Source organism: Chionomys nivalis, chromosome 1, assembly GCF_950005125.1.
Source record: "Chionomys nivalis chromosome 1, mChiNiv1.1, whole genome shotgun sequence".
Lineage (NCBI taxonomy): Eukaryota > Metazoa > Chordata > Mammalia > Rodentia > Cricetidae > Chionomys > Chionomys nivalis.
The window spans coordinates 163,760,324-163,832,412 of record NC_080086.1 but is presented as its reverse complement, the minus strand read 5'-3'; the positions used below and the strand labels follow the sequence as shown (position 1 = coordinate 163,832,412).

General features: G+C 47.4%; 1 pseudogene; it reads left to right on the top strand.

Moving 5' to 3' along the window:
* Window positions 1-23,966: 23,966 nt before the first annotated feature.
* LOC130890112 (rRNA N6-adenosine-methyltransferase METTL5-like) lies at window positions 23,967-45,414 on the top strand (annotated as a pseudogene).
* Window positions 45,415-72,089: the final 26,675 nt, after the last annotated feature.

The window sequence follows — 72,089 nt, the reverse complement described above, 5'->3', positions numbered from 1 at the left end:
CACACCAAACCTGGGCATCCTGAGTACCGTGCTATACATACAACACCTAAAATCTGTCTCCAGAGAAACTCCAATCCCTACCACATTCTTAACGCCTGCTTCTCACGACCAAGCAGTCAGAAAAAAGTACCTAGAATGGAACAGGCTGTGGTGGGTCAGGCCTATTGTCCCAGCACTTGGAAGAGACAGGAGGATTACCATGAGTTTGAGACCATCCTGGGCTCCACAGCAAGTGCCAAGCGAGCCAGTGGGGTATATAGCAAGACCCTGTCTAAAAAAACAAACATCTAGCATTGAGCAGGTGGTATCGGCCTGCAAACACACTTCATGGGCAGCCCTCTTCTTCCTGGGCGTCAAGCCTTCAGTCTGTTTGAAAACCACAAACAGAAATAAACATTTCTTCATATTTTGGCTGGAGTTGGGATGGTCGAGACCGCCTAGAGGTCTAGAAGGGAGGTCTGCTTTCTTCTGAGCAGGTGCTCTGGACCCAGCCTTTGAATTAGTCACTCTGTGCCCTTGGCGTTGTCGGTGGTGGACCTACAAATCAACAACAGACTGTCTCCACTTATTTAAGGCCCAGTGTTTAATGAGAGGGGTGCAAACAGACTGGGGTTGGGAGTGTTCCTGGGGCTCCTCTAATAGCCCAGGAAGCAGCAGCAGAGCGGACAGATCCTACTGTGGGTATCGGTTCCGGGAGGAATTCCTCCAGCCAGCGAATCCTTCTCCCAGATCCTTGCGCATCTCGCCCCCCATCTCACTCCTGCGCGTTCACACCTCTGGGCGCACCCCCACCCCGCGCGCGTTCACACTCCAGGCCTCCTAGCAGCCCAGCCATCGGCCGCTGTTCCCCCCCACACACACACAATCAACCGCGCGCGCGTGCCCCGCACCCCCACTGGGACCAGGGAAACGTGCGGCACGTGCGCTGCGCGGTGATTGGCAGCTGCGGACCTGAGGCTCCGCGCCTCCACCCCGCTTCGAGTCCTGCTGGGGAAGGGGCGTCCGGAGCTGCGGCTGGTCCACCCAGCCAGCTTTCCTCTGTTCTGGACCTAGGAACAATGACATCTTGATGGGACTAAGGGAGGCGGGAACTGGGCCAGTGCTCCTGAGTCCCGGAACCGCCTGAGCTTGCTTTAATGGGGCGTGGATACTGTTTTTGAGGGGGTGGAAATACTTTCTATAAGTGCTGAGAATGTATTTTCCACAGTTTTGCCTGGAGCCCAGGGTAATTTAACCCCAGTATCTTGAGAGACCGAGCCAAGAATACCCTCCCAACCCTGGACCCTTCAATAGGCTTAAAGGAGTTAGGAAAGAGCCTGAGAAAATGACAAAGGCGCAGCTCCTGTGCGTAGCTAGGGAGAGATGCTCCGCCTCATACAGGACCAGAAAGATGTCCATGAAAGGATCGCGTTCACTGCACAGGGAAAGCGTCCCAGAGGAGGCGACTTGACAGAGGTGGTAGGGACAGAGCCTCAAGACTTGGCAGAAGCATAGCTGCCACCGTCAAGGAGTCCCTGAGAAGGAACAGCCTCCCGTGGGCTGCCCCAGAGTATGAGGGCACTGTGATCCTCGGACAAGCAGTAGCTCCTGGAACCCAGCGGCACCAAGACAGGCGCAGTAGAAACCTGCCTTCTGTAAGGGACTGACAGAAACCTGGAGACCGACTAAGAGCCTTCCCTTGGAGACTCCTTGCAAAAGCCGGGGATAGGTGTGTGTGACGTCCCAGCATGTTCCTGGAGTCTGTGATTTGGATCAGAGCGCGGGTCTCTGACCTCTGCCACACAGTGGCTAGTGGAGGAAAAGGAAGGAGGCCAGGTTGTGGTATGTCCTGTGTCCCTTTTTCCTGCCGCACGTTTAGTGCTGTATTGTTTCCAGTTGCTATCCATTGAATTATTTCACTCAGCTGTGTCACTATAACCCACGGAGCAGGTATGAGTAGGCACACGGGAGCTGTGGTAAGTCGATCCACACCCAGTTAGCGCTAGTTTGGGGCTGGAGTGCAGGTGTCCTGACTGGAAATGCAGAGCGATTTGCATCAAGAGACCACGCCTAGTTAGGAGCCTCACAAGTGCAATGAAGGAATGGGTTCGTCGCTCCCTCAGTCTTGCCCCTTCGAATTGTCTCCAAGGAACAGGAGCTAGCTCTGCTGCTCACCAATGTGGGAAGAGGATCCCATGACCCACTGCCAGGAGAGTCAGTAACTGAAGACTGGAGAGCATGAGGGTGGGCTTCCTCTGAGCTCCTCCCCTAACAGGCGCTTCAGGCTAGTCTGGGACCTGGGGTCCCCTCTGGCTTCTCTCATATTGGTCCTTTGTACATCTCCCCCTTAGCTACCGCGATTCCTGCTCTGAAAAAACAAAATCCTCCAACCCTGATTGTTCATAGGGCTGTCTGTTGTGTGATGTTTTCGCTCTTACTCTTTTGGCTTTTTGAGGCGCCTGCCACCCAGCTCCCAAGTAAATCACACACGGAGGCTTATTCTTTCTTATAATTACCTGGCCTTTGCTTGGCTTGTTTCTTGCCAGCTTTTCTTGACTTAATTAACCCGTCTACCTTTTTGCTCTGGGCTTTTATCTTTTTTACTTCTGTATATCTTGCTTTCCTTCTTAGTCCGTGACTGGGTGACTGACTGGGTGGCTGGCCTCTGATGTCCTCCTCCCCTTGTTCTTCTATCTTCCTCCTCCTCTTTCTCATTTCTCCTCTATTTATTCTCTCTGCCAGCCCTGCCTATCCTTGCTCCTGTCTTGTTATTGGATGTTCAGCTCCTTATTAAACCATCGGGTGTTTTAGACAGGCAAAGGATCACAGCTTCACAGAGTAAAACAAATGCAGCATAAACCAAAGTCACACACCTTAAAATAACTGTTACAACAGCTGTTACATCGGAGATTTGTCAGTCAGGGACACTGAGTGTCTCTACCACAGTATCAGAAATCTCTAAGCTTTCATAAAGACTTTGACAAAGAGGTGATGCTTAATAATTCTCAAGACAGGGCTAGGAAGATAGCTCAGTGGTTAAGAGCACTGGCAGCTCTTCCAGAGGACCCAGGTTCAATACCCAGCACCCACAGGGCAGCTCACAACAGTCTGTAACTCTAATTCCAGGGGATCCAACACCCTCATACAGACATACATGCAGGCAAAACACCATTGCACATGAAATAAAAATAAATTTAGAAATTAAAAATAATAATTCTCAAGACTATATGTTCTGCACAGTCCCCCATTGGGCAATGCACATATCAGCCTATGTATCTGAGATTCCAGAAGTCTTGCTATTATTTCTCTAATGAAGAATCTAAAAGATGATTCTGTCATGCAGGCATCACAGAGTGTAACACATAAACTGAAAGAGCTACAAACTTCCAAAGGCAGTGTAATTGTTTTCCTCTTTTGAGACGTATATCACTACGCCCCTCCCACCTCGGCCTCTCTAGCAGGTATGGGGCTACGCCACAGGTGTGTGCCACAGATGCTGGCTTAGGCAACATAATCTTTCTTTGTTTGAGACAGGGTTCCTCTGTGTAGCCCTGGCTGTCCAGGAACTTGATCTGTAGACCAGGCTGGCCTTGAATGCAGAGATTCTCTTGCGTCTGCCTCAAAAGTGCCAAGATTAAAGGCGAGTGCACCACGACCACCTGGCAACATCATTATGAATCTCTGGTAGTGTCATGTCCCACGTTGGGCGGCATCTGCCATAGTCACACATTAGGGTAGTATCTGTCGGGGTCCAGCCTCTTTTGCATCTGTCTGCTCTACCTAACACTTCTAATCCACATGCTCCTATCCTGGAATGTATGAGCCCATCCAGGCTGGACTCCAACAGATGTTGCTTGGCTATAACACTGTAGCCCATGGCAGCCTGGAACTTATGACCTAGTCAAGAATGGTCTCAAACTCCTGACCCCCATGCCCCGTCTGTGATAAAATACCATGACCAAGGCAACTTAAGGAAGGGTGTCCTCTGGCCTATGGTTTCAGGAAGATAGAATACAGAATGATGGTGGAGCCATAGCAAATAGCTAACTGGAATTGGGGCAAGGCTATATACTCTCGAAGTCCTCCCCAGTGACATACTTCCTCCAGCATAGCCACACCTGCTAAAGGTTCCATGACCAAATAGCACCCCCAGCTGAGGACCAAATGTCCAAATATCTGAACCTATGGGGCATTGCTCAGCTGAATCACTACATGCCCCACCTCCCAAGTGCTGGTATGTGCGACAGGTGTGTGTCCCCACGACCTGGTCAGCATTATATATTTGACCTGTCACTGCCCAAATCATCAATAAGTGTTACATGGCTGAGCCCCTGAGGTGACTTACAGGAGCAGCCAGGTTTGGAACCCACCGACACAGTATACCTTTGTTTGTTTTTTTTTGGTTTTGTTTTGTTTTTAGAGATGCTCTTTTTCTGTGTTCCTCTGGCTGTTCTGCAACTCACTTTGTAGTCCAGGCTGACTTCGAACTCAAAGAGATCTGACTGCCTCTGCCTCCTGAGTGCTGGGATTAAAGGTGTGGGCCATCATGTGCTGCATGATTTCTATCTTAAAAAGCTGATATAACGTAAGGTTAAAGATGGAAGAAGCCTCCCGGGCAGCTGAAGAACCTGTTATTCAGATGTTCCCTGTGCTTAAGAATATACAAAAAATGTTCCATTCCTAGGAGAGCCCAAAAGAGAACTAAAGACAGCCACAGGAACTTCCTGTGCTGTGTGATCTAAGTGCTAACGAACTGAGACTGGGTGTGGGCTTAAATCCATTTTCATGAAAATAAATCTAATTATGGGTGGTGATTAAATATATAAATTAACTCATTTCTATTAAACTATGTATTACCACGTGACTCCTGGCTTTACCTGTCCTCTAGCATGTCTAGTTATCTGGGCAGCTGGTTGGCATCTCCCATGACTCTCTTTGCATCTGGCTGGTGACCCTCTGACTCCACCCTTGTCCTTCCTGTCATCCTTGGTTTGATCACTCTGCCTATACTTCCTGACTGGCTACTGGCTGATCAGCACTTTATTAAACCAATTCAAGTGATAAATCTTTACAGAGTACAAGAGGATTATTCCACAGCAATTAACCTCAACTGTTGCTTTGCTTGTTTTAATATTGCCAGCAGAGCATCTTAACTTCCTCACAGGGTTTCTGGGTACTTCAAGGTCTTGATGAAGGAGGTATGTGTATCTGGGGGACAGGGTTGAAGTTCATCCATCTGTGTCCTTGAGGTTTGTGCACTTCATGGCTGTCTATAAATAAAAAACAAAGATAAAAACCAAAGCAGGCTGGAGATGGTTCTGTGGTTAAGAGTATTTGCTGCTCTTGCAGAATTCAAGTCCCAAAATCCACAACAAGCAGTTCACAACCACCCGTGACTCCAGCTCCAGGAGATCTGATACCCTCTTCTGGCCTCTGCAGGTATCCACATACACATGTGCAAACATACCTACTTAGATATACAATCATATACATAAACAAAACTAAACATTTTGATAAGTAAATAAAGGGCATCTTCATACATTGAAAGAAAAGGTTAAGAAAAGAAAAAGGAAATGAAAAATAGCACTGTGATGGTCACAGTGGCAATCCCACCATTCTGGAAGCTGAGGCAGGGAGATTGCTATGAGTTCCAAACTAATCTCTCAACTACACCCTGATAACTTGTCTCAAACAAAAAAACAAAATGAAACCGAGGGCTGGAGGGATGGCTTAGTGAGCACTGACTGCTCTTCTAGAGGATCTGAGTTTGATTCCCAGCACCCACTTGGTGGCTTACAATTGCCTATAATTCCAGTTCCAGGGGATTTTAGGCCTCTGGCCTCACACATCCTTGAGCACTGTACTCACAAACACATACCCCCACATACCCCCCCCACACACACACTTGAAAATAATAAAAGTAAACAAAAAAATTTAAGCTGAAAAGGGGTCAGCAACACTGTCAAGATGACCCAGCATGTAAAAATGTCATCAAACTTGACAGCCTTAGTTTGGTCCCCAGGACCTGCATAACAGGAGAGAAACAACTCTTTCAATGACATTCACACAGATGCCATGGATCCAAGCACCCCCCCCCCACACAAAATAATATATAAACATAATTTATTTCACATATACACAAATCCAGGTTCCATGGTAGTGTATGCCTGTAGGGTAGCTGAAGCTAGGCGTGGGCCAGCTGGAAGTCAAAGGGGTGATACCAAGGCCCTGTAAACAGGGTTGTGGGGGACTTACTGCTCCCTACCTGTGGGAGACTTACTGCTCCCTACCTGTGGGAGACTTACTGCTCCCTGGGTCAGTTTCACCCACCCTGTTGCACTTGGCTTCTCCTGCTGTTCTGATCTGTCAAATACTAACTCTGAAGGAGTTATTGCTCCATTGTTTCTGTGTTCTAAACATTCTAACTTTTCTGCATGTTGCAGTTAGGGACTTTCCTCCTGACCAGTTAGTTACCCATATACACAAGGAGCATTTCCTCCTTACCCTTACCCTATATTTACATGAATTATTCCCTTGAATAAATGAGACTTGATCAGAATCCCGTCTTGCCTCCATCTCTTGTGTCTCTTGTCCCATGATCACTGTTTTACTTACCGAGGTTCAGAAGACACAGCAGGCTCCTGTGTTTCTATTCCTCTTAACTGTACTTCACTTTATGTGTGCCTCTCTAAACAGCGTTCTTTACTGAATCCCCCATGCTTGAGTCCCACATTGGGCGCCACTTTGCCCCGGCACGCAGGTAAGTCAACGGAGACCCTAGAGGGGGAGGGAGAATGGGATGGGACATCCAGGTTTTATTATTAAGACCAATTAGAACCCATGCTACAGTATGAGGGAGGCGCCATTACAATGAACAAATACATGATGGAGAGACGGAAGAGAGAGGAAGAACTGGAGACATGATGGGGATGCCAGGTGAGAGAGAAGGCTGAGGCTGACATGCTGTCATTGCCCAGCAGGGATGGTGACACATATGTCAGTCTGGAGCTTGTGCAGATGCTGCCTGACTGCGACACCCCTGACTCTGGGCAACGATGTAGGCCTAAGCTAAGGAAAGTTTTCCTTTCTAGATTGGATCCTCAAAAGACCACCATTGTCTGTGATGCCACCAGTGGCCTTATTTATGTCTGTGGTCCATGCTGCTGCCCCAATGCTGGTGGCCATAGTAGAGGAGCAGCAGGGAGCAACTGAAGTTTGAGGTGTCAGCCCACCAGGAGGTGGATCCCTGATGGGTGAATCTCAAATAGGCAAGGCTCCGAGACCACAGACCCCGGAAGACCTTTTGCTTCTGCCGGGCCTTCACGTGTGTACTGCTCCTGTCTTTCTCTGGTATCTGGTATGGTGTGAATGGGCTTGGAGAGATCCCTACTACCTGTAATGCAGCATGTTTATCTCATGGAAACATCTCGTTCTACCAGGCATTTTTACCCGTGGACTATTATGGAGATGATTTCTTCCTAAGTTGTATTGTCTAGTTGATAATAATAATGTTAGTTTAAATAGAGCTTTGATGATAAAATAAAACAAGAAGTTTCACACAGCTTGAACACATAAGTTTCTATTGGGGAGCCTGGGTATGAATTTACATGGGTTCTTGGGATAATTTGTTCTTCGCCTGTAATACATAAAATGTGGAATCTTGTTAAGGGATATGGAAAACATGCTGTTTTTTTTTTACTAGTATTCATTGTAATCATTTGCTTGAAAAATGAAATGTAACCGCATTGTAATTTTTATATTGCCTGAAAGATTTTGCTGGGGTATAAGGGGGAAAAAAGAGAAGGAAGGAGAAGGAAAACATGAAGAATGAGAAAATTAGAAGGAAATCATTAAGAGAGTTAGAAGGAAAATATCAAAAAAGACAGAAGGGAGATTTCTGGACAGAGATAAGAATAGAAAATGGGCCAGGAAATGGTGGTACATGCTTTTAATCCCAGCACTCTGGAGGCAGAAGCAGGTGGATCTCTGTGAGTTTGAGGCCAGCCTTGTCTACAAGAGCTAGTTCCAGGACAGGCTCCAAAGCTACAGAGAAACCTTGTCTCAAAAAAATAAAAATAAAAGAATGGAAATACAAAAGAAGAATACAGAAAAGGTCTGAAGGAAACCATCAAGAGAGTATGTGAGTGTCTTTTCCCTTAACCCCTCCCCTCAGATGAAAAAGTCATATACATAACTCTGTGGATTCCCTTTGAGCTCTGTGCTGCTGGAGGCTGCCCCCACCCCAGGCAGCAAAACCCCAGGCCACAGTGAAGCCTGAACGGACGCTGCCTAATGATGCTTTAGTGATGTCTTCCGGGTTTGCTACTTTGTGGGGCCATACTGATGTGAATAGCATGTGTAGCCACCTGAGGCCATGTTGAGGCCCATGGCCATGCAGCCAATGAGGGCCATGAGTGGGTCAGGGGTCCTGATATGGTCAAAGTCATGTTGATGTCTGCAGCCTGTGCTACCAGCAAAGCACATGAGAACGCCCGTAGTCCTGGGCTGCTGCCTGAAGTCGTGTTAATGCCTTAGGGCTCGGGAGAGCTGCCCTGCCTCTCATCAGCATTGGCAGTGGCATGCACATGGGAGAGCTGGTCCTGTCCCTTTCTGGCAGCTACAGGGTGGCCCTGCCGGTGACATGAGTGCAGGAGAGCCATCCCCAGTCCAATGCATGGGGAGGATGCCATAGGCAAGGGAGAGCCGGCCCCAAGAGTGGGTGCCGGAGAGCTGGTCCCTCCCCTCACTAGCCCACAGCACATGGAGGCAGGAGATAGCACAGTCATGCCAGAGCTCACCTGGACCCTCTCAGACTCTCCCCACTTGATGGTTTCTGGCATGGATATAGGCAGAGAAAGACTCATCCTTCCTTGGAGTGGGGGACCTGCTGGCCACTCGAAATTTGACCATAAGTAAGTATTTTTTTTTCTTTCTTTTCATTTTTCTTTTTCTCTTGAGTGAGAAGGTCACAGGGGAGGGGTGGCAGACATGAGAAAACTAGGAGGTAAGCACAATGGGGGGAGGGGCTGGGGATGTAGCTTAGTTGGTAGAGTGCTGGTCTAGCATGTACAAAGCCATGGGTTCAGTCCTCAAGTAGGAATGTAACTTGTAACTCCAGCACTCAGGACTCAGGAAGTGGAGTTGGAAGAATCAATACAGTGTCATCCTTGGCTTGTAGTAGTAATAGTTCAAGGCCAGGCTGGGCTCCATAAAACCTAGAGTAGGAGAGGGAGCAATAGGAAGAAGGGGGAAAGAGGGAGAGAGAGAAGGATTGCGAATGCAGGCATGTGTCAAGACTTATTCCATCTGGACAGATACAGGCCGACACAGAGAAACATCTGTTGGTAAGGAGTCAGCATCTCAGTTCAGGCTTCATGAGCTCACTCACCGTCCTGAGCTAGAACCACTTACACACTCTGCTTACAGTTCCAGAGAGTTAGGTCAGGGGAGTAATAATACAGGAATGTGTCTCCGTGGGTGGCCGGCTCATAGACCTCATCACCCTAAACCGAGGTCAGGCTGGCAATACAAAGTCTTGGAGGCTTCGGCTGTCGCCAGAACCCTAATGACTCAGTGAGGGATGAGGGTGCTGGGGCTAGGGGATGCGTTCTTTGAGGCCGCTGACAGGGACAGGGCTTCTGTTCACAGCGCTTTCTGTTGGTCCTCAGGAGAGTTCTGAGCAGGGCAGGACAGCCGACCAGGCTGCCTCTAAGGTCTGGGCAGTCTGGAAGGTTGTCTTAGATCATCCTCATAGTCGAAAGCTGGGCTCTCCGAATGTGGTTCTTCTTAGACCAGCTGCAATGAATTGCTGGAAATTTCAAACACCGGTCTTGTGGAAATCTGACAATGTGGGTTCCCACTGGGACCTCAAAGGTTGCTCCATAATAGCTAGCAGTATTGATTTTGATTATGTATTATGTGTTTATTCATTTCATCCTTAAAACAACCCTGGAAGTTTGACACCATCTGTTTGATAGACGACAAAACCAGGGCACAGAGAATAAGTCTTTTAGGTCCCACAAGGGATCCAAGATTCAAACAAACATCCACTGACTCTAGGACATACTTTGTCACTTCTCCTTTGAACTAGGGTTGAAGTTGCGGCAACACTGCCAGGGAACACTTCACCCCCCCCCCCACGCCACCCTCTGGGCTGTGTATGACTGTGATGGGATGCAGATGTACTGTGGTGATAGACAGTCACTCAGGGAGAGACATGAGGCTGGCCACTGTGTGGGTAGAACAAGTCTGCCCAAACCCAGAGGTCCGACTTCTGACCTCTGCCCTACCCAACACCCAGCGCCATCCTATGGGTAGGCTGCTGTTGCCATCTGTTTCCATGTGCACAGGAGATAAACTGCCAGGCATGGACTCTAGCAAAGAAAAGGAGACTAGCTGGACAGACGTGTGGTTGTGAAGGCTGGGGTGCCTCTGCAACTGGGGGTCTGTCCCCAAAGAAACAGATCTCACTGTCCTGTACCTCAACAATCGGTTTTCTCTCTAGACCTCCGGCTTCTCTAGGATCTTATGAATGCTATCGAGGAAAGCTACGTTTAAGGTTCAAAGGCCAAAGAAAAGAGATGTGGGATTTGGGGACCAGATGAGTTCTAAGTAGACGATGAGCTGGCACACAAACCAGAATCCAAAGAGAACTGAGGACCTGGTGGGTCAAGGAGCATGTTGAACCTGGGGCACCAAGTTTAACCTTCATTTAATATCACTGATGGAGTCTGACAGGCAGGACCCTGAACCTCAAGCTCCCAGGAAGGACTATATGCTTTGCTGGCTTATACAAAGGCACTGTCTGCTAAGTTGCATCTGCTCAGAGAAAGGACCCCAACTCACACAGGGTCCCATGTGCACAGGGGATCCTGAGCAAACTTCTCCATCCCCCATCCTATTTTGATATCTTTTCATCTTTTCCACCGTAAGAGCGCAGATGAGATTTAGGGGACCCAGAAGTGCCTGGATTCAGCTGTGGCTCTTCCACCCCATCCCCACATAGAGGACAAAAGCGAATGGCCAGGCATTTCAGGCTGAATTCTTGTTTCTTTGTTTTTTGAGCCAGGCTTTCTTTGTGCAGTCCTGGCTGTCCCGGAACTCACTCTGTAGATCAGGCTGGCCTCAAACTCAGAGAGATCCCCCTGCCTTGGCCTCACCAGTGCTGGGACTAAATGGGTGCATGACCACCACATCCTGGCTCACGCTGAATTCTATGCTGGACAAACAATCAAGGCTGGGGAATCTAGGAATCAGAGGCTCACCCCCTCACACACACCCACAAGCTGATAGGGCTCCAGCAAGGAAGAGAAGGGAGGTCAAGTAGGCCAGGGCAGGGTTCAACTTCCTGCACCCAGATCTGGAGAATAGCCAGGAGAGCCAAGTACAACCACCCCAAGAGCAGGAAGTGGGAATCAGGCCACATCAGGCCCCCAACCAAACCCTTAACAGCTGTTCCCGGGAGGCAAGCCAAGCCAAGCCAGGTCGGGGTGTGGTGAGCCTCCTGCCCCACCAGGGACAGTTTCATTTAATCCTCCTTCGTGCCTTGTTTACAGAGAAGGAAACGGAACTGTGGAACTGCACGCGCTAAAAAAAATGGCCAGAACCAGGTCAAGGTCACCCAGCTGGTGTAGAGAAATGCTGGCTCAATCTTGGTAGACACTGTGACCTCTGCAGGGGTTCCCTTGGGGACTGATGGCAGGGCACAGCAGCCAGTCCCTCTCCAGGAACTGCCCTGCCTGAACAGAGGTGCCAAGGCAAAGCTGGTCCCCTCTTGGGGCCAAATCCAGATCAGCTGTGTTGCCATGAGAATGAGGCGCAGGATGCAAAAACCCAGCTTCTGCCTCCATGCAGACTTACTCCAGCACTCCTGTGGAACGGAGAATGGCTTTGCTGTTACTGTTGGTTGTGGTTTTTATTTGTGTTTTTTCTTGTTTGTTTGTTTCTTTATATGGTCCCATACTGTAACCAGGCTAGGATCAAATTCACACCAGTCCTCCTGCATCAGCCTCCAGAGAACTAGGATTGAGCTACCACACTGCTAAAGCCAAAACTTTTGTCACAATTGCATTTCGGTTCTTTCTTTCTTTAATGTGAAATATGGGTTGGTAATGAGATAGGTCTTTAATTCCAGCAGAGGCAGATGCGTCTCTGTGAGTTCCAGGCCAGCCAAGACTCCATAGTGAAAGTTGTTATGGTAAAAATAAAACAGCGCCATTCCAGAGTGACTGCAACAGACAGTGGGCCAGGAGGGGCATCGGGTCTCAGGCAGGGATCTGCTTGCCTCAGTGAACAGGGAGGGAATGGGTGGTGCTTGTCTCTTAAAGGGACAGGACAGACCATTACAAAAATAAAATTAATTAATTTTAAAAGTATATGTGTATGTATATATAAAACACGTCAAAAATGTGTGTGTCATCCATGATAATCTTCTATGTATTATTCTGATTTTAGTATATGTGTTGCCAAGTCGAGCATCATTTCATTTCGGCTCCTCCCTCGGCTTCAGCCCATCCTCCCCTTTCTCAGCTTGTGCCAGTCAGTCCATTTCCACAGTCAGCTTTATGCACCCAAATCTCTTCCCTCTGCTTGGCTTTTTGGGCCTCCTTCCTAGAAGTTTCCACGAGCCCCACCTTTACACACTCTTGCCTGTATTTAACTAGGACAGAATAGTCAAGACTCCACAAGGAGTCAAGAAGACCTGTAGGACTGTTATTAACCAGCAGTACTGCCATCCCTAGTGGGTCAGAGCGAGGGAACCTCTGCATCAATTATTATTCAGGGAAGTGGGGCCCAGCCAGCCTGGGAGAGAAAAACAAGGAGGTACAGCAGTCCCTGCTGAAGACACTGTAATGATCTGTCCTGTCCCTTTAAGAGACAACCCACACCCACTCCCTCCCTGTCCACTGAGGCAGGCAGATCTTCCTTCCTCCTTGCAGCCTGAGTCTCTTCCTTTTCTGTCTCCCTCTCAAAGAGACAGCTTCCATCTCTCCCTTCTCTCTCCTCTCTTTCCTCTCTCTCTCTCTCTCTCTCTCTCTCTCTCTCTGTGGTGTGGGATCATGGTCTATATTCTGTTAATTATATTTTAAATAAATGCTGATTGGCCAGTAGCCAAGCAGGAAGTTTAGGCGGGACAACCAGACAGGAAGTAGAGGCGGGTCAATGAGAACAGAATTCTGGGAAGAGGAAAGTCCATTCCTCTGCAATTCTGACCGGATCACAGAAGAAGCAAGATGTGACTGCCCTGCTGAATAAGGTACTGAGCCACATGGCTAACACAGATAAGAATAATGGGCTTAAGCCGGGCAGTGTTGGCGCACGCCTTTAATCCCAGCACTTGGGAGGCAGAGGCAGGTGGATCTCTGTGAGTTCGAGATCAGCCTGGTCTACAAGAACTAGTTCCAGGACAGGCTCCAAAACCACAGAGAAACCCTGTCTCGAAAAACCAAAAAAAAAAAAAAAAAAAAGAATAATGGGCTAAATAAGTTATAAGAGTTAATAAGAAACCTGAGCTAATGTAGACCTCTGTGTGATTTCTTTGGGACTTAACAATTGCAAGAACCAGGCAGCACAAGGACCAGGTGGGGCAGAAACTCAGTCAACATCTCTGCTCTTCTCCCCTTCCCTTCCATAACCCACTAAATAAATATCCAACCTCACTCTGCATGGCGTGCCTATCTGTCTGTCTCTCGCCCACTGTGTGGCTCCCTGCCCAGGACCAGCCGCCTTCGATGATCTGCAGCGTGGTCTCATGGCATGCCCATCCATCTTTCTCTCCTCATGGTCTCATGTGCCGTCCCTGCCTGGGACTGGCTGCTCTGAGACCCACTGTCCTCTGCCTGCCCCCGCTCAGGGATCTGCAGCATGGTCTCATAGCCCACTGCCTGTTGCAGCCACTAGGGATCCACAACATTTTACTTTTACCATTACAGATACCCTGAAGTCAAGGGCAGTGGGACCTGGGCTTCCCACCTCCTGTGTCTTGACTTCTGGTGGCTGGAGATGATTTGCAACACATGGAGTTGATGCCTAGGTTTTGAGACAGGAAAGCCAATGATAATTACTTCCTCATTCTGTAATCTGGCTAAAGCCTCTAATAAATTGAGACTCAAGAAATGGCTCAGAGGTTGGGAGCACTGGCTGTTCTTCCAGAGGTCCTGAGTTCAATTCCCAGCAACCACATGGTGGCTCACAACCATCTGTAATGAGATCTGATGCCCTTTTCTGGTGTGCAGGCATGCATGCAGACAGAACACTTATGCTTAATAAAATTACTATTATGCTTAATAAAATTATCTTTAGAAGAAAAAGAAGGATTCCAGCCCAGGCCTGTGAGTGGGTCCGTGTCTTTAATACCACCACTCCAGAGGCAGAGGCAAGTGGGTCTTGGCCGAGTTTAAGGCCTGCCTGGTCTACAGAGTGAGTTCCAAGACAGGACAGTCAGGGCTACACAGAGAGACCTTGTCTTGAAAAACCGAAACCAAACAAATAACTAAAATCCAGCCCAGGGCAAGAGAAATGGCTAAGTACTGTTTCTGCAAAGAACTCAGATTTGGTTCTCAGCACCTACATGACAGTTAACAACCATCTGTTACTCTGGTTCCAGGAGCTCCAGTGCCCTCTTCTGGCTTCCATGGGTATCGCATGCATATGGCACACACATACTAGCACACATACACACATACATTCATACACATAAGATACAAATAAACAGACCTTTAAAAATAATTCTAGCCCAGGAGAGAGTTTCAGTGGTTAAGAGGCTGTACTGCTCTTGGGTGACCCAGAACTGCCTGTGCTGCTTTGGTCAATGGTTTAGCAGAGTAAAGCCAGGCGAGAAATCCAAACTGAGAGATATAGAGAAAGTAGGCAGAGTCTAGCAGATGCCAGACAGCTAGAGGCCAAGGGAGCCGGACATGTAGAAAATGAGGTAATAGCATAGTCATGTGGTGATACATAGACTAATAGAAATGGGTTAATTTAAAACGTAAGAGCTAGCTGAAAATATGCCTGAGCCATTTGCCAAGCAGTGTTCTAATTAATATAGTTTCTGTGTGATTATTCAAGTCTGGGCAGCTGGGAAGTGAAAGTGATACTACTAATTCTACTAATCAACATCACTTTATCCATAGTCCTGATCTCGGTAGCCTTTTGACTACTCCAATTACAAGCCCCAATTAAATGTTTCCTTTATAAAAGCTGCCATGGTCATGGGGTCTCTTCACAGCGATAGAAACCCTAAGACACTCCTGTTCTTAAATCTGTTTAAACTGTCTTATAAAGAAGCTGCGGAGATGCTTCAGTGGTTAAGAGCACACACCGTTCCTGCAGCAGATCAGAGTTCAATACCCCCACACAGCTCACAACAGCCTGTAACCTCTAAGAGATCTGATGCCTCCGGCTTCTGAGGGCACCTACCTGCACGCATAGGCACCTATCCAGAAACACATAATCAAAGAGGAAATAATTCTTTCTGAAAAGTTGCCTTTTTTATAAACTCTGTAAGGTATAGAGGCACGCATCTTTAGGCCAGACAGGGGTACATTGTGAGACCCTATCTCAAAAAACAAACAAATAAATCAGTGCAAATGGTGAGACTCTAGGTGTGGCTGGGTTGGGGGAGTACGTGCCTAGACTGCACAAAGTCCTGACTTTGATTTCTGTACCCCAGAAATAAACCAACTCCAGCTCTGCTTCATGCTGGCTCTGACGGAAGTTCTGTCCTGCTGCGAAGTCAAGGACTGGGCTTTCCCTGTAGCGGTTCAGATAGCAGCTCTGGCTGCTGCAGCTGGCAGTTGGTGTGAAGCTGTCTGCAATCCCACACCACCACTGCCGTGGGTGGAGTAAAGCCAGTGTGGGGTCTATGATAACTCTTTTTATCATTATTACTAGTGTTGTTATTATTTTGCTTTTTGAGAAAGGGTCTCACTATGCAGCCTTCGGTTGACCTGGAACTCACTTCGTAGACCAGGCTGACCTCCAACTCATAGAGATCAGCCTGTCTCTGCCTCCTGAGTGCTGGGATTAATGGTGCCCGCCACCTCGGCCCGCTTTCTTCTTGTTTGTTTTGAGACACTCTTTTGTATCCCTACACCTACTACATAGCTGAGGATGGCCTTGAACTCCTGATCCTCTTGCTTCCACATCTGAAGATAAAATTTTTAAAAATGGAAGGAAGAATTGTCCCCTTACTGATAAAGACACTTATACACCCTGAAACCTCCTCCTCTTCACAGCTGTGTGAAGATCTCCTTGCTGAGCCTGAAGGCTTCCTGACTTCTCAGGGTAGCTTCCCCTCTGCCCACGCCTTTCTGTCTCCCTCCTCCGGGCCACTGCAGCAATCCCAACCTTGACTGCCCCTGCTGTCTATTTTCCTTGATTCTAATAACTTGTGAGTTCCTTTCTATACCCAGTTTTTTGTTTGTTTGTTTGTTTGTTTGTTCTGTTTTTGTTTTTCGAGACAGGGTTTCTCTGTGGTTTTGGAGCCTGTCCTGGAACTAGCTCTTGTAGACCAGGCTGGTCTCGAACTCACAGAGATCCGCCTGCCTCTGCCTCCCGAGTGCTGGGATTAAAGGCGTGCGTCACCACCGCCCGGCTATACCCAGTTTTTAAATCATTTTATCTATGAAACTACGAGCCAGCTGGGCGGTGGTGGCGCACTCTCTTTTCAAGGAGGCCTGGACCTTGGCCTTCAGCCTATAGGTATGCTCGTCCTAGCATCAGCAAAGGCCTTGGTGTGTCACCTCTCTACCCTGGACATCTTTTTGAGTTGGTAGATACCAGTGTTGTTTCACTGACGGAGATTACCACCATTGGTAACAAAACCGCAGACACCTCAGCAAGAACTCGGGCAGGTCAGCAAGAGTCCACTGGTCCCTGATGCTGTCTGTCACCAACCGTCTGTCTGCTGCCACATCTCTCGGCCCTTCCTGTCCTTGTATTTGCAGCCCGAGTCCCCTCCCATGCCGCTGTGACCCTGTTGCTACATACTTAACAATCTTCCTGTGCAATGGTAAGTTTTTTCCCTAATACTTAGATTTTTTTTAAAATGAATAAAAATTTAAATCAGCCACTATAGTGCACTCCTATAATTTTAACAATTTGGAGGCGGAGGCGAGAAAAGCCCAAGTTTGGTGTCAGCCTGGGTTACAAGAGGTTGTCAAAAGCTAAAGTGGGGGGTGGCTTGTGTGTTTTTAATAGTGGGTTAGTTGGCTGAATATGGAGGTGTACATTAACCCCAGAGGCAGAGGCAGGTGGATCACTGTGAGTTCAAGGCCAGCCTGGTCTACACATTGAGTTCTCGGTCAGTCAAGACTACATAATGGGGCTGGAGAGATGGCTCAGCGGTTAAGAGCATTGCCTGCTCTTCCAAAGGTCCTGAGTTCAATTCCCAGCAACCACATGGTGGCTCACAACCATCTGTAGTGAGGTCTGGTGGCCTCTTCTGGTCTTCAGGCATATATATAGACAGAATATTGTATACATAATAAATAAATAAATATTTTTTTAAAAAAAGACTACATAATGAGAGCCCCTCTCAGAAAAAAAAAAAAAACCTAAAAAAAAAAAGTACTTTAAAATAGTAGGTTAGTTTAAGTAAATGAAATCAGAAAGGCCTTATAGCCAAAGGGCAGGATGAAGAGGTCATCAGATGGGAAATTACTAACAGAAGACATCAAATGAATCAAATACTTTCATGGGGTCTTGAGACAAAAAGGAGGAAAACCAGACCAATGGGATGGCCCGACAAGTGAAGGCACCTCCTCTGTCTGAAGAGGTCAGTCCCCAGGGTCTGCATGGTGGAAGGAAGGAACCAGTTTCCACACTTGCCCCTGACCTCTGCACACATGCCATGACACACAGGCTCCATACCATGAATACACAACAGATAAGTGTAACTATAAAAAGGAAAAAACACCTTTTAAAAGCGTGGTTCCTTTCTGTCTCTTGAGATGGTATCTCGCGTAGCACAACAGGGGCTTCTCAAACTCACTTTGTAGCTGAGGCTAACCCTCCACCCCTACCCCTGCCCCAAGCACTGGGATTATAGCATGTCCATCTTTATTTATTCATTTTTAGTTTTTATATTTATTTATTTTGAGACAGGGTTTCTCTGTGTAACCCTGGTTGTCCTGGAACTCACTTTGTAAACCAGACTGGCCTCAAACTCAACAGAGATCGGCCTGCCTCTGTCTCTTGAGTGCTGGACTAAAACCATGTGCCACCACCACCCAGCTGTTTGTTTGACTATTTTATCTGTTGTTTTCTTGGGAACTAAGGATGAGGTCCTGCGTATCTTCCTCTGCATCTTCTTTATTTGCTTTGGTTGCAATTTGTGGCTGAATCCATCGGCAGCCCTCACACGGTGTCACCGCTTCTGTTGGGCCTGCATTTCCCACCTGACACAAACTTTCTTTTTGTTTTTCCAGGAGACAGATATTGCCCCATCTTCTGTGTGGTTATCAGTGTGTATGTTGCTGATAACCCCATCATATCTAAAACCAGAAGGCCATCTAGACATCTATTTCTTCTCTCTTGATGGTATCCTAGAGACCTCCAGCCTCCCAGTTCATACTCTTTCGTCTTCCTGCTTCCTGCATTTTGATTTATTTACGCCTTCATCCTCAGGAAATATATCAAACAGTAGTCACAAGAAAAAGACTGCTTGTGAGATAAAAGTTACATTTTCTGATAAAAAGTCTTTGTTTACTTTCACGCTTGTATGTGCTTTAGCTGTGTGCCGATCAGACACACATATCACTACACCATGTAAGGACTCTACCCAGTGCAGTGGTGTACACCTGAAACCCCATTTGGGAGGTAGAAACAATAGGTCAGGAACTATCTCCTGCTATCCAGCAGTTTGAGACCAGCCTGGGCTACATAAGATCTCGCCTGGGTTGGAGGAGACTGGAAAGATGGCTCAGCTGTTAAGAATTCTTGTTGTTCTTCAGAAGACTAAAGTTTGGAACCCAACACCCAAATTAGGAGCCTCACAACCACCTGTACTCCAGTTCTAGGGGATCCAAAACCCTCTTCTGGTCTCTGTGGACACCTACATGAACGTGAGGCACATATATACACTCAAGTACACACGCACATACACATAAAATAAAATTAATAAGCTATGTGTAGTAGTACATGATTTTAAAGCCAGCTCTCAGAGGCAAAATCTAGTGATCTCTGAGTTAGAGGCATGACTGACATGCATAACAAATTCCAGGCCAGCTAGGGCGATATAGTGAGAACTTATCTCAATACATACACACACACACACATGTTTAAAAAAAATCTCTCTCCCACAAAGAACTCTGAAGTTATTCATTCAGGGATGGGGTGGGGTATGTATGCATGTGTGCCACGTAGCATGTGTGGAAGTCAGAAGACAACCCATGTGTAGGTCCTAGGGACTGAACTCAGCTTTGGTGGCAAGCACCTTCACCCCTCTGAGCCATCTCACCAGTCCCAAAGCATCGGTCTGGCATTATATTCTAGCTCCCAGGGCTACAGTTAAAATAAAGTCATTCCAGTTCCTGCTCCTCTGTCAGCCCATTACTCATTGTTACACAATTCTGTGCCTTAAGACACTTAAACCCTTTGCTCTAAAAATACATAGCCTTCCTCTAAAAAAACATCTTCTTGAATTATTATTCTCTGCAATATGATTCTCTCTCTCTCTCTCTCTCTCTCTCTCTCTCTCTCTCTCCCTCCCTCCCTCTCTCTCTCCCTCTCTCTCTATCTCTATCTCTGTTTCTATCTCTATCTCCAGGATAGTGTCTCACTTCATTGCCCAGGAAGGCAGCCAATTCATGTGATCTTGATCCTTCAGCCTCCTGGGTGTTGAGATTACAGGTCTGAGTTGCCATACTTGTATTCTATTCTCTTTCAATAGTGTGTGTGTGTGTGTGTGTGTGTGTGTGTGTGTACATGCCCATGGAAGCCAGAATTGTGTATCAGGTTCCCAGGAACCTGGAGCTGAAGTTTTAGGCTGTTATCAGCAGTTCAGTGTGGGACCTGAGAATTGAACTCAGGTCCTCTACAAAGGCAGTATGCACTCTTAAGAGCTGAGAGCTGAGGGTCTCTCCAGCCCCTCCTATTCTCTCTTAATGGAACTCTATTTGCTCAATTGCCGTTTGAAAAACCTCTAAATTTATCATTTTTCTTCATTTTGTGTTTTGTTTGGTTTTTGCTTTTTTCAAAAGATTATACACACACACACACACACACACACACACATATATATATATATATATATATATATATATATATATATATATAGTGTTCTGCTTGCATGTATGCTACATGTATGCCTGTGTGTGTGCCTGCAGGCCAGAAGAGAGCACTAGATCTCATTACAGATGGTTGTGAGCCACTATGTGCTCGCTGGGAATTGAACTCATGACTTTTGAAGAACAATAGCCAGTGCTCTTAACCTCTAAGCCACCTCTCCAGCCTCTGGTGTTTGCTTTTTGAAACAATATCTTACACAGCCCCAGGCTGGCCTGTAACTTCCTAGAGTTGAAGCTGGCTTTGAACTCCTGACCCCACTGCCTCCAGCCCCAGAAAGCTAGAATTACAGGCTTGCTCCACTCCATCCCATTTCCCCTCTGTTCTGATCTCCCCACTGCCCTGTGCTTCTCTCCCCTTTACTCTCCAGTCACTTGCTCAGTTTCTACCGTATCAGCTCAACCTTCCAAGACTTCCTCGACTCCTCACTAAAGAAGCGATAGCCGTGGAGATCCAAGTTCACGTTCAGGGAAGGAGAACATGCTGATTCCACTCTCCCTTCCACACTGCTTATCTCAGTTGAGGGCTGCTGCCTTACTTCAGGACACACCCATCCATGGAGAGCCCAACAACTGCCCAGCCCAGGGATAAATACACGTGGCCACCTGTGATCCACTGGGCTCCGCTTTGGGTCCATGCCTCCTCCAGTACACCCTACGGGGCTGGCCAAAGCCTCCTCAGCCTCCAGCACAGTTTCGCTCCCCTCCATCTGTTCCTGCCTCTTCCCTTGCTATCCAAATTTGGTTTTAGCATCTGCTCTGCTTCTGCCGAGCTCCGCCCGTGACCATCCTACTCTTCGTCTCTGCGGACTCTGCAATCTGCTTTTATCTCTCTGAGCATATTTATACTGGGCTTTGTTTCTTAAGATTTCTGGTGCTCCCTTATTTTTTAAATTAAGACAGGGTCCAATGACTATCCGATTCTCCTACCTCCGCCTCCCGAGTGCCACCATTACCCACTTTAGTCAGTGCTGGGGATGGAACCCGGGACCTTGTTATGCTAGGCAAGCACTCCACCAAGTGAGCAACACCCCAGGCTCCCCCTTTTATCTCCTTTATTCTTTTCCTTTTTGATTATGTGTATGTGGGGGTGTGCATGTAGTGCAGATGCCCACGGAAGCAAGGAGAGAGGGGTCAGAGCCCCTGGAGCTGGGTTACAGGCCGTTTGTGTGGGTCCTGGAAACAGAGCTCAGGTCCTCTGAGAGAGCGGCAAGTTCAGAGGCTAGAGAGATGGCTTGGAGTTTACGGCAGTTCTGCTCCTGCAGAAGAACCAGGTTTGATTACCAGCACTCATTTGGTGGTTTATAACCACCCATAATTCCCGTCTTCGATGTTCTGTTCTGATCTCGGGCACCAGGCACACATGGTTCACATACATATGTGCAAGCAAAATATTCATACACATAAAATAGATAAATTGAAGGGGAAAAAGAGCAATAAATATTCTTAACCACTAAGCCATCTCCTCAGCCCCACAATTCACACAATTTTAAGCCCAATTTCCCAAACTACTTTGGGCCTCTGTGGTTGGTTCTACCTTCTCACTAAAAATAATGTTCTGACCAGAGTATGTGGACTGGGCACACACAGTTCAAACTCAAGCCCCAGCCTTGTTCCCTCTGAGGAAACACCAGTGCCCACACAGGGCACTCCCTCCCAAACCCTCCCCCGTGGAAGAAACAGGAAGGTCCCAGGGGCCTGTGGTCTTGGGGCTGTCATCCACGCCTCTGATTTCTTCAGACCTTTTCTGAGAACCTAGTTATTGCAACACTGTGCCCAGCACAAGAAAGGGCCTTGCTGTGGTGTGAGGTTTGTGGGCTCCAAACTACGTCTAGGTCAGCAAATTCAATTCCACAGCACAGTTCCCAAGTCTAGCTCCTTGCACCTTAAGGGCTTGCTGATTTCACCCTCTAGGCAGGGAATCTTTTGGAAACTTAGAAAACAAGGCCCCTCTGTGGGTGATTAAGGCACCAGACTGTCGGCTAAACCACTGGATGGCACGTGTCTCAGCCTGGCACGTGTCTCAGCCCAGCATACTACATTCCCCACCAGAGCTCAGGGTACGCGAGGACAACGACACTCAAACCTTGAGGCAAGACGTATGTACATATTAGGACAAGGGAAGGTCTGGGTTTGTGACTCAGGTGCACCTACCGCTTGTGTTTCTCTCCCGTTGTACCCTGATGCCAACACGAGCCAAACCCTTCGTTCTTGGCTCTCTTTCACAGATGTTTGTAAGAATGGATAAGTTGTGATCTTCCAGCAGCCTTTGAGAAGGCAGAGCCAGAGAGCCGTGTTCTCATGGGGCTGCCTGCGATAGTGTTTCCCCAGGTTCAGCTATCCAGGCTACTGCTGGCTGCTAAGAGGAGAACACCTGTTCAGAGAATGGACCCTTCTTCCTGTACTAAAAAGATTATGCAGGGAGCAATAAGCAGGATTTTTTTTATGATCATACTCAAATCCATGGATAGAGATGTAGAATAATAGAAGATGGAGAATAGCAATGTAGAAGATGGAGAAGTAATAGTTACCTATGGTCATCTGCATGAGAACCGTCACCACACAGTAGGCAGACATGGGTACACACTCAGTATCGTGGGGGAACTTCAGGAGTATACCATGCTGTGTCCATGTAGCAAAGCCTCATACTATCAGCTTTCTCCCTGATGAGCCCTGACGCATGACTGTTATGCTAAGACCCTTCCCATTCTTTGTAACTGTGTTGGGTTGGTTTAGAAAACAGCAAGCACAATGGTTTGTCTAATTATAAAAGAAAGAAGAAGAGGAGGAGGAGGAAGAAGAGGAGGAGGAGCAGAGAAGAAGAGGAGGGGGAGAAGAAGAAGAAAGAATGAATGGTTACACAACAGATGGATGCTCCATCTGGTCTACCTACCACAACAGAAGAAGGCAATGTCTTCCTGGACAGGGATCACCCCAGTTCAGATGCTGGGTTCCAGAGTGACACTGGCTAAAGCCCCCAGAGACTGAATTATGTTAAAATTCAAAACCAACTTAGCAAACATTTATTTGAGGGTCTGCCGCTTTCCAAGGCTTTGGAATGCAGTTATGACAAAAGGAGTGATTTCCTCCCAAGGACTCACTGATGATAGAGGGAAAACCAGCATTCTAGTGAGTGGTGGGTTTTTGTTTTGTTTTTTTGCTTTTGCATACGAATACCTGTTTACCCTTCTCCTGGTCGGAATATCTGGAGCTCAAATCTCCATTTTGCGCCTTCATTGGAACCAAACATCCTTCCACCTAACACAGTAATACAGAGATGGGCACATGATCTAATCCAAGCCGGGCTATGACTGAGCATTCTGCTGATGGATATAGGAACTGTGGGGCTAGGGAAATGGCTCAGTGGTTAGAACACTTGTTGCTCTTGCAGAGGACCCAGGTTTGTTTCCTGACACTCACATAACCCATCTATAATTCCAGTTTCAGGAGACCCATTGCCCTCTTTTGGCCTCCTTAGGCACCAGACAGGTACACGGTACACAAACAATCTTGCAAACAAAATAATCATACATGTAAAAACAAGTACATCTTAAAATTTTTTTTCACAGATACAGGGATTAGGGGTTTCTCTCAATATGTTGTTTGTTAGTTAGATGGAGTTGCCTACCACTGTGATGAAGGTTCACGGAGTGGGTGGGAAGTATCCACTAAATCTACACTCACCCAGAACTTTAGAATGGGATGGGCTTTGAAAAGAAGATCTTTGCAGCTATGATTAGTCGCTGCTCTTCAGATGAAGTAACCTAGGCTAGAGGCAGGCCCTAAGTCTACATGTCCTTACGAGGAGAGAACACAGACGCAATGATGCAGAGACCACGTGGAGAGATGAGGTTGGCATTATGTTGTCATAGCCGAGAACCCAGGGCCACATAAAACTAAAAAAGACAAGAAAAGGCTCTCATGGGGCCTTCAAGGGCTCTCGAGCCTCCGCTCCCAGCTTCTCATCCTCCCATGCCTCTAATCTCAGTCCTCTGGAGGCAGAAGCAGGCTAATCTATGTGAGTTCACAGAGACCACTGTGGTCTAGCCGTCTACCCAGCAAATTCCAGGTCAGCCATGGCTATTCTGTGAGGTCCTGTTTCTAAATAAATAAAGGATCCTTGCCGGGCGGTGGTGGCGCATGCCTTTAATCCCAGCACTTGGGAGGCAGAGGCAGGTGGATCTCTTTGAGTTCGAGACCAGCCTGGTCTACAAGAGCTAGTTCCAGGACAGGCTCCAAAACCCAGAGAAACCCTGTCTCTAAAAACCAAAAAAATAAAAAATAAAGGATCCTTGAGTGTGACGTTTTAAACCACCCAATTTATGAACCTCTGTCACGGCAGACCAAGGACGGCAAATCACTGAGTTCGACTTTGGTGCCCATATGTGCCTGAGGACGTCCTGGGCTGGGCACGGCAGCACATGTCTGACATGTCAGTACTGAGCAGGGTAAGGCCAGGGGACTGCATGTGTGAGGCCACATGGCAAATTCCAGGTCAGGGAGAGTGACCCAGCCAGATCCTGTCCTCAATAAACAAGCAGATGGCTTTGTTTGAGCTTCAGAGTAAAGGGACAAGGAGAATGTAGAGACCAGTTCAGCGAGGCCAACATTAGCGCCTCATTCAACAGGCTCAGGGTAGAAACCGAGAGCGCTTGTCCAGGATTAGTCTTTAACTTTGTTCATAGCGACCTTCACCCTGCAGAATTTGCATACTTTACACAATCAAATATATCAAGGCTCTCACGGCTTATGGTTTTTACATTCGAAGACATTCTATTTCCTTGTTTTTAGATCGAGTACTCCACATTCTGGAGTGGGGACTCGTCTTTGGTGTCTATCTGCCCTCCTCCTGCTACCTCCGCTCACAGTCAGTGTCCCCTGCCCTTCACAGCACCAGACGTCAGCACGACACCCAGAGCTTTCTGTCCCAAGTCTTCTAAGAACTCTGCTGAGATAGGTAGTATTCTGCCCATTTTTCAGGTGAGGGAAACATGACCCAGAGAAGCTGTGTAAATTATCCTTGTGATGTGTCTCATGGCTCCTAAGTGCAAGAACAAGACGTGTTCGTGCTCCCTCTAGCCAGCTTTACCAGCTCCATCTTAGAAGACTCCATGTCTCTCAGCACTCACCTTGTGGCTAGAATAGTGTAGTCCTTGATTTGGCCTCATAGGATACATCTATTTGTATCTCACAGGGTGAATAACTGCAATAACTTTATTGTTCTGCTTTGTAGTTTCGCTATAAAATATAGCTTGATTAATAGCACGGGGCTGATTCTATTCTGGGATGGGTGTAGCCCAGGGTTCCTGGTCACATCTGTCTCCACATCCCACTCTCTCCAAGGTGTACGGTGTCCTCCTGCGGCCAGTTGGTTTCTTCCTCACCGCAGTAAAACAGAAGAGTTTGAACTCGGCCACCTCTAGACCCTTCTTCCATGGTAGAGCCGAGTCTCGCGTACTCGGTGTGGACGATGGTGAAGTAAGTCTTTTATATGAGAAGCAGCCCAAAGCACGTGGCTTCTGTACCAGAAACATGTCTTCTCACAATGCTGGAGTCTGGAACTCTAAGGTCACAGGTCAAAAGACTGCCTTCTTCCGAAGCCTCCCCTTGCCGTCGTAGGTGGCCATCTTCTTGTGTCTTCTCATGCGTAACCGAACCTAAGGGGTTCAGTTCCTGGTGAGGATCAAGCCAGCACAGGCATGACCAAGAAGAGATGAGACAGGCTTATTACATAAGCTCTTTGCAGGCAGGTACATCTCTGACCATGCTCAATTTTATAATACATTATTGAAGATGCTCAACTTAGGGTTTTAGTTCAAGGAAAAATGAAGGGCACAGCCCTGGGTATGCACAGAATAATGCCATGAAACACATAAGTAAATGGTTTAAATGGTGTGAGCTGGAGAGATGGTTTAGCCATAGCAGCATTCATTGCTCTTCTAGAGGACCTGAGTTTGGTTCCCAGAACCCACATCAGGTGGCTACAATGAAAACATCTGTAACTCCTGCTCCCAGGAATCCAACTCTTCAGGTACCTGCGCTCACACATACAAACCCATAAACACGCAAATATACATAATTAAAAATAATGAAAATAAGCCAGGCATAGTGGTGCACACCTTTCATCCCGGCACTTGGGAAAAAGGCACGTTGATCTCTGTGAGTTCAAGGCCAGCCTGGTCTACATAGTGAATCCCAGGCCAGTGTGTGTATTCCTTGAGCCTCTTTTTTTTTTTTTTTTTTGGTTTTTCGAGACAGGGTTTCTCTGTGATTTTGGAGCCTGTCCTGGAACTTGCTCTTGTAGACCAGGCTGGTCTCGAACTCACAGAGATCCGCCTGCCTCTGCCTCCCACGTGCTGGGATTAAAGGCGTGCGCCACCACCGCCCGGCGTCCTTGAGCCTCTTAAAATAAAAGACGTTTGTTTGTTTGTTGGTTGGTTGGTTGGTTGTTCCCAGACCTGACATTATTCTCCTCCAGGATCTATATCCACTCATGAACTCACTCAGAGTGCCAAAGGTCCACTGAATCTTTCATAACTTCCCAACATTTTTTTTAATATTTATTTATTTATTATGTATACAATATTCTGTCTGTGTGTATGCCTGCAGGCCAGAAGAGGGCACCAGACCCCATTACAGATGGGTGTGAGCCACCATGTGGCTGCTGGGAATTGAACTCAGGACCTTTGGAAGAGTAGTCAATGCTCTTAACCTCTGAGCCATCTCTCCAGCCCCACTTCCCAACATTTGTTGTTATGAAAATGTCCAAATACATTAAAGTGTTGAAGTTAGGTGTGGCTGTACGTGCCTGTAATCCCTGCACGAGGATTAGGGGTCCAAGACTGTCCTCAGCTACTGAGAGAGCTGGAGGTAGGACTTGGGACTCCTCAGCATCTGTAACAGTGTGAGCTGGTTCTATCCAGCCAACTTCTTTGGGGACATACATTTTACTGGTTCTCTTGTCTGCAGAACCCTAACAATACAGAAGCCATGGGGTTTACTTACAGGTCTTGGTTGAGAAATTAAGTCTCAGTCAGATTAAGCTTAACCACTTGAGGCAAAAATGCTTCACACTCAGTGATGTCAAAGAGACAATAATGTCTTGGAGTCCCTTTACAGATGATGCTAAGTTGGTCACCTCATCACAGATATTTATTTTATAAAGTCACTCCCCCCCCCGGATGGAATTTTCCACTCAGGGAAATTTCCGAAATTCAACTTGGATGGAATTTTGGCACCATGTAAATGTCCTTCCTCTCAGCTCCTTTTCCCCCAGCAGCTTTGGTACTCATTAACAATGCTTGCCTGAGTCATCTCTTTCACTGGGTCCCTCCCAGTCATTTAAACTTCTGAAAGTTCACCCCTCCATAAGACGACAGCATAGGGCAGCAAATACATACATCAAGACGAAGCCAGTCCTCATCCTCAGAAGACTTCCTGTGTCCTACAGAATCTTCTCATTTAATGCTCCATCAGTAAAGACAGGGCCTTGGGGTCCTGCGGCCAAGAAAGTAAATTTGGAGAGCATTTCTGTATCTACGGCTGTGACGCTGAAAGCAAAGAGCAGAACCATGTAGGATGCCAAGGGGAGATCAAGGTGGCAGAGCTCAACGGCATCAGGATCCATGGAAGGAAGTGCTAGGCAGAGCTGCTTCCTATAAAGGGGAGGCCCCAGCAGAGGCCGAGACCCTCCTGGCATTCTGAGTTAGTCCTCTAGGGGATCTCTCTGTTTTTCTCCCAGACACCTGCCAGAGTGGGGCAGAATGGGGGCTTCGTGCGCAGGTTTATTGGAAAGGTTAAGGAGAGGACAAATGAGATGGAAGATGCAGCTTCCTGGGGTCACCCCAAATTCCAGCCCAGCAGGCAAGAGAGGGAAGGGCTTCTAGAGGCCAAGGAGGGTCAACAATTCACACACCAAACTAGAAGTGGCATTCTGGAGGCAGAAGCAGGAGGATTGCTGTTAAGTTTAAGGCCAACGTCCTACACATAGGGTTCCAAACCAACTTGGGCTACAAAGCAAGAGGCTGTCTCAAAATAACAGAAGGCAGTTCTGTGGTGGACACCTGTAATCCCAGCAATCTGAGAGAAGGAGGCAAGATGACTTCTAGTTCAAGGCCAACCTAGGCCACAGAGTGAGACTCTGCTTAAAAAGAACAAAAACAAAAACAGAACGGACCAAAGGGAATGGGTAGAGCCAGGCATGGTAGCACAGGCCTATAATCCCAGCAATTGGCAGGTGGAGACAGGAGGATCAGAAGTTCAAGACCAGCCTTGGCTACAAGTAAGTTCAAGACCAGATGGGGATATACGAGACTTTATCTCAAGAAATAAAATGAAATAAAATAAAAATAAAGCGAGGGATGCATCTTGGTAGGCAGAGTGCTTGCCTGAGACTGTGGATTCCAATCCCAGCATGCCTCAGGAGGTGGAGGGTGAAGGATTAAAAATTCAAAGCCAGGCCAGGCGGTGGTGGCACACGCCTGCACGCCTTTAATCCCAGCACTTGGGTGGCAGAGGCAGGTGGATCTTTCTAAATTAGAGGCTAGCCTGGTCTACAAAAGCTAGTTCCAGGACAGGCAGTACCCACAGAACCACACACTGTATTCAGAGGGACCATGAGTCGTTCTAAAAAGAATCCCGTTAACACTTGGGACGCAGGAAAGCAGGCTTCTGTGTGCAGGTCCCCAAGTAGGGCTTCCCAGGTGGTTGGCAGTCGCCCGGCTCCCAGCACAGGGGCTGCTTTGCTGGAGCTTGGAGTCCTGCAGCGCAGCGGGCTGCCTTTTAGGCTCCACGTGACTCCTGCCCCTTCCAGGGCCCTCTTCCGGTGGCTGCCAGCAACTTCGGCAGCGCCTCCGCTTCCCCTTTTCCCTAGCATCTGGGCACCTGGAAGAGATTAGACTCTGGCAACCCTGCAGGGCTCGCTGTGCGTTTCCTCTTCAACAAGGTTTGGGGGGAAAAATCGGAATGAGATCAGTTCCAGCACTTTCCCCCAGAGATCCATGTGAAACCGACAAAGAAGTGTCCATTTATCTCTGCCTTTCCTGTTTTGAGCCTGACCTGTTCTTGGCGGACTCCCCGCTTCGGTTTCATCACACTGAAGGACCAGGACGGGCTTAACCCTCTCTCCTCTCCCTCCCAGACGTTCCCTGCCCTGCTCCTGAGGGTAGAGAGACGAGAACGGGGGCTCAGTCCTCTGGGACAAGTGAGGAAGGAGAGATGACCAAGCCACTTGTAGTCCCACCCTCTGCCCCTACAATCCGGGTCTCTGCATTCTCACCCCCCCTCCCCCTTTCCTAAGTGACATTTGGCAGAGGTGGTGCAGGGAGAAGCAGCCACCTGCTTCAAGCCTCCCGCGGTGTTTTCAGAGGCATGGGCTGTGGGTTACAAAGGGCTGTCAGATCAAGTTCAAACAAACACCTGGCCCAGCCTGACTAGCTCAGGAAATCAATAGGGGGACTGGCCATGAAATGAGAGGAGACTAACGACACTTCCTGGTTGCCCGGCAAAACCGGTGGGGGTAGTGACAAAGCTCATTTCAACTTCTGCATGGTTAACTCGTGATTATACCCTGACCACGCGTAGACGGAACAGTGCCTCTCCCTGGCCCCAATCCTCAATGTGGCTGTATTTGGAAACAGGTCCTAGAAGGTAAAAACCAAAAGCCTAAGAGACTGGAGAGATGGCTTAGCAGTTAAAATGCTTGCACCTCTTGCAGAGGACCTGAGTTCAGGTTTTCCAGAACCCACTCTGGGTAGCTCACCCGGGTCTGAAACTCCAGTTTCCCGGGATCTCACACCCTCTCCTGGCCTCCTACAGTACTTGACTCACATGTGTGCACACACACACACAGACACACACAGACACACACATTGGTGTTGGGTTTTGGCGTTGTTATGTTTGTTTTTGAGAGAGGACTTCTTTGTGTAGCTGGGATTAAAGGTGTGTGCCACCACGACCCAGCACAAATAAACACATTTTTAAAATTAGGGTCTGAAGAGATGGCTCAGTGGTGTTAAGAGTGTTTCCTGCTCTTGCAGAGAACCCGAGTTCAGTTCCCAGCACCTACATAGTGGGTCTCACAACCATAAGTAACTCCAGTTCCAGGGGATCTGATGACCTCTTCTGACCTCCCAGGGTGCCTGGCATGTAGGTAAACAATTATATATCAAAATAAATATATAAATAATAAATGAGGAAACCAAAGCTAAGTGAGGCCATGGGGTAGAGAGCCATGGACAAGTCAGCAGAGAGCTATCTGTTCCACTTCCCACCACTGACACCATATGAAGCCATGGCAAAGAGGTAGCTGAGTGCAAGCCAGAAGGAAAGGGGACAAAAGTAGCTGCCACAGTGACCTGGGCTTCCAAGGCTTCAGAGCCATGGAAGAGCCTAGGTGTGGTGGCACATGCCTGGAACCCAGCCCTTGGGTTGTTTTTTGGGTTTTGGTTTTTTGTTTTGATTTTGTTTTAAAGAACTGTGATAATTAAGTTTGTGTAGTTCAAGCCACTCAGGCTGCACAGTTTTGGAATCCCTTGCTGCCTAAGAGTCTACGTACCTGTTGTTTCTAAAACCCACTGGCAACTAAGGTTGCTCCAGTAATTCCATGACCCTCCAGTCACAAATACAGGTGTGCCTCCCCACAGGGACAGTTAAATTCTAATTTAAAGAAATGTCATGGGCAGGGAATGTAGATCTAGGTTCGATCCCAGTATTGCAAATGAAGAGCAGGGAGCAGTTAGGACAGCTATGTGTTGGCCAGGGCCAGACTACAAGGTGAGCGGCCCAGATGACACTCCATTGTCTGCATGACACGAAGCCCAGAGACCCGGTGCAACTGGGCAAGTGGACTCAGGCCGTTCCCTGGGAACCCCAGGATGGTCCTGGCCAGAGCCCATCCTCCTGGCCAGTATTTAATTAATTAATTAAAATTAATTAAAGCTTCAAGTTTGGCTCAAGATTGTGGCAGTGATCTTATTCTCTGATGGGATTAACAATGGCTACACCAACTCCCTTTACCAACATAAACGAATAAACAATAAACACCTGCAATATAAAATTTTTTTAAAGGAAACATTGGCAGGCAGTTGCGTATAGCGTCCACACCTCTAATTTCAGTGCCAAGGAGATTCAGGCAGAAGGATCAGTTCAAGGTCCCCAGTGGCTACGTGACTTAAGTCTATCCTAGACAACACGTGACTCTGTCTCAAAACAAAGAAACAAACCACCCCCACCCCCAAAACACCAAAGAATTGGGTACAATAAACCTACTGGGTGCCCACTCTGGTATTCACTTCCAGTCTATTTCTTTTTGACAGATCTCTAACTTGGTTGCTGTTGTTTGAATCTGGGTCTCATTTATCCCAAGCTGGCCTTTATTTGTTATGAAACCAGGGATAACTGAACTTCTAGTGATCCTCCTGCCTCTACCTCCTGAGTGCAGGGATAAGGCATTAGTCACCACACCAAGCCTATGTGGTGCTGGGGACAGAGCCCAGGGCTCTGTAGATGCTAGGCAAGTGCTCTGCCTTCTGAGTCATACCCCACACCCACTGACTGTTTTGTTTTGTTTGTTTTGAAGCAGGGTCTCGCTAGGTCGCCTTGGCTAGCTTAGAACTCACTAAGTAGACCAGGCTGGACTCAAACTCACAGAGATCCACCTGCTTCTCTCTTCCGAATGCTAGGACTGACACCCTGCACTGTAATGTTTCCATCTGTGGCAAAATTCACAGTGCGAGATTCACCTTAGCCAATTAAGAGCGCTCGTTAGCATTTAGTCCTTTCGCAAGGCTGTGTGCAAACACCCCACTATTCTCGGGACATTTTCATCACCCAGACCCCTGATTTTACTGAAGATGGCAATGCTGCCAGCTGTAAGATTCCATTTCTCAACTTCCCTTGCAGTTAGGTGTGGCTTGGTACATTGAGAACGCAAGCAGAAACCGAGGGACGAGCAGGAAATCACACTGAAGAAAGCAGGCACCCTCTCGTCCTCTCCTGTTCCTTTTTAGAGAGGTGATGGCGGCGCCTCTGGAAACTGTCGTGGACTAGGAAGGATGTTTCTGTGAGACTGAGGCCGGCAGAGCAGAGAGGTGGGAACCTAGGTCCCTGATGAAGCCAAATCTACATTGCTTCTGAGAAAGAAACTATCTGTTCAAGCCTTTCATATTTGGGGGCAGGGAGTCTAGTTTATGCACCTGGGCCCCACTCCAACTTCATCGGAAAGAGTGACCACGTCTAAATGTGGTTCCTCCAGGATTGCCTTAAGTATCAAATCCACTATTCATGTGGGGTTTACTGTGGCCTCAGTGTGTTCCCCCAGTTCAAGCACTGGAAACTTTAATCCCCAATGCTGCATTTGGGAGGAAAGCTGTAGTTGTTGTTGTCTTTTTTTAATACCCCACATTTTGCTAACACTGTTTCTGGTTTTAATTTTCACATTCTAATACTGTTCAGTCTGCATCTTGTTTTAGGTTAGGCTGTGGTAAACAGGCCAGGTCTAGCCAGAAGCCCAAGGCCCTTTAACTAAACAGCAAGATTCCAAGTGTCTGCCACAGATTATAAACTAAATTCCTGCATATATTTGGGTCTGTTCTGGCCTTTAAATCTATCCATCAAGGTATCCATCCACTCATAGCTAGGATCGCATTTTAAAAATTCATGTAGAGACTTGGAGGAATCGAGTTAGAATGGCCCTGTAAGCCTCTTTCCTCGAGACTAGCTCTCAGAGTCTTAGAAAGTGCTGTGCAAACCACCAAAGGAGAAAAGCAATCAATAGCCCTAACCAGCTGTAAAGTCTATGGACCACAATGACCAGCCCAGCAAGGTATCTCCAAGGGCACACTAGTGGCACTTATAGGTTGGCAGTAACCAACAGCTGCCGAATTGGACTTAAGGTCCACTCAATAGGAGGGAATTCATCCTGCGGCTGTTACCCTCACTCATAGCTAAAGAGGTCATGGACCCAAGAGGAAACCTACTTCTAAATTGGTACTCTTTCTAACTGCATTCTAAACACTTATCCGTACGCCCACCAATGAGTATAGCTCTCACTCTTTGTCACAGAAGGCTCTTTTGGCAGCAGTGGAGACCATTGCAGAGACCCCCAGCTATCCAAAGTGTAGAGAACAACAGACTGCGGGGAACCCAACACTGTATTTTCAACACAATCCTTACACTTATGGCTCAAGGAACATGACCAATGAGGGCTGCACATAAAGACCGTCCCAAAAATCAAAAAGGAGGAGGAAAGAGAGAAGGAAGTTTTGTTGAATAGAGGCGTACTCCATGCCTGGCTTATACATAAATTTAGCGAAAAACAGGTCTTCCCTGAATTTACTGCCAGGACCTATTCCCTGGGGCAGCCAGCAATAACTATGTTCCTATTTTCTCAATACTATGCTTCTTTTAGCCAGTTAAGATTTATCATGTTTGTTTATTTTTTATTTATTCACGCATGGTTGTTTAAAACAGTCTGGCTATGAAGCCCAAGCTGACCCAGAACTCACTGTGTAAACCAGGCTGACCTTCATCTTGCAACGATCCTCCTGCCTCTGATTCTTGAGTGTTAGGATTACAGGTGCATACTACTATGGCTGGCTTTATTATTTTGAATATTATTCATCGACATGGATGGGTGTCCATGTATACCCAGCTGAATGGAAATAAGCTAATTAGTTTAGATTGAACCCCTTACAGAAGGCCAGACCAAAACGGAGTCTCCATGCCGAAGCCACACGTAGCTGAGGGAGGTTGTTCATGTGCCTTCCCGGCAGTCAGGAGAGTGGGACAGGAGTTCAAGCCCCAAATAAGCCAGTCTCAGCTTGGGACAGGGAATCCCTTGGTCTCAGAGGGATAGGGAATCCCTCTGCTTTAATCTTTACACAAAAGCAGCAGTCTGTTGTTGCACTCTGCCTGCAAACCCAGTTTCTTCAGTTTGGCTCCTTGGGGAACGAGGCGGTGCCTCACTCGAAAGTCGTGGACAAGGGCCAAGTAAGATCTTTAAATTTGCTGTAATTTTATCCTTTGATACCCATCAGCCCCACCCCCAGCATCATCCCAGTGAAGTTTTCTCACACTCTTCAGAGGAAAACTAGTATTATGCAAGGCTGGACCAACTGGAGGAGTCGCTAGGTTCTTTTTCTTTCAATTTTTAGATCAGGGCTCATTATGCAGCCTAGGCCGATCTTGAACTCATGGTTGAGCTCACATAGTCCTATGCTCGTGTGAACTTCCAGTGTTCCAGAAGCCAACAATGGCCTTTTTCTTTCCTTTTTATGTGTATGGGTGTTTGGGCTGCATGTATGTCTGTGCACCATGTGCGTGATGTTGGGAGCTGGAGGCAGAACAGAGCATCCGATCCCCTGGAACCCGAGCTACAGATGGCTGTGAGCTGCCATGTGGGAATCGAACCCAGGAACTCTGGAAGAACAGCCAGCAACTCTATACCTCTGAGCCATCCCACTGACGGTCTTGTTTTGAAATTCTTGTTTTCTATACCTATCGTTAGCAATTTCTAAAAGCTTTAATATTTCTCCTGAAGGTCTTTAGGTGATGTTCCACATCTTCCTTTGGGACCCCTCTTCAGGAGGCCTCCTTTCTCCAGGCTCAGGGGCACAGTTTTTGCCGATCTCAGGATTGTAGTCCAGGGCTTCTCTGGTCTCCTGTGTCAGAGACCCTACACTCTGTTGTGAGGATTCCAAATCTCTTCTTTTTCTTCTCTTTTATTTGCTCCCTCCCTTTGGTGTCCTAATAAAAGTTGCTTGGGGGTGAACTTGGAATATTTTATTCATTAGTGAAAATTTCTGAGTTATTTATAGCACGCCTTTTGAGTTACCTGAGTCTGATTCCATGGGGTCCAGCTCTGTGGCTTTCATTACCTTTAAACTCCATACCAATTCTAAGTTGTAGATAGTGATAATAATGCAAAATAGTGATTCTTAGAGGGGCTCATGTAGCCCAGACTGACCTTGAACTCACTATATAGCTGAGGACGATTTTGGACTCACAGTTCTCCTGCCTTCACACCTCAAATGCTAGGATTCCAGGCCTGTGCCACCAGGCCTTACTCAATCATTCTTATAGACATGTAAACTACCGACCCATAGTCGTCTCTGCATCTCCCTTCAAGAAAAAAATTACCTTCACATTTATTTGCAAATTCACTTTCAAATTCCTTTATTCACACAAATCTGTGCCTCTCTGATATCTCCTTTAAACTATAGCATCTTACATATGAACTTTGCTCTTTTTATATTATGTATATAATTATTATAAGTAATAATTTTACCATTTTTAAGGATTATCTATTTTTAAACTATTTTAATTATCATTACATCTTTGTTTTGTGCACACATGTAAATGTATATGTGTGGGGTTGTGCAGGCTAGAGAGGTCAGAGAACGGGCTTGCTCCCTCCACCAGGTTTGGATAGAACTCAGGTCCCAGGTTTGGCAGCTAGGGACGTAACCTGTTGAGCCATCTCCAAGCCTAAAAATTATCTATTCACAGATATATTTGGTTTATTTTAGACTTATTTTACTTTACTGTATGAATATCTGGCTTGCATGCATCTATATGTACCATGTTCGTGTCTGTGGGATCCCTTGAAACTGGAGTTACAGATGCTTGTGAGCCACCATGTTGGTGCTGGGAATCAAACCGAGGCCCTCTGCAAGAGCAACAGGTGTTCTTCCCCACTGAGTCCTCTCGCCGGTCCAGTAGAAGGACATTTTTCAAGTCACTATATTTTGAAAAGAGAAAAATCTTTGCTTTATCACTGCACTGATTGACAGCTAGACTGGGTATTAAATTCTAAGTTAAAAGTCCAGTCTGACTGTTTCTTTGTATACTTCTGCTTCTCCTTTGTCCCTGTGACCTAGGAATGTTAGAATAAGGCGAAGGTCTTTTTATTCAGTTTAGCAAGCACACTAGAGGACTTTTAGAGATGCCTGTTTTCAGGTCCAGAAATATTTCTGTATTATATCTTTCATCATTTTCTTCATTTTCTATTTATTTATTTAAAGATTTATGTATTTATTATGTATACAGTGTTCTGTCTGCCTGTTAGCCTGCAGGCCAGAAGAGGGCATCAGATCTCATTATAGATGGTTGTGGGTGCTGGGAATTGAACTCAGGACCTCTGGAAGAACAGTCAATGTCCTTAACCTCTGAGCCATCTCTCCAGTTCCTTATTCAATTATTTTTGAGGCAGGATCTCATTATACTGGCCCTGAACTCAATAGTAGACCAGGCTGACCTTCAATTTACAGAGATCCAGCTGCCTTCTTTTTTTGTTTTGTTTTGTTTTGTTTTAAGACAGGGTTTTTCTGTAGCTTTGGTACCTGTCCTGGAACTAACTCCTTTAGATCAGGCTGGCCTCGAATTCACAGAGATTCATCTGCCTCTGCCTCCCGAGTGCTGGGATTAAAGATGTGTGCCACCACCTCTGGCTTGATCTTGAACTTCTGACCCTCCTGCCTCCACCTCCTGAGAGCTGAGATTACCAGCCATGCCCAGTTTAGGTTTTCAGCATTAGAGATTAAACCAGGGACCTGAGCTGAACCCTCAGCCCTGACCATTACTAAATCTCAACCCATGGTTTCTTGCAGGGTTAAATAGTAAAGGTCTTTCACTTTGGGAGGCAGTGGCAAGACACTGTCTTGGATATGTAGTCCCGGCTTTTCTCACACTTGTGATTAGCCTGTTTCGGCTTCCTCATTGCTGGTCTACAAGGTCACACCCAGCTAGTTCAGGAAAAAAAAAAAAAAAGATTGAATATTTTCTGAGCGCTGTAGGTGCAGTAAATGATTTAATCTTGTAGCAGTGCCATGAGATAAGTGCTATTATTATCTTCCTTTCACGGACAGGGCATTGGTCCGAAGCCTAAGTAGCTGAGCTGACTCTGGCTACTCCAGCCAGATGCTCAAGCTGGCTCAGCCCGCCTGCCAGTTCTGATGCGGTCACAGGAGACAGCAGGGATCTATACTGTTGAGGATTCTGTGGTGTCATCTAGACTGGGGCTGGGGGTAGGCACAGGGAAGGTAAAGTGCCTTGATTAATTAATTGATTGACACCAGGCCAGGAATGGGCGTTACAGACTAATATTACAAAAGAAACAACAACAAGAAAAACCCAACCAACTCTGCTTAATCCTTGGAGAGAGAAAAAAAAAACTATCTTTCGGATTATACACAGCTGTGGCGCTTTGGAAATGAGGGCATCTTACATGCGAAGCATTTAAAGGCTGCTTTGTTTCCTGGCTGCAGCAGAAGAGTTCCTTAACTGTCTGTTTATCATTTCTCGAGAGAGGCCCTGGTGCGCATAGGCATCTGAGCGCTCCTCCAAGCCTCCCTCTTCTGTGCGGAGAGCAGAAAGCCGGGAAAACGCTAGAATGCTCACAGTGCATCACGACACCAGCGGGCCATATAAAAAGGTCCCGTGATGTTATTTTTCCGAACCCGGGTTTCCTCAGCAGTTAGCGCTGAAGCCATTCCAAACACCCTCCCGGGGATCGTCAGCCCTGGTCACAGGACCTGGCGCTCTACTGACCTTTCTGCCGCCTTCCAGTTTACAGCTTGGCTGCAGCTGCGGGCGGCCCACCTTTTAAAGGAGTTATATCCTTTTCCCAGGCTCTCCATTAAAAAGAACTTAATACAGCTTGAGGAGAGAGAGAGAGAGAGAGAGAGAGAGAGAGAGAGAGAGAGAGAGAGAGAGAGAGAGAGAGAGAGAGAGAAACTTTGCATCTCTACCCACTTCCCAAAGTGCATTTCACTGTCTCCTTTTTTTTTTTTTAAGATGTCCTTATTTTTATTCTTGTTCTTTTTTTAAAAAAATTATTTATTATGTATATAGTATTCTGGGATGTATGCCCACGAACCAAAACAGGGCACCAAATCTCATTATAGATGGTTGTAAGCTACCATGTGGTTGCTGGGAATTGAACTCTGGACCTCTGGAAGAGCAGTCAGTGATCTTAACCTCTGAGCCATCTCTGCAGCCCTTTATTCTTGTTCTATGTGTGTGTTTTGTCTGCATGTATGTCTATGCACTTCATGTGACAGTTCTTGCAGAACCAGAAGTAGGCACTGGATCCCCTGGAACCAGAGTTACAGGTGGTTGGAAGCCACTGTAACTGAGTGCTGGGGTAGAACCCAGGTCCTCTAGAATGGCGGCCAGAGCTCTGGATCACTAAGCCGCCTACCAGCATTTCTTTCTTATAAGCAGAACCAATGTCAAGCTGTTTAGGGTGACTCTATAGTATGTTTAATAGTTACTTCATTTGTTTTTTGAGGTTTTAGGGATTGAATCTAGGGTCTCTCCAGCATGCTAGGCAAGTACTCTACCACAGAGCTATTCCAACTCTGGTGTGCGTGTATGTGTGTGTGTGTGGATTTGAATGTTATCGTGTGTGTAGGTGCAAGGGTGGATGCACGTGTTCATGTCTTTCGAGCATGAGGTCACCTTGGATGCTGCTCCTCAGGAAGTTTAGGTTTGTTACCACCTTGTTTTTTCAGACAGGGTCTGTCCTTGGGACCAGCTCACTGATCTGGCTAAGCTTGCTGACCAGGGAGTCCCAGGATCCTCCTGTCTTACCTCCCCCATGAGGGCAGGTCTTGAACTCTTGGTCCTCCTGCCGCAGTCTACTGAGTGCTGAAATTACAGGTCCGAGCCACCAGACCTGGGTTACTTCTGTTTCTGGACACAGTGTCTCATGTCGTCCCGAATGACCTGAACTGCTGATCCTCCTGCCTGTCCCTCCAAGTGCTGGGATTGTACAGGTGTGTGCTACCATTCCCAGCTTACTTTTATTTCCCAGTTCAGGTAAAATCTATAGTTGAGAAGTTTGGGAAATAACTGTTACTACCTCTAACTACAAAGCAGGGAACTAAGCAGAGTAAAATAATAAATAATAAATAAATAAATATACAGGGGCTGCAGGGATGGCTCAGTGATTAAGAACACTTGCTCTTCCAGAGGATACATACAGCTTGCACCCCGAGCACTCGTGTGGTGGCTCACCACTGTCCATAACTCCAGTTCCGGGGTGCACACAACATACAGACAAACATGAGCATAAAGTACATATAGAATGAAATAAATCTAAACCTAAATAAACAATCTGGAAATTCTGCATTGCCCTGACATTTCTGACTGAGAGGAGGCAGCAGTCCCGGGGTCAGTGCACCAACAGGGCTTGGAAGGAGGCAGGGGGTGGGGGTGGGAAGATGAAGCCCCATGTGACATCATGATGGGTGGAACTTGTTTTGTCCCTGCTGCTGACTTTGTGGTTCACCACTTCCTTGAGAGACCTGCTCTGGGCAACCTTTCTTCCCGGAAGCTCCAAGTCATCACGACTGTTTGGGTCTGAACATGACAGGTGCTGGGGAAGTTCATCTGCTGGATGCTTCTTCACAGCTGGTGGCTCTATTTGGGGAGGCAGTGGCCACTTTCATAGGTAGGGCCTAGCTGTGAGAGGGGAAGGTCCCTGGAAGGGTGCATTTGACCAGGTCCCTGGTTCTTTCTCAGCTTCTTATCTGCTATGATGTTCTCCCTCACCATTGGGTCCAGGACTGTGGTCTGACATCACGAACCAGAATAAATCCTCCCTCAAGCTGTCTCATCAATGAAAAGTCTAATTAGTGGTGAAGGATTTTTTTTTTAAAAAAAAAGGATAACTAAAACACATTACCACAGAATTCCCCATCAAACCACACAAGGTCACCTTCAGGCTTCTCAGACACAGAGGCCAGTGCTTTCCATGTCTCCATGACACAGACCAGTAGGGCTCCTGTCTCCACCACGCGGGCCAGTAGGGCTCTTAGAACTCAACCTATGGATGGCTTCACGTGAACTCCCTATCCAGAACCTTCCCTGTGGGCCTGGGGAGGAAGCATGTCTCATTGTCCGTGGCCACTGCACAGGATGATGTCTGGTCCACAGTAACTTAAAAACACCTGCTTTGAAGAAGAGCCCAAGAGCTTCACTCTTTGAAGTTGCATTGGTGACTTTCCTCACTGCCCGACAACAGCAAGGAAGGGTTTATTGTGACTCACAGCTGGAAGGTGCAACCCATCATAGTGGGGAAGGCATGGCAGCAGGAGTCTGAAACAGCTGAGCATATCACATCTGCAGTGGGGGACGCAAATAGAGACATGCAACTAGCTTCCTCACTTCTTCCCTCTAGGACCCCACCCCATAGCATGGCTGGGTTAATGAACCCCACCTGGAAATATCCTCGCAGAAATGACCCGAGGTTTATCTCTTAGGTGACTCTAAATCCTGCCAACAACCAAAATTTACCATCACAGCTGTGTCCTCGGAAAGTGCTTACACATGACCCACATTCCTACATGTTGACATCTGTAGAGGTCAGTGCTCAGGCAGATGGAACACATGGTTGTTGTGAAAAAAAATACCCGGTTCCAGATCCCAACCCTGGGAGAGGTGTGGGAGGGCCTACTGAGTCCGACGGAACCAATGTTAAAAGTGCTGCAGATCCCTCAGTGGCAGCACCGGGCAGTAGGCCATGAGACCATGCCCATAGGTCCCTGCCATAGGTCACTGAGCGGCAGCAGGCAGCGGGCAGTGGGTCCCGAGACCAAGGCAGGCCACAAAGGCAGCTGGGTCCCAGGCAGGAAGCCATGGGGCCAGTGAAGTCCATGATGGATAGGCATGCCATGCAGAGTGAAGCTGGATATTTATTTAGTGAGTTATGGAAGGGAAGGGGGAAAGGAGGAAGAGCAGAGAAAGAGAGAGAGAACAGAGAGGGGGAAGGGGAGAAGTGGGGTGAAGGGAGAGGCAGAAGCTGCCTCTTCAAGAGAGAAAGAGAGAGAGAGAAGGAGAGAGAGAGAAGGAGAGAGAGAGAGAAAGAAAAGGAAAGACTCTGAAGATCAGCTTGCCTCACCGGATGGGGAAGGAGTGAGCATGGCTTGCCTCTTAAAGGGACAGGACAGACCATTACATTCCCATCACTTTTTTATGATAAAAAAGGAGGTTAGGCCCAACAGGTTAAAGGAATTGGGGCAGCAGATTCTCAAGATTGCTTCCTGTTTATTTGTGAGTGTCGTCTTAGGGGGAAACCTGACAAAGCTGGGTGCTGGTCACATCCTGGTGTAGCTGGTCTCTTTGTTTGATGTGGGATTTTCCTCTGAATGCTTGAATACCATTAATGAATAAAAAACTGCCTCGGCCTATTGATAGGGCAGAACTTAGGTAGGCAACTGAATGCTGGGAGAAAGAGCAGAGTCAAGAGATACCATGGATCTGCCGCCAGAGATAGACGTGCTGGAACTTTGCTGGTAGGCCACGACCTCGTGGTGATACACAGACTAATAGAAATGGGTTAAATTAAGATGTAAGAGTTAGCCAATAAGAAGTTAGAGCTAATGGGCCAAGCAGTGATTTAATTAATACAATTTCTGTGTGGCTATTTCGGTTCTGGGTGGCCTGGACAAACAAGTGGGCCCTCCTTACAACATTTGTTCCTGTCTGGTGTTTATGGTATGGAAATGTCTACTCTTCCCCCTTCTCCCCTTCCTTTACATAACCCACTATATAAATATTTAACTTCACTCTGTATGATGTGCTTAGCCATCTTGGTGTCTCACCTGCCACACAGAGGCTTCCTGCCTGGGACCCAGCTGCCTTCGTGGCCTGCCTTGGTCTCTGACCTGCTGCCCATTGCCTGCCTCTACTTGGAGACCTGAGGCATGGTCTCATGGCTCGCTGCCCACTGCCACCACTCAGGGACTTGCAGTGTTTGTGCTGCTGCGCCCCTTGGGGAACCTGCAGCATTTTACTTAAACCATCACAACATCCTCCCTGCTGTGACCTTGATCCCATGGCCAAATGTACACAACCTGAATTTAGCCTCAAAGAGCAAGCTTTGTTATTGTCAAATGATCTATGTGTATAAAACATACATTTACCATTTTTAAAAATATTAAAGTCAACTCCCATGTACTGGAACATAAGACAATGAACTCATACATTAGTAAAACCTGAGGTGGCCATATTAGATCGGCAGGACCACCACGCCCAGCTAGCACCAACTGGGTGGATTAGAACAACATAAGTTTACTTTCTCAGTTCCGCAAGCCTGAAGTCAAGGTATCTGCAAGGCTGGCTTCTGTGGGGTATGAGGGAGAAACTGTCCATCTGTCGATGAGCTCTGGAGGACTGGCTCGTTGTCAGTGGCTTTGGCTTCACGAAGCATCCCTCAGTCTTGGCCTCTGCTGTCATAGCCACATGGTATTTTCCCCTGTGTATCCACATCCTTCCAGGTCCCTTTTGTGGGATAGAGTCTTATGTAGCCCATGCAGGTCGAAAATTTGTGTATCTGAGAGTAACTTTGCATTCTTGATCCTCCTGCCCCTCTCTCCCAGGTGTTGTGCTGGGGAACTCCTTCAGCCAATGGCCTTTGAGATGCTGAACTGGAGTTGAGCGTGGCCTGATGCTTGCTCACAAGTCCACTCTCTCTCTCTCCTGGCTGCTAAATTTGGTTTTTGTTCCCCTTTCGTGTAGAGGACTGTGATCTCTGAGTCCCCCCTAAATAAAGAGCCCTTTACCACACTCAGTTCTGAGCTAGTGTGGAACTACTTCATTTGTGTGCTCCTACAGTGTTGGGGTGACATGTGCCACCCAGCCTACTACCTCCTCCTTTTTTGCTTTTGCAACAGGATCCGGCTTCATGGCTGAGGTCAGGCTTAAAACACCAATCTCCTGTCTCCAATGACTGGGTGCTAGGATCACAGGTAGGCACCACTATGCCCGGTTTGTGTTTCTTTTCCAGTTTCACCAGTCATGACTGCCACTCAGGGACTGTGAAGGGGGTGAAAGGGGTGGTCCTCCTTGACCCTCCTGCGCCACCCCCTCAGTCACCACAACCACTGGCCCTCCCCTCTGAAGCCCCTGTGTGCTCTTGACTCTGCTTCAACTTTGCGAAGTCAGCTTCATTCTATCTGGCATCTTCCCTTTGATTAAATTTTCTCATAGTGGCCTGCTAAGCTCAGTATGATTACAACTTCTAGCCCAGCTAACTCTTAGGAACCCTTGACATGTCCATGTGTTCAGAGTGCACCGAAAAGGGAAAGCTGGGACAGCAGCTCTCTTGTAACCTGTGGGACTCGGAACCTGGGTCCTGTGTTACTGTGGATTATAGGGATGAGTCCTTTTCTGCCTCCTCTGACTCAAATAACCGGATTCCACAATAGCAGAGACTGTGACAGACAGGCGAGGAGTAAGGCTGTCAATCCAGCACACTCTGCTTCCTGGGGCCTCGAAACGGAGGAAGCATCTTCTCTGGTGGTAGCAGTGGCGACATTTGGGCATCTATATTTTGAGTTCTTCAATCTTTTCCCCCCACCGTTGCAATTTTTAAGAAGCCACGTTGGAAATACACTTAGACATGGTTCTGCTTAGCTTGAATGCAGTGACAAGGGAATCTAGGCAGGTGATGATCCAGGCAGCTCCCACGGTTGATGCTTGGAAAGTTCAGTTTTTTCACACTGTAAAAGCTATTTTGTTTTCTAAAATTGCATCTGGGGCGCTCACTTAGGATCCAGTTTCTTCATATATTGGAACACCCCCCCTCCAACAAAATTGCTTTGCTATAAGCTCCTCCCTCTACAACCCTACCCATCAGAACAAAGGAGAGAGACAGAGAAACAAGAGGCCATTATCTAACTTCTGCTAGGTCGCTTAACAAACATGATGTCCCCATCTGAACCCCTGGGATCTGTGACTATGTTACTTTGCCCAGTTGGAAGAGGGGCTGAAGCAACAGATGGGCCGATGGAGTTAACTCTGGGTTAGCCAAAACTTCACTGGCAGGAATCTACAAGGGTATGAAAACACCGGGAGAGCTGTATGCTATAAACATGGAGTGATGAGTGCACGGAACAGAAGATTGGAAAGGGACGTTGTTCCTCATCCCAGCCTTGCTTATAGATGCCCCAGTGGGACTTGGAGGAAAAGGGACGAGTCTTAAGCAGGTTCATGAACAGTTTTTAAGCCCCAGCCTGGGCTTATAAGAATCCTGTGAGTCGTTAGTCAAGGGCCCCTCTGGGTAGAGCCTCCATCATAGGCCTGATTCTGTCTTCTTCTAGAACCATGTGCTGAGTCTCTCCCCCAGCCCCCACTCACTCTTCTGAGTTTGTTCCTCCTCCCCAGGATGAGGGGGTTTCTCTGGTGGTCCCTGGGTTTTAAGAGGGGTCACGGCACAGATGTAGGCACAGGCTAGAGAAAGGTTGTAGGTGACGCTCCAAGGTCATATCTCAAACGTCAAGGTGTCACCAACTGAGGATCCCCTGGAGATTTTTTTTTTTTTTTTTTTTTTTTTTTTTTTTTTGGTTTTTCGAGACAGGGTTTCTCTGTGGTTTTGGAGCCTGTCCTGGAACTAGCTCTTGTAGACCAGGCTGGTCTCGAACCCACAGAGATCCGCCTGCCTCTGCCTCCCGAGTGCTGGGATTAAAGGCGTGCGCCACCACCGCCCGGCTTCCCCTGGAGATTTTTGACTATTAAAATGCAGATCGTGGGTGCGCATTGGCGCTTCCCGCTGTGGGGAGGGCCCGCGAGGACCTTCCGGTTGCTTCCTCATGTAATCCTGCATCTCTCCACTGCCTGGAGCGGCCATCTCCGCGAGCATGCATGCTGTATACAATCCATAATACATATGATGACATTGAAAATAAAGTGGTTGCAGATCTAGGATGTGGTTCTGGAGTACTTAGCATCGGGGCTGCGATGTTAGGAGCAGGGTTGTGTTGGGTTTAACATAGACGAAGACGCACTGGAAATATTTACTCAGAATGTGGAAGAGTTTGAGTTAACAAATGTGGGTATGATTCAGTGTGGTGTGTGCTCATTATGTAACAGAATGTCCAAATTATTTGATACCGTAATTATGAATCCTCCCTTTGGAACCAAAAATAATAAAGCTACAGATATGGCTTTTCTGAAGACTGCTTTGGGAATGGCAAGAGCAGCAGCAAATTCTTTACACAAATCCTCAACTAGAGAACACGTTCAAAAGAAAGCTGCGGAATGGAAAGTCAAGATAGACATTATTGCAGAGCTTCGATATGAACTGCCAGCATTATCCAACTCTCATAAAAAGAAATCAGTGGACATTGAAGTGGACCTAATTCGCTTTTCTTTCTTTTTTTTTTTTTCTTTTTTTGTTTGTTTTTTGATTTTTCAAGATAGGGTCTCTCTGTAGTTTTGGAGCCTGTCCTGGAACTAGCTCTTGTAGACCAGGCTGGCCTCGAAGTCACAGAGATCTGCCTCCCTCTGCCTCCCAAGTGCTGGGATTAAAGGCGTGCACCACCACCACCCGGCTCACTTTTCTTTTTAAAAGCTTCTGAAGACAAAAAGCAGTTTAAAATCTAACTAAGATGAATAAAAACAATGCTTACTAAAAAACAAAAAACCATAAACGCAGCTTGTGGTCCAGCTGACCTAGTGCTGAGATTTCTTTCTTTTTCATCTGAGACAGAGTCTCAGGTAGCCCAGGCTGGTCTGAGCTCTCCATGTAGCCCATGCAGGCCTTGAATTTCTGGTCTTCCTGCTTCTATCTCCCAAGTACTGGGATTCTAGGCTGCCACAGTCCCGGGGGCTCTGCATTTCTAACAAGCTCCCAGAGCAGCAGCAGTAGCTGCTGCTGCTGCAGGCAGAGTCAGCTGGGCACAGAACTCTGTTTCACTGTACTTAAGGACGGGGGTTCATGCCTTAGAGCACTGCTTCAGGCCACGCATGGCTGTGTATTCATTCTCGTGAGACAGGGGCTGGCAGCTTTTGGGGTTCAAGGCTGGCCTGGTTACAGAGGAAGTTCTGGAGCAGTCAGGCCACATAAAGAAACCTTGTCTCAAAAGCGGGGCGGGGGAGGGGTTCTCTTCCAGAGAACCTAGGTTCAATTCCCCACTCACATCGGCAACTCTGTAACTCCAGTTCCAGGGGATCTAATGTCCTTTCTGGCCTCCCCAGGTATGCACATGATGCATAGACATACACACAGTAATACACACACTACACCCCGCCACACACACACATACACACACACACACACACACACTATTTTTAAAACCCAGGTATTCAGGCAGAGTCAGGAAAAATGTGAGTTCAAGACCAGTCTTGGCAACTTAGTGGGACTATAGCTCAAAATAAAAACAAGCCACTTGTCCTTAGAAGCCCATTCTGAGCTCAGTTGTGCCCACTTTTCTGCTGAGCACCTGTTTTTCTCTGAATCCTCGTGTTTAAACTCATACTAAAAAAAGCTTTAAATAAAATCTCTACCTCTGTTTCATTGAAACAAACAAACACTGGAGAGCCGGCTCAGCAGGTAAGAGCACTGGCTGCTCTTGTAAAAGACCCAGGTTCTATTCACAGCTCCCATATGGCAGCTCACAACTGTCTGTAACTCCAGTTCCAGGGGATCCGACACTCTCTTCTGCTCTCCAAGGGCACCAGGCACACACATGGTGTACACAAACAGGCAGGAAAAACATTCATACACATAAAAGAGTAAAAATAACTACAGTCGGCCTGGAGGTGGCACATTTGTGATCTCCACACTCGGGTGGAGGGAGGAGGCTCAGACCAGTCATGGTGCCGCATGGACAGCCTTTTTTGTTGTTTATTTTGTTTTTTTGTTTTTGGTTTTTTTTTGTTTTGTTTTGTTTGAGACACAGTTTCTTTGTGTAACAGTCCTGGTACACACTTTGTAGACCAGGTTGGCCTTGAACTCACAGATTCACCTGTCTCTGCCTCCCAAGTGCTGGGATTAAAGGCGTGCGCCACCACTGCCCGGCGGTGCACATACATCTTAATCTCATTTAGGAGACAGAGGCAGATGGATCTCTGTGAGTTCCAGGCCAGCCTGGTCTTCATAGTAAGTTCTAAGGCAGCGATAGCTACCTAATGAGACCCTGTCTCAAAAAAGAAAAAGAAGAATTTAGCTAACAGATAGCTCAGTGCTTCTTGTACAAGCCCAGGAAAACCTGAGTTTGATCCCTGGAACCCACAATGGAAGGAGACAACAGACTTCTCACAGATATCCGTCCTCTGACCTCCACATGGCAAGTGCATGGTCACATCACACAGTAATAATTTGTCCAGGGCCTATTACTCAGTATGACTTGGCTGGCTTCAAACTCAAAGAAGATCTGCCTGCATCAGCCTTCAAAGTGTTGGGATTAAGCCGGGCGGTGGTGGCGCACGCCTTTAATCCCAGCACTCGGGAGGCAGAGGCAGGCGGATCTCTGTGAGTTCGAGACCAGTCTGGTCTACAAGAGCTAGCTCCAGGACAGGCTCCAAAGCTACAGAGAAACCCTGTCTTGAAAAACAAAACAAAACAAAACAAAACAAACAAACAAAAAAAACCAAAGTGTTGGGATTAAGACTGTAGCCCATACTGACCTACATAGTGAGTACCAGGTCAGGCAGAGCTGCATAGCGAGGCCTTGTCCCCACCACACAAATAATAATAATAATAATAATAATAATAATAATAATAATAATAATAATAATAATAACAATAAGATACCAAATAATAATAACAAATTTATTGATTTTTATTTATTATTGTGGGGTGGGTAAATGTGGCCCAGACTGCATATGGAGGTCAAAGGACAACTTTGTGGAGGTTCCACCTTTACATAGGCTACACAGCAAGTGCTTTTACCCATTGGTAAAAGCTGACACATAAATAAAATAATATTTAATTAAAAATATAGAAATAAGTCAGGCAGTGGTAGCTTTAATCCCAGCACTTGGGAAGTAGAGGCAGGCAAATCTCTGAGTCTGGGGCCAGCCTGGTCTACAGAGCAAGTTCTAGGACAGCCACAGAAGGCTACAAAGAGAAATCCTGTCTCAAAAAAAAAAAAAGCCAATAAATAATTGAAGGAATGAATGAATGAATAAAAGGGGTTGGGAAGCACTTGCTTAGCCTATGCAGACCCCTGAGCTCCCCAGAACTGAAGGAAAACAAAAGGCAAACCTAGCAAGACCTGCTGTTCATCAGGTTGAAAGCCGGCTCTTCCATCACCACCAGCCAGTCTGTAATGAAAGCCTTTGGCCTCAGTTGTCGCCAGGGCACTGAGGGAATGTGTAACCTAATATTACTGTGTGTGAGTGAATGGCTCAGGCCTAGGAAGGTAGAAAGACTCGGCCTCCCTCCTTTCTCAGGTGACACGAGCGCCTGGGTCCATCTGGGTGCACCCGGGTCACTCAGCAGAGCCACTTGGCCCTCTGAACTGTCAGGCGCATGGCTATGTTTCTGTCTACTGGATTATGAGAACCAGGCCCGCGAGCCGGGTCACAACAGCCGCAGCTTTTAGGTTTCTGCTTTCTTTTTCCTTTTGTACATTTTTAGCTACAGCATTTAGAAAGCAAGCCAGCTGAACACAATGGGATCCAGACTGAGGTTATATTGAAACCGGACTGTATGCAGGTCATGCTTTTAACGGCTCTTGATGTGATCTCACCTGCAGAGCCCAGACGCAGATGTGGTTCTGGGGCACGGCAGCTTCTGTTACTATCTTTGCTTTCTAAGACCAAGGACTCCAGTTCCACTCAGTGCAGAATATTAGTGCCAGCCAACTGGTTCTTGGGATCAATAAGCACGGTTATTTAATCTGAGGGATCACTGTACTTGAAGCCCTCTCCCTCGAAAACATGCATGTATAGTATTCCATATTCTATCTAGAGCTCCTAGTGGATCCGTGCACGAAACGAGGCCCTGTGTTTGATCCCCAGTATAGGAAAGGGAGAAGGAAGGGAAGAGGGGAAGGAAGGGGGGAAGGGGAAAAGAAAGGGACTGACCCTTGGCCTTGCAGCATTGCTGGTCATGAACTGACTGGAAAAGACGATTCTCCAGCGCCACAGGCACCACGGGAATACTGGCGCTTCTGTTTGCTTCTGGGAGACTCGAGAAGAACAAGGAATGAGGAATTTCTGAGAGATTCACAACGTTTAGCTAAGAAAGTCTAAATATTACCCAGGTGTGGTGGCTCATGCCTATCACTCATGAGGTTGAGGCAAGAGGATTGCTTTGAGGTGGAGGCTAGCGTGAAACCTTGTCTCAGTGAAAACGCTTGGTGAGGGACACAGTCTCTGAAAACATGGTACTGAACAAAAGGAACCGGTCACAAGAGAAGATGGGAAATGTGAGTCCGTTTACTGGAGGACCAGGCCGGCAGCCAGGTAACCTGGGCTGAGGGAGACTGGAAAATTGGTTCCCTCTGGCCACAGCGGGTTGTGTAAGAAGAGAGTGTGAGGGGGTTGGTAACTCAATTCAATCTTTCTCTCTCTCTCCCTTCCTTTTTCCCTCCCTCCCTCTATCTCTACTCACACCTGCTTCTTCTTTTCCTTTGGAAATACGGTCTCATGTAGTCCTTGAGTTCCCAATGTAGGGTGGGGGCGGGGGACTTGAACTTCTGATTCTTCTGTCTTCAAGTGCTGGGATTAGAAGCTTATGCCACCACCTCTCCCCTATGTGTCATTGGGATTAAACCTAGGACTTCACGCAGTCTAGACGAGCATTCTACCAACCGAGCTACATCCCTGTGCCCTTTTTATTATTACTATTTCACTTGTCTGTGTTGAGACAGGGTTTTTCTGTGTAGCCCTGGCTGTCAGATATATCAATATACTAGGATTTGGGGAGAGAATAGAAAGAAGGGGAAAAGAGACCTGAACTTGAGAACCTTTATCCCCTTGCTACGCCACAATTTCAACTATGTTATGACACAGTTATTCAGTCATTAATTCAGAAGCCAGTACCATGCCATTGGACTTCCTAGCCTCCAGAACTGTGAGAAATAGATACAGAGTGATGGATATTTATTCGGTCTGAGGTATTCTGTTATAGTAGCAAGAAACAGGTAAAGACACCTTCCTCTTGGGATCAATAAGTTCCTTGTGGGAAACCTTGAAATTCTGTAGTACGCTGCTTCTCCTCCCATTGGGCCCCTGCCATTGGCATCCGCCAATTCTCGTTCAGGCCCGGTGAACGGATTAAAGGAAAGTATTCCAGCCTGGGGGCTTCTGCGCTCTCTTTTGTGAGTATTAAACACGGCTAACTCTGTTCACTCTACTGACCCAGGCAAGATCCTTTGTCATGGGCTTCAGTTTCTCTGGGGAGTGAGGAAGAAGAAAAGGAAGAAAGGATGGAGCTGAGGGTGCTCAGAGCATCTGCCTCAGGGGCTGAACCTTCCCAAGGTTGGTCACCTCTCCAAGTGTTCCCGGGAAACACAGGCTGCCTCCCGTCTTACTCTCTACATCATCACAACATACGCCTGACTTAACCTGGATTACGGTTCAGGTGCCGAGAGAAGCTGCTTTCAGTCAAGCGTGGACTGAAAGAGGACAGTGGTCCCCTGAGATCCTGTTGCCTAGTGACATCCTCCGTATCTCGGTTAGTGCTAGTGCAATATGCGATGTCCATGCAACGATGAAATCGCCCACGGACAGGTTTCTCAGAACTCGGCCCTGTCACTAAGCAACGCGCGACTACTTCTTCTGCAGAAGTTTATGTCTCCAGTCTTCTGTGTCTGTTACGTTCCCTAACACAGTAAGTGTTGCTTATAGCTCTCCAGATGTTCCCAGGCTCTCTAATCTAGGGACACCTGTTCCCGAGAAGTGCCTGTCCAAATGGTACAAGAAGTCCCCTGAGAGCTCTGCAACATGCACTGGGCTGGTATTTCTGTTACCTCTCGTTTCTACACTGCCCTGTGGGACACAAGAGCCCTCAGTAGCCAAGCCGGCTTCAGCAGCTGTGGCCAACAGACCAGTGACTGCAGGCCTACCTACCAAGACCCCACTCTGTCTCCAGAACGCTAGGAAGAATCGGGTCTGGAGATCACGGAGGCACAGTCAGCTCTCCACTCACACCCCAGGTCGCATGGGGGTGTCGGTGGGCTCTGTGGTGTGAAATGTTTCCCACAGGCTCATGGACTAGTGCTTGGCCCCCGCTGGTGGTGCTGGAGTGTGGAGCCTCAACGGTGGGGTCAGAGAAAGGAGGGCTTGAAGGTTAACAGACTAGCTCCACTTTCTGCCTATCCTCTGTATCTAAATGGGGGGCCTCAAGCTCCAGATGCCAGGCCTCCCCCACCAGGTGGAAGGTGTCCCCTCAAACTGTAAGCCCTCCAAAAACGCCTCCTCTCTTCTTTCTCGTCAGACATTTGGTGACAGAAATGAGACAGGTAATTAACACAGTGGATTCCTGAAGTCTGATGAAGTTGCCACAGACAGCGGAAGCTGGGCTCAGCGCGCCAATGTCTACAGTAGAGGTTCTCACCCGTCCTAATGCTGGGACCCTGAAATACAGTTCCTCATGTTGTGGGGACCTCGAACCATAACATTCTTATCACAACTGTAATTTTGCTATTCTTATGAATCGCAATGGGAATATGTTTGGAGATAGAGGCTTGTCGAAAGGGTCACGACCCGCAGGGCTGAGAAACCCACTGGTCAACAGGAAGAAGCCTTTGCCTTAGTATTGCTTGGCCTAAGGGAGTCTGGGAATCAGTGATATTCTGGAAACCGTTACTGGGATCTTCCTTCCCCTGGCAGTCAGTCTATGCAGAGATTTTTTTTTTTTGCTTTTTCGAGTCAGGGTTTCAAATTTCCCTGCCTATCCTGGAACTAGCTCTTGTAGACCAGGCTGGAAATGAACTCACAGAGATCCGCCTGCCTCTGCCTCCCGGGTGCTGGGATTAAAGGCATGCACCACCACTGCCTGGCTACTCTTGTGAGTTTTGTGCTCTTGAAGCAAGAGTCGTAAGTACCCCAGGCTGGCCCTGAATTGGATATATAGCCAAGGATAGCCTTGAATTTCTGGTCCTTGTGTCTCGACCTCCTGAGCACGGGCTCTGTGGATGTTTGCCACCACATCTGGTTTATTCTCTTCTGGGAACTGAATCCAGGGCTTTGTGCAAATTGGGTAAACACTATGAACTGAGCTGCATCCCTAGGCCCTACTCAGCATCTTTTAAAAACCATTTGTAAATACCTTCCTGCCTTTTCTCCTTGGAGAACATGGGCTACAAAACAAGTCATTAATTTCACAAAGTGAACACATTTTTAAAAGACAGGAAAATGAAAACTTGCCGTAGGAGAAGGACAAGAAAACATCCAAGAGGCTAGAAACAAACACTGGAAGAGATGGGAGCAGCCACTGAATGTGTGTGTTCCCAGGAGCTTAACGGCTGAGACATTACTGAAGGTGGAGGCCTCCCCACCCCCACTGGGAACACAGCCTACTGAGAGAAGACATAAATCAATCCTGGCTGGAGCTAAAAACAACTTGGACATGCTGAGGAGATCAAACTCTGATCCAAAGGAACAAAGGAAACAGAGCACTCTCGGTAGAGTCTCTTTCTGAATAGACAGCCTCCTAAAACGCAGCCTGGCTTTGCCGGGGGTCAGGAGCGCTTCTGGCTGGAGCTCAGGGGCCTACGGTCCCTTGCAAGCCACTCAGAACAGCTCCAAAGACCTCAAGTCACCCTGTCCAGAAGAACAGTGAAGTCCATTACAGGTTGAATGGCCCACGGCAAGCGGATCCCCCCTCCCCCCGCCCAGTGGACTGGGGTCTTTCTGCCCCTCTTGTTCCTATGCTTTAATGAGAAGGGTTTTCCCTTCCGGCACAACACCACTGCAACTCTATGCAGCGTGTTAACCACACCGCAGAACACTAACTACTTGTAAAGCAATTGCGTGAGTCGCTTCACTGTAAAACTAAGGCTTGAAGTAAATCTAGGGGCTTGTTTTATGTGTGTGCTTAGTTGGTTTGTTTTTGAGTCAGGGTCTCATGTAGCTGAGGCTGCCTCTGAACTCCTGATCCTCTTGCCTCCATTTCCCAAGTGCTGGGATTACAGGCACACACTACCCATACTCACCCAGATGTAAATCTGGATAAGAAAGATAGCACAAGGCCAAGTGGAAGAATGAGTTGCTGTGCCACCTAGGGCAGGAATGCAGGGCAGCTAGCGGTACTGCATGCGTGCATGCAAAGTCGCTAGCATGCAGGTGGTTCTGTCGGGGTTCTCCAATTGCCACCATCAGCCTTGCGTGACTGTTGTTTTGGTCTTGGCCTCCACTCATATACAAGGTGGCCCAGAATCACGAGTTCATTTAGTGTTCACCAGCCTCTTCATTGTTCACAGCCCAAAGAGGTTCAGGTCCAGACTCCCTGCACCAGCTGCACCTACCCCAACTTCCTCGTTCCCTCTAGAGTCACACCAGCCTCTCCCCTTCCTCTGAAGAGCCTCCACTGCTGCCTAAATATGTCTTCCCTTTTTTTTTTTTGGTTTTTCTAGACAGGGTTTCTCTGTGGCTTTGGAGCCCGTCCTGGAACTACTCTGTAGACCAGGCTGGTCTCGAACTCACAGAGATCCGCCTGCCTCTGCCTCCCGAGTGCTGGGATTAAAGGCGTGCGCCACCATCGCCGTGTCTTCCCACCCTTGTAGGAACAGAGCGCACTGAAAATCACTCTGGTCAGCTGGCAGAGACACAGACTGACCACTACTACAGAGAGACTTTGGGGTGATATTTTGCTTGTGCTAAACAAATAAATCTTGCCTAAAGATCAGAATGCGGAGCTAGGCACACTAGTTAGCCACAGAGGCCGGGCAGTGGTGGCACACACTTTTTAATCCCAGCACCTGGGAGAAACAGAGGCAGCCGGATCTCTGTGAGCTCCAGGCCATCCTGGGCTATCTGAGTCTAAAAGAGAAACAGAGTCAAGTGGTTGCGGCTCCTACTTTCAATCCCAGCACTTGGGAGGTGGAAACGGGAAGTGATAAGGCTGGACAGAGTGGAATAGAAGGCGGGAGGAGACAGAAGATTCAGTCTGAGGACTTGTAGAGACAGGATCGCCTCTTCAGTCTGAGGATTTGTAGAAACAGGATCGCCTCTTCAGGCTGAGAATTTCGTAGAGGCAAGAACTAGCGGCTGGCTGCTCTGCTTCTCTGATCTCTCAGTTTTCACCCCCTAATATCTGACCAGGGGCAACTAGAAATGGCACTGTAAGGCTTAGGCTTCTTGAGGCCCCCCCTGCTCTGTTGATCTTCCTCTCAGGGCTCCTGCTGTATATACGTCTCCTTACCTCTTATAAGTCTTTCTCCAACTGCTAAAAAGAAAAGAAGAACTACCTCCTCTGCCACCATGGTGCCCATGAAAAAAAAGCTGTAGTGAAGGGGGGCAAAAAAAAGAAGCAGGTTTTGAAGTTCACCCTTGTTTGCACCCACCCCACCCCAGAGAAGATGGAATCACGGGAGCTGCCAACTTCGAGCGGATCCTCCGGGACAGAGCTATGAGCTGCGTTACTTCCAGATTTAACCAGGACGAAGAGGAGGAGGACCAGGATTAAGACATTGGTCTGGAGTGTTTTGTATTAATTCATAAATAAAATGTAGGAACAAAAAAAAGAAAAGAAAAAAGAAAAGAAGGAGAAGAGGAGGAGGAGGAAGAAGACAATAACAATGGTAGAGCATCCACAATCAAATGGACCTGAAGTCCCACCTCCAACTTCCGCTACCTCCTGCATCTTCTGAAAAGCAGGCAGCAGCAAATGGACCACACAGTCACCATGTAAGAAGCCTGCGCTTTCTCCAGAAAAGTCCAAGAGCGATTATCTGAAAATACCCAACAATTATCAGACAGTTAGCTTAATAGAATGATATGCATATACATAATAGCATTCTGTGTCTGAAGTAGGATATATATCTATATATATCCTACTATATATACTATAATATGTATACATATATATGGAGTCATTTAACATAGGAGGTGAATTTTGATAAAAGGCCAGAGTTAAAGCTAAAGAGAAGGGGCTGGCAGATAGCTCAGTGTTTAAGAGCACGTACTTCTCTTACAGAGAACCTGAGTTCAGCTTCTAGCACCCATGCCAGGTGGCTCACGGCCAGGGAAATGTGATAGTTCTAGTCTCCTCGGGTACCTGTACACACATGCACAGATCATACGCAGACAGACACATATACACACATAATGAAAATACCTCTTTAAAAGACGATTGACGAGGAGTTGCACAATGCAAGGCTCAATCAAAGTCCCAGTGGCCAGCAATCTGGGGGGCGTTTCAAAGGAGGAATTATTTCTAGGTCAACTCAACTGCTGCCTCTAAAATAACCTCAGCAGTTGGCACGAGCAAGTGCTCCAAGCAGTGTGCGTGTCTTATCAAAGAGTCAGAAATTCACCTTCCCTTGAAGCGTGTCTGGAAGCGAATACTCAATAGAATCGTGCCCAGGAACTTCCTGGTGGCCAGACGGGTCTAGATGAGCTACCCGTCAGTGACGGCAGCCCACCAGGAAGGGGCTCAGAGTTTTACCTTGAATGGAAAAGATGAAGTTGGCCAGAGAGGATCGTCGTGGTGGATTCTCAAACCTGGAGCCCACCTGGGGGCCAGCTAAGGACCTGGAGCCCACCTGGGGGCCAGCTAAGGACCTGGAGCCCACCTGGGGGCCCAGCTAAGGACTCAGCAGGCCAGAATCTCACTAGGAGCCTGCCTGCAGGGGTGCTTGCCCAGCCTGTGCCCTTCCTGGGTTGAATCATGCCTTCCTTCCTCAGGTACTTACAAATGTGACCTGATTTGGACAAGGGTCTTTGAAGATGTAATCAATTAAAATGAAGTCATACTTAATTGGGGTAGGCCCGGACCTAATAAGATGGAAGGTCCTGTTTTTATTTTTTTTTTATTTTTTTATTTATTTTTTTTTTTGGTTTTTCGAGACAGGGTTTCTCTGTGGCTTTGGAGCCTGTCCTGGAACTAGCTCTGTAGACCAGGTTGGTCTCGAACTCACAGAGATCCACCTGCCTCTGCCTCCCAAGTGCTGGGATTAAAGGCGTGCGCCACCATCGCCCGGCAGAAGGTCCTGTTTTTAGACAGGGTCTCAAGGATCCCGGGTTGGCTTATTACATAGCTGAGGATGACCTTGAACTTCTGCTAGGCATGGATGACCTTGAACTCTACCAACTGAGCTATATTCTCACACACTATCATGTTTGGTTCTTTTTGGTTCTTACTCTTTAGCCTTGACTGGCGGGGAACTCAATATGTATCCTCCCAATCCTGGAAATCCTCCTATCTCAGCTTCTTGGCTAAGTGTTGGGATTGCAAGAGAAAAGCCACCGCACCGGCTGACTGAGGGCCTCATATGAAGAGAAATGGGGGATGGAAAGGGACTGCGAGAGAGATACAGGGTGGGCAGAGGTGACGGTGGAGGCAAAGGCTGGGTTTGAAATAAAGGGAGGGCGGGACGAAAAGAAAAGCCGGGCGGTGGTGGTGCACACCTTTAATCCCAGAACTCGGGAGGCAGAGGCAGGCGGATCTCCAAGTTCCAGGACAGCCTGGTCCACACTGACCTTTTCAAACCCTGCCTTGAAAAACCAAAACAAAAGGTGGGGTGGGGAGGAGCAGAAGCTAACTTTAATGAACAGTAATGAATAAATACTTCAAAAGAGGAAGTGGTTAGCCTGTCCCTCGGTTCCTGTGATCGCTTCCCCTCTTTGTTTTTCTGCTTCTTACCCTGCTCCCGTACGATGTAGTGTTGCATAGTTAATTCAGTCAGCTGTGACTACCAGTTAGCTCTGCCTAAACCTCTGCACTCTATCCAAAACTTAACAAACCAACAAGTATGTATCAGTCCTGGGTAAATTAGAGAAGGAGAAGGCAGGGTCCCAGACCTTAGATAGCTCCAGCCCTAACGAGGAAAGGAATGAAGCGTAGGAAATAACAACAGAGCGCAAATACAGGCAAGAAAGAGGAAGAAACTGCAAAACATCTACGACCCCGTGAAGGAAGAGGAGCAGCTAGTACTGGGCCCCAGAAAGGCCAGTGTCTTTGTGCTGTGACAGAACCAAGCAGCTCCATTCCAGATTGTTCCAAGAGAACAGCAAGCAGAGATTCAACAAGATTTATATTTGTGTCATTGAATACTACAGCATTATTCACGTAGCAGAAAGGTGAAGAGACATCAGGGCCCATGACCATCAACAGCTGAACAGAAAAACAAACTGTGGTAAAACTAGGGCCAGAAAGATGGATCTGTGGCTAAGAGCACTGGCTGCCCAGGAACCGGGGTTGAGAACCTCCATGGCTGCTCAAACTGTCTGTAAATCTAGTTCCAGAGGATATGACGCCCTCTTCTGGCCACCATGGGTAATGCAAGCAGATGATGCACAGACATACACACAGGTAAAACACCCATACACACACACACAAAATAAAAATAAGCAAATATTTTCCAATAATGTGGTATAGCTATACAACTAAACGGTACTCACCCATTAAAGAAATGCAGCCCTGATATGGGCCACAGTGTGAACCCTGAAAACACCATGTTAGGTGAAATAAGCCAATGCAAGAGTATAGGTATTGTAGGACTAGATTAATATTAAATAAGGTGAACAGGAAAATTCATAGAGAAGTTATCATAGAGGGACCATTAGAGAAAAAGAAGAATTCTCAAGGGGTCTGGAAGTAGGGAGGGTAACAGGAAACAGATAAGAGGAAAGCGGAAGGTGGGACGAACTGGGGAAGAAAGGGAACTGTCTGGATGGAGAGGGGAACACAGAAGAACAGAGTGATGATCTGCATTATGAAGATGCCATGAGGAAGCCCATTACTTTGAATATTAACCTAAAAAACCATAACAATAATAACCCAGTTATCAGGGCAGGGACTGGGGTCAAGGAATGAGAAGTTACTGCTTGCTCATGGCTACTGTCTGATTTTTTTTCCTGGAGAGCCTACAAAGAATTAATTCCACCTAAGTCCACCATGGTGGGCAAATGCGTTTATTAGGGCTACCTGCAGGAGCGTGGGTGACTTTGGACGACTGTCTCACGGAGGGTCTCACCCCCAGCCCACATTCATCAACTGTCTATGGCTGAATATCCTCAGGGAGCCGAGGGAGACGTCTCCCCCTTCCACAGTGTGATGGCAGCTGCTCTGACTTCCACGCATGTCTGTGGTGGACTGAGTTACACAACAACATCCATTAAAAAGTTCGGGAAGTAATGTTGAGGTGGCAGATGCTGTTAATGTAACCAAGTGGTTAAAATGGCAAATTCTGTGTTATAGATTTGGTTGCCAAAACAACAAAACTCTACGGAGTGTCTCTGAAAACTTATGAGGACTCGCTGGGTGAGCAGTGGGCTCTGTGTATGTAGGACCTTCAGCTCAGAGCAATGAACCTCGTCTACACAAAGACTTACATGACAGGACCCACAGTAGCAGTGTTACCCCTGCATAGTGAGAAGGGATGGACCGTGGATAAAACAAAAGCATGTTCCAAATCAGACATGATGGTGCACATCTGTAATTCCAACACCTGGGAGGAAGAGATAGGAGGAGCAAGCTCGTAGCCGCACAGCAAGTCCAAGGCCGGCCTGGGCTCTATGAGACTCTGTCTCTAAAACAACAACAAGTATGTTCTATTCCTCATGGTCACCAAAGGCCGGGGTAGAACTAGCAGCAGAAACAGAGCAGTGTTTTCCAGAGGCTCAAAAAAAAAAAAAAATACTACATGTGCCTCAAAAACTGAGGAGAGCACTCCTGGCTGTAAGGAGCACTAGTGGGGCTGTGAGGTGAGGACCTTGAGCTCAATGCTAGCAGAGGGGAACATCGAGGGCACCCCAGAGAGGCGGCTAGTGCAAGCACATGGGGGAAGAGAGGAGTGCGCATCTGCGCATGTGGACAGAGGCAGAACCCTGGGAGGGAAGCAGCTGGGAAGGGAAGAGGGGACAGACCCACGGGACTGTGACTGCCCAGCTATATCTGGGCAGAACAATAAGTTCCCAAAGCAACTTTGAGAATGATTAGCCAGGTGTTGGAGTGAAGAAGAGAGGAGCCACCTGCCTGGGCCCCTGAAGAGCCACCATGAAGGCCAGGCTACGCCTGAAGGGAGGGAGTCCCATTGTCCCTGTGGGTGACTCCACTGCCCTGCTACTGGATGGATGCCCTGCCACTAAGGCTGGGACCAGTGACTTGGTTCTCCGGTGTACTCCCCGGAAACTGATGGCTTCAAGGGGACAGAGGTAGGAATGAGCCATGACTGTGAAGATGAAGAGAGAAGGCTGCGATTTTTGTCTATTTTCTTAGGTTAGGAGAGGTTGAAGGGGTGGAGAGAATTTGTGGGAACAGGGGAAGACTAAAGTCAGAGGAGAAAGGAAAGGAAACCGATGGAACAGCAGATGGGAGGGGCAGCCAAGGCGATGCAGAGACCAACAAGGGTCCCAAGAGTGCACAGGACAGGGTGGGAGAAAGCAGGGATGGGAGATGCTCTCATTCTTGTGGCTAAGAAACAGTGACGTCACGGAACGCGGCAGAGAGACTGCGGCAGTTCGAATGCAATTGGCCCCCTTATGGGGGAGCACAGGGAATGGTTTTGATGAAATAGATATGACTTGTTAGAGGAAGTGTGTCACGGGGAGGGGGGACTGTGAGGTCTCCTACGCTCAACATACGCCCAGTTCATTCTCTGCTTCATGTCTGCCTGCGTGCCACCACGTCGCACCACGATGATCATGGATTGAATTTCTGGAATGTAAGCCATCTCAATGAAATGTGTTTCCTTTATAAGAGTTGCCATGATCGTGATGTCTCTTCACAGCAACTGAAACCCTCAGACAGGGTCTGGGACTCAGAATTTCTAAAATGTAGAATGCATTTCTTTTAACAGAAGACCTGTCTTTGGAATGGGAGCTGGTACAGAAACGGTAAGTGGGCCAAGGAGATGGCTCAGGGAGTGACAGCGCTTGCCGCCAAGCCAGCTGACCTGAGTTCATTAGCAGGATGGTGGGGTGAAGGGATTTGAACTTCACACACATGGTGGAAGGAGAGAGCTACTCCCCAAAGTTGTTCTCTGACTGCTACATCACATGGGCACCATGTACATACGCATACACACACAACACGTGAGGGGGAGGGACACCCCCCCCCGGAGAGATTCTGCAGGCCATGCATGCTAAATAGAGAAGAAAGGTGGAAGGCCCAACGGGAACACTGATGCAGTCTGCAGTCCCACAGGCTAAACACGATCAGGGCCCATAGCTGGGTTCAGTCAGACTAAGCACCCTGATGATCAATCAGTGATATCTGCCAAAGGCAAAGGAAGAAGGGAGACAGGGTCATGGTCTTTCAACCCCATGTGACATATTCAGAGAGATTCTAAACTAAGATTAGAGGGACAGTCCCAGGTGACATCCAGTGGACCTCTGTGGATGATGCTACTGCCTGCAACCAGATGTCCCATCATTAAGGATGCCTGGAGCCAGTAAGATAGTTCAGTAGATAAAGGCACTTGCTGTCAAGCTCGATGATCTGAGTTCAAATCTCAGGACCACCTGGGGCAGAAGGAGAAACCTGACACCTGCAAGTTGTCCTCTGACCTCCATCTATGTCCAATAGCCTGTATACGCCCACACATTCACAGAAATAAAGAAGTAAATGCAGTGCTTTAAAAGGAGGCCTAGAGAGATGGATGGGTGGGCTGTTTGGATCGTCAATAGCATGGATGCTCAAGACTCTGATAGCAATGGCACGAAGAGGGTGGGAGACTCAGCGCAGCGCCAAATGCAGCCCATCAGAAGGTCACCTCAGAATCAGCAGACCACCCAGTTCTATCAGCAGTGGCTGGCTTCTTCTAAGAGCTTTCCTGGAAAAAAGCAAGACAGACAGAAAGACAGACGGACAGAGATAGAAGAAAAGCATGACAGACACCACACATCAAGGGTCCAACCCTAACTTTGCCAACCATGTCTGATTTGGGGGAATCAGCGCTGAGGACAAGCTAAGTCTCCATCCGCACAGTTCGTCTCCACCCCGCCATCTTATAAGATGGTTCTGACGAGACAAAGGAACACCACCTCAAAATGCTTCATGTTTCAGTTCCCAGGGTATCTCACTGTAGTGAATTCTGGACACGGATGCCCAGGCTTGACAAGGTCCTGCAACATGTTTCCAGTGAACAGGGCATCTATCTCTGCTGTGGGTTTGGAATTAGCTACGAACTAGAGACGGCGATGTGTTGAGAGTTTGGACTTTGGTACAGCACACAGCGTCCCCACCATCTAGCCAGCCTCCTCTGGGTCTCCTCAGAGAGAGAGAGAGGGACGGAATCTGCAGGACGCTCAGCTCTCCTGTGTTTCCTTTTCCTTCTTTTCTGAGACAGGGTCTCAACCATGCAGCTCTGGCGGAACCAGAATTGCTCTGCAGGCCAAGGTGCCCTGCACTCACCGATACCCGTCTGTCATTGCTCCGGTCTCCCGGGTGCTGGCATTAAAAGCTCGTGCTACCACAAAGCTCGGCTTGTTATTACTGTTGTTATTACATTATTATTATTGTTGACAGGGTCCCATGTCACCCAAAATGCCCTTGAAGTTTCTATGCAGTCACCAGCCAGACCTTGGATTTCTGATCTTTCTGCCCCACCTGCTGGAGGCTGGGATAAAGGTTTTCTCCCCCAGGCCTGGATACAGTGTTGGGATGGAAACCAGGGCTTTGTGCAAGCTAGGCCGGCATCTATCAAGTAGGCGACACCCCCAGCCCTGTGTTCTCTTTCTGGATATATTTGGTTTCTTGCCACTAAAACTGATTTCTCTACAGAGCATGTGTGTCCTGTAGCAACAAGGGCGTGGGGACCTTCAGGAGCTACAGATGAATATCCTCCCCCAGACAGTGCTGTGTCATTCCAGACAAGTCCCCAAATCTGCATTTCTATAAAATGTCCCGAAACAGGGCTGGGAGACTGGTAAGGACAGTCACAGGCAGAGATGGAAGGCAGAGAGCTCCCTCTGTGAGGGAGGAAGGGAGATGCTCCAGTTTTAGCTCAAGTGGATCCCAGAAAAATCCTTGTTGTCAAAGTCGCAAACGAGGGAGATGACTTGCTTCCAAAAGCGAAGTGGGACACGCGCAAGAGCTGGGTGCTGACCAGAGGCCTGTCTTGAGTCTCCGTTTGTTAAGTGTGACATGGAGCTAGGTGGTGGCACACACCCTGTAATCCCAGCCCCTGACTGGTAAAAGCAGAGGATCTGCATTGAAAGCCAGTTTAGGCAGCTGGAGATGAAATCTAACCCTAACCCTGTTTCAAAGGAGCAACAAGAAATCTATAACACACCTTGGGCGGCCTCTACGCTAACGGTTGTGTGGCTGGTTCCACACGGGGCCTCAGGGCTGAGAGTGATGACATCCCCTACTCTAGCCATGAATGGCTGAGAAATCGGCCCCAGAAGCAAAACCCAACAGCTGTGGTTTGTGAATAAATAGAATTCTTGCTACACAAGGGACAAGAAAAAATAGTTTTCTACAGTGGTGGGGGTGGGGCAAAGAAAGCCAATTAACCACAGGTTTTAGAGGAGCAGAATGTGTTCCTGAAGAACATGTTGAGATCCTCACAAGGGCATCATGCCCTTAGCTCAATGAGGCCGGGCAGGCCAGAGGTAGAGTCCCCTTTTCCAATGCCGAGGGGAGCTGGTATCCTTCCAAAAGGGCCTGCCTCTGGCCCAGACCCTCTGCAGGTGCCTTGTTCTGGCCTTCACGTTGCAAACCTCCCCTCTGCCCGAGCTCCCAGAGCCTGGGAAAAGCAGAAAGCCCGGGCACAGGAGGAAGTGGCAGGAGTCCTCATTCACGCTAGGATTGGGAGCATGGGTGAGCAGGCCTGCTGGCGATGAGTCACCGTGAGCTGCCAGTGCTATTCTGAGACCTGCCAAGGACACGGATGCTCTTGTCAGCACCCTGGCACCCCGTGTTGTTTGTCTCCTTCCCAGGCTGGCTCCAGAAGACAAGCATTGTTAAGAACAAGGGACCTGAACAGGTTGAGCCCATAGACACAAACATTTAATTATTCTGCTTCTGTTTCCTTGAAACCAGGAACCTGCCACTCGGAGCCACCTCCTTCTGGTTCAAACCGAGGCAGCTTGTTAAAGTCAATTCAGGGCAGGGCGGGGCCAAAGAAGTATTTAAGTTCTAGATTCCCTAAGGAAACATCAGAGTGGGCTCCATGAACAGTTCTCCAGACTGCAGCACTTGGGCGCCTTCTCAGCCTCGCCAGCGCCACGCAGCGCAAGGAAACCTTAACCCACGGGAGACATAGGCAGCCAAGTGCCGCAGAGACCATCAACTCGGTTACTGGAGTTTAAATAAGACCTACACTCCGAGCTGGCCATGGTGGTGCACGGCTGATCCCAGCACTCGGGAGGTAGAGGCAGGTGGATCTCTGAGTTGATGGCCAGCCTGGTCTCCAAGAGCTAGTTTCAGGACAGGCCAGGGCTACACAGAGAAACCAAAACCAGAAGATCCTTCACTCTGTACTAAACTGCAGGAGACTCCAGAGGAGGAAGTCAGCGGGCCTCTGTCCTCACACTTCCTTGTATCGTGGACTTTGGGGGACAGGTATTGGCAGGCAGTGTGCTCTGTGTCCTGTTAGCAAGCACAGCCTAGGAGGAAGCAAGATTAGAGAGATCGGGAGCCACCTGCGAGGAGATCTGTAACCACCCAAATACACACACTCAGTCGGTGGGACGGGAATCACCCGGCTGGCCGGGAGTGCGGCAGGCCTCGGGAACTGTGCCTTGGAGAACAAGCATTGTCCCCTAAAGGAAAGAGGGAGGAGCAGCCCCGGCTATTGGTTTGTTCTGTTGTGCTTTTCCTACAAAGATGTAAGCCTGGGTAGGCGTGCGGGATGTGCACAGCAGGTACCTGAAGTGCTCCTGCAGATGGAGAGAATCACCTGAAAACCCACAGCAGGTGACAGTGACCATCAGATTGGATCAGAGCTTCAAAAGGACAGAAGACATGGGCTGGGTGTGGCTGGCACTAGTGCTCACACCTAGCACACATAAAAGCCCTGGGTTCAACCCCAGCATCCAACGGGACCAGGATAGAAATATACTTAATAAGCTGGGCGGTGGTGACACACGCCTTTAATCCCAGCACTTGGGAGGCAGAGGCAGGCGGATCTCTGTGAGTTAGAGGCCAGCCTGGTCTAGAAGAGCTAGTTCCAGGACAGGCTCCAAAACCACAGAGAAACCCTGTCTCGAAAAAGAAAAAAAAAAAAAGAAAGAAAGAAATATACTTACTAACACTCGCTGCTTTTATAAAGGACCTGGGTTTGGATGCTCTAACCCCAGCTCCAAGGCCTCTGGCATTTTTTTCCAGCCTCTTTATAGACACCTATCCCTGCGTTGACTCAGGGAAAGGCAGTCTTCCCTAGCAGTCACAAGAACACACATCTTGTACACTAAGATCTGCAGATGCTCAAATCCCTTAAGAGAATGGGCGAGTGGTACCAGGTATGGTGGCACAGGCCAGTCACCCAGCACTTGGGAAATCAAGGCAGGAAGATCATACATTGTCTATCACCTTGTGACAGAAAGAGACTTTGCCTCAAAAAAAATTTTTTTTGATACAACCTACATATAGTCTCCCATTTATTTATCTTTGTTTGTTTGGTTGGTTTCTCTGTGTAGCCCTGGCTGTCCTGGAACTCACTCTGCAGACCAGGCTGGCCTCGAACTCACAGAGATCCTCCTGCCTCTGGCTCCTGAGCGCTGGGATTAAAGGCATGCACCAACACTGCTCGGTTCATTTATTATACTTAAATTCTTTTAGAATATTTTATCTTGGGAGTTAGAAAGATGGCTCAGGGGTTAAGAGCACAGTTGCTCTTGCAGAAGAATATGGGTCCAATTCCCATCATCTACATGGAAGCTCAGAACTGGAGTCTATAACCCTAGGTGCAGGGGATAAAATGCCCTCTTCTAGACTCCAAGCACAAGTCACAGACACGGTGCACAGACATACACGAAGGTAAAACATCCATACACAAAAAATAAAAATAAATCTAAAAGAATTTTAAGATTTTATTTTGAATTATGTGTGCATGTGTCCGAGTGTGCCTGTGCATGTGGCTATGAGCATGTTGGAGCAGGTTCCCTCAGGGGCCAGAAGAGGACATCAAATCCCCTGAGCTCCAGGGGGTTGTAAGCCGCCTGATGTGTGTGCTAGGAACTGGACTCAGGTCCACTGGAAGAGCAGCAGTCTCAGAATCGCTGAGCCACCTCTACAGCTCCTCTCTCCTGCATTCTAAACCATCACTGCATCCTTCGTACCCAGTACAATGTGTCTTGACAGTCATTAAACTGTGTGAATTAAAAACAAAGACAAGACAAAAAGGGACTAGTTCAACACAGGTATACTCTTTCTTAATATTAATTGTGTGGGTGTGTGCTTATACCAGGAGCAGAGGAAAAGCCACATTTGAGGCCCCCTTCTACTATTCAGGGCCCTTGGGATCAAACTTAGGTTGTCACGGTTGTCAATAAACACTTTTACCACTGAGCCATCTTACCGGTCCCTACAGATGCTAATATTTTAATCCCAGTATAGACTGACTATGGATGCGTACCCCACAATTCAGAGGGCCAACTCCAAGTATGTATACACACACACATATATATAACATGCATATATAGCTATAGATCATGGAGCATTGGTCCCTGAGAATAAGAGTCTCCTGCTGTATCCCACACCGAGTGACTGTGAGCTACAAATGTAAGCTCTGGACATGCGCAAGGTGTTCTTAGACCAGCCCTCTGCTCTCTAAGAAGTGACCAGCTCTGGGAAGATCGGCTTCTTCCTAGTCAGTGAAGCCACAAATAACCAGACATCAACAATAAAAAAATATATAGAAAACAAAAATATTGTTTGGCTCTGTGCTAAACAGATACCAAATGCACAACATAACAGCCCTGAAGTAGTGTAAGGGAAAGAGGGAAGTCACAAAAGACCTACGTGCTGTAGAACTCCATTTATATGACATGTCAGACAGGCAAACCCATAGACAGACTGTCACACAGTACTCATCAGAGGCAGAGGAGAGGGAAGGATGGAGGGTGGCCACTGGGGTGATGAGGTTCTCTTTTGAGGGAATAACGTAAAACTAAATAGTAGTTCAAAACTATACAGAGAAACCCTGTCTCAAAACAACAACAACAACAAATTAAATAGTAGAGATGGTCATGCAACTCTGTGAATAAGCTTAAGAAAAAGTTGCTACCATAGCGTTCACAGTGTGAACTACACAAACACAGCTCAGAGTCCATCCAATGATGGCTGGATAAATGTACAATAAAAATGAAGTAATACACTCCTCAACATAGATAAGTGATTTTTGTTATTGCTGCTGTTTTGAGGCCAGACATAAAATGTGCTACTTGGTCTGAGGGTTTAAGGAAACATGAAAATGGGCATGGTGGCTCATGCCTTTAGTGCTTGGGAGGCAGAGGCAGGCCAATCTCTGAATCTGAAGCTAGTCTGTCTGCATAGAAAATCCCAGGCCAGTCAGGGCTACACAGGAGGACTTGGTGGTGCTGGAGCAATGGCTCAGCTCTTCAGAGCACTTACTACTCTAGCAACTCTCTCACAAACAATAACAACAAGTTACAGAAAAGAAAAAACTAAAGCAGGAAGAAATAGATATGTAAAAACTAAACAGTTTGCTAAAGAGCTGCCCCCATTGCTGGGGCCCGTAAAGGGGATTCTGAAAATGCTTCCCAGAGCCAAGGTACAGCTGGTGTGCAGCGGATGCTTGGCAAGTGCACAGTCCCGGGTTCAGTGCATACGAGCACGCATGGATGAAGATGCGGTCCTGACTTTCTAACGGTGCAATGATGGGGGAGAGTCTTCTGTTTTGTGTTGATTTCATTGGCCCTTTAATAGGACAGAAAATTAGGTAGGCGGAGTAGACAGAACAGAATCCTGGGAGAAAGAAGCCAAGTCAGGCCAAGTCAGGCAGTAGCCATGATTCTCCTCTCTGAGGCAGACGCAGGTTAAGATCCTCCCTGGTAAGCCAACTCGTGGTGCTACATAGAATATTAGAAATGGGTTAGATCAATATGTAAGAGCTAGCCAATAAGAGGCTGAAACTAATGAGTCAAGCAGTGTTTGAAAGAATACAGTTTCCGTGTAATTATTTCGGGTAAAGCTAGCCGGGTGCCGCTGCCTACTACAGAGTGGCGCTCAACATGGTTAACTAATGCCACGTAAAACCTGAGAAAGCTTAATTTTAAACAGAGAAAAAACAGAGTTTAACACAGCCTTTTGCTATTTGCTAGGGCGTGCTATAGAGAGAATTTCCTGACTCAGCAGCCACAAGAGGGGAAAAAAAAAGCTGCGGTTTTGAAAGGTGGCTTCCTGGGGCCAGTGCAAACTCCGGCTTTAAAGCATTTCAATGGCTTTTATGGGACTGGATGTTTGTGATGCGAAGGAGAGTGCTCTGAGATCCTGTGGATGGCTCAGCGCTCCCCGCCTGCACCTGGGCAGACAGCAAAATCAGACTTAGGCAGGCTGAAGAGCATGGCGGATTCCGGCTGCCATACAGAGATGTTTTCAGACTGCGCAGTGCTCTGCGTGTCAGATTTGGCTGTAACTTGGATGAAAAGAGTTTCTGTGCTGCACGCTCAGTCTCAGAGTTAAACTGCTGACTGTGGCTCCAATGTGGACTTGCTATGTGCCTGGAACTGTGCGCAGCTCAGGGGCACCAAATGGATATGAGGCAGGAGCGGCTGCTCCATGCTGAACTGTGCTGACCTCAGGCAGGAACGATCATAATTACCATAACAACAGCGCAGTTAAGGTTTAGACTGGCAGTAAACAGGCAGTACCATATTACCCCCTACATGGTGCAACTTAAGTTTTTAAGAAGTACTTAGCATTTTAAGAACTGCTCCTGGATAGAAAAAAAAAAAATACAGATTCACAATAGGACAGATTCAGAGAGAAGAAAAAAATATAGAGAATAAAGTTAATGCCTTAAAAAAAAAGGGTAAAGTCTTAAAGAGACAGAATAAAGTGATAGAGTAAAATTAAGCCACGTAAAAATGGAAAATTCACAGAGAGTCTGGATTCTTTGTATTATTGTGTTTTCTTTAAATTTTTTGACTGTGAAGAAGCTAAGTACAGAGAGACATTTCATTACATGGGATGCCAAGCTAAAACAGAATGGATATAAGGGTATTATGATTTCAGAATTTGGGTCTAAGGACATGACACTTTGGAGAGGGTCTTCTTTTGTTTTCACAGAGGATGAGACCTTGTGGATTGCTTCTATCCAAATATGGTATGGTAGACCACGCCCTCCTGAAGGTTGCTGTGAACACCTTCAAAAAATTACTTTGCTCAATTGCTGACTGAGATGAATCTGGAACACAGGATACACCATGAAAGATCTGATTAACAGCGCCCCCATTCAGCAGGAAGCAGTCTGGAGAGAAAAAAACTGCGCACATGAGCTGGGCGGTGGTGGCGCACGCCTTTAATCCCAGCACTCGGGAGGCAGAGGCAGGTGGATCTCCGGGAGTTCGAGGCCAGCCTGGTCTACAGAGCTAGTTCCAGGACAGGCTCCAAAGCTACAGAGAAACCCTGTCTCGAAAAACAAAAAACAAAACAAAAAAAAAAAAAAAAAAAAAAAAAAAAAAACTGCGCACATGTTCTCAAATATTGTTTATAAATGTTCTTTTACATTTAAAGGGGGAGATGATATAGATATAATTTGGACTGATAAGAGCCGGGCGGTGGTGGCGCACGCCTTTAATCCCAGCACTCGGGAGGCAGAGGCAGGCGGATCTCTGTGAGTTTGAGACCAGCCTGGTCTACAAGAGCTAGTTCCAGGACAGGCTCCAAAACCACAGAGAAACCCTGTCTCGGAAAAAAAAAAAAAATTTGGACTGACAAGAATCTTAGTTTAGGGCTGGAGAGATGGCTCAGAGGTTAAAAGCATTGCCTGCTCTGAGTTCAATTCCCAGCAACCACATGGTGGCTCACAACCATCTGTAATGGGGTCTGGTGCCCTCTTCTGGCCTGAAGGCATATACACAGACAGAATATTGTCTACAAAATAAATAAATAAATAAATAAATAAATAAATAAATAATCTTGGTTTACTGATAACTAATTTAAAGTCAATCTTGTTATATGTATATTTCTGATCTTGATTAAGGTATTGTGATTGTGTAGTTCATTTAAAAATGTAATGTATAATTAGGAAATATAAGTTGTTAATGGATAATCATCAATAATAGTCAAACTTGTAGTCATGTTAGATTTTCTAGATGTGCATAGATATATTTCAGATAGGCATTCTTCATATCTTTCAAAGACTGCAGAATATGGCATTTAAAATATTTTAATAACTTAGGGCTTTTCATGACAATGAGACACGTCTGCTCCTGGCAGCACCAATCTACTTCAAGAGGAAGATGGGCATTGAAGAGGCTCCTTATGGAGCTTGATAGCCATTTGGGCAAGAACCTGCTGTTGCCTGGACTGATGTATAAACTGGACACAGAGAACCCGCAGAGAGAGGACTGCTGAACTTGCCTAAAGGTGAGATGGTCTTTCGGGGTTCCTGATTCATGAAAGAGTCTGCAAGACATTCTGCAGGACACAGCTAATAGTGACTGAACTGTCTTTGAAATTTCCTGCTTCATGGAAATGTCTGCTGGATACTATGGGCCTATAGGCTGAAGATGGATGCCCCAATGGTACAAAAGAACTTTGGGTGACTGTCCAGGCAGCGAGATGTCTCTGTCACTTCTAGAGTTTTGGAAGTTGCTTACTTCTTGTTTACTTAGGTAGTTTTATATCCTTCTGGAGTCTTTGATGGAGTTGAAGAATAAATAGATAGTTATAGTTTTCCTTAGTTATGATAAAAGATAAAATATAAATATTGTAACTGTAATTCTTGCTTGATAACTGTTTTGTTATATGTAATCTTACTATGTTAAAGTGAAAGCCTTTCTTTTTTGTTTAAACAGAAAAAGGGGAAATGATGGGGGAGAGTCATCTGTTTTGTGTTGATTTCACTGGTTAAATAAAGAAACTGCCTTGGCCCTTTAATAGGACAGAAAATTAGGTAGGCAGAGAAAACAGAACACAATGCTGGGAGAAAGAAGCCGAGCCAGGCAGTCGCCATGATTCTCCTCTCTGAGGCAGACGCAGGTTAAGATCTTTCCTGGTAAGCCACCTCGTGGTGCTACACAGAATATTAGAAATGGGTTAGATCAATATGTAAGAGCTAGCCAATAAGAGGCTGAAACTAATGGGCCAAGCAGTGTTTGAAAGAATACAGTTTCCGTGTAATTATTTCGGGTAAAGCTAGCCGGGTGGCGGGACGCAGCCCCGCTGCTGCTTACTACAGTGCAAACAGGCAAGCACAAGATTGAAAGCAGAGAGCCAACACAGAAGGTGAGAAAACTCTGTCTAGGATTTTCCTCTTGGTGTGCGGTCCCAAGTTGGGAAAGTAAAAGCAGGTGAGGACTGAGAAGGGAGAAGAAATTCCAGATCCAAAGAGCTGTGCCTGGCCTGGTCACAGAGCGGGAGCGAGGGGATCAGTTTCCAGTCTTCCAATTTAACAAGAGAAAATACAGCCACTACTGTAGTATGTGCTGGTAGCCCCAACACTTGGGAGCGGAGAGGAGCCAGAGTTCGAGGCCAGCTTGGGCTATGTGAGAAACACTGTCCAAAACAAGCAAAATACAATACCTCACACAGAGAAGGGGGATTTAAGAACAGGAAGAAGTTAGGCCATTTTCACTCAACAGGACAATGAGCTTTCTTACAGTTAAAGCTATCCTACAGGGCCAGGCGGTGGAGGCGCACGCCTTTAATCCCAGGACTCGGGAGGCAGAGGCAGGTGGATCTCTGTGAGTTCGAGGCCAGCCTGGTTTACACAGCAAGTTCCAGGACAGCTAGGGCTGTTATACAGAGAAACTCTGCCTAAAAACAAACAAACAAAAAAGCTACCCAACAACAGAATGGGTTTCTGGGGGAGGAAACACTTTCTAAGCACAGGTCAGTGACCAACCAGTAAAATGACATAAAGGAGACAGGCACAGCAATTCATGTCTGTGATGTCAGCAGTCAGGAAACTGAGGCAGGATTGGGAGCTTGTAGGCAGTCTGGACTGACCATGAGAACCTGTACGGAACATCACAAAAAAGGAGATGGGGGAAAGGGCTTGGTGGGTAAACCTGACAACCCTGCCACCCACCATGTGGGGGCATGTGCTTATCTAAACCCAAACACTCCTAAAGTGACACAGGAGGCAGAGACAGGAAAACAGCTAGCCCGGAGTGCCTCATGCACCGGAAACAAGGGAACACCAGCTTCAACAGGGTGACAGGAAAGAAGAGACTCCCAAAAACTGCTCTGACTTCGCAGGAACTCCAGCGCGTGAACTCCCTGTACGTGTGCATGCACACAGACACACACAAATTCAGTAATGAGAGGCTTTTTGCCTTTTTTTTTTTTTTTTAAGACAAAGGACCTAGGAGTGGTGGCACATGCTCTGAATGCCAGAGAGGCAGAGGCAGTGGGAGCTCTGTGAGTTCAAAGTCAGTCTGGTCTACACAGTGAGTTCCAGGCCAGCCAGGGCCACACAGTGAGAGCCTATCAAGATAAAACACAAAGGTTAAAAATGAAGGACTCACCCCAAGAAGACTGTAGACTAAGTTCCCTTTAGCCCTGAAGTTCCTGATTCTAAACTGAACTGCGGGCTGTGGACAGAAGGCACAGTTAGTGAGAAATAATGAAGCTCAAGTAAGCGACCCTCTGTTTAAAATCTGCGTGCACTGTGTGCATGCACCACGCACAGCAGGATGCTTGAAGTGCAGAGGAGAGAGGATGGTCCAGGGGTCCTCAGGGGTCCTTACCACCACCTCAACCAGATGTGTGGTGACTTAAAGGCTGAAGGGAGAGGAGTGCACCTGGTGTCTGAGCAGGAGGGGGCGATCTTCTAGGAGAACCGGAGA